The sequence below is a fragment of the Pelodiscus sinensis genome, chromosome 3 (assembly GCF_052426305.1).
Source record: "Pelodiscus sinensis isolate ZL-2025 chromosome 3, ASM5242630v1, whole genome shotgun sequence".
Classification (NCBI taxonomy): Eukaryota; Metazoa; Chordata; order Testudines; family Trionychidae; genus Pelodiscus; species Pelodiscus sinensis.
In genome coordinates, this window is record NC_143054.1 from 181124706 (window position 1) to 181196794 (window position 72089).

A 72089-nucleotide genomic window follows, 5' to 3' on the forward strand; every position below is an offset into this window, starting at 1 on the left:
TAGATGCAGAAAGAGGTGAAGAAGGGGACGCTGGCTTGGGAAGGAGGCTCTAGGCTGGGCAGTGTTGGGGTCAGATGGAGGGTTGGGGTGCTAAGCAAGCTTCATTTTTAAATAAAATACTATGTCAAACACAAAGGCTATGTCTAGACTGCACCCCTTTTGTGGAAAAGGGATGCAGATTAGCCACAGCACAATTTCAAATGAAGCGGGGATTTAAATCTTCCCGCTTCATTTGCATAAACATGGCTGCCGCTTTTTTCCGGCTCAGGGCTTTGCCGGAGAAAAGCAGCAGTCTAGCCGGGATCTTTCGGAAAATAAAGCCTTTTCCGAAAGATCCCTTATTCCTGATTTTAAGAGGAATAAGGGATCTTTCGGAAAAAGCTTTATTTTCCGAAAGATCCCGGCTAGACTGCCGCTTTTCTCCGGCAAAGCCCCAAGCCGGAAAAAATGGGCAGCCATGTTTATGCAAATGATTTAAATCCCCGCTTCATTTGCAATTGCGCTGTGGCTAATCTGCATCCCTTTTCTGCAAAAGGGGTGCAGTCTAGTCACAGCCAAAAAGTTTCTGCACTGTCTTTATTTATGAGAAGGGCAGAGAACCTGTTTTGAGTCAGGGGTCACTGACTCACAGAAAAGTCAGTTGGGGCCACAAAAGTGAGATGCAAAAAAAAAAAAAATCCTCCAACCTTCCCCCGTCCCATGCCTCACTAATGTGGCCCCAACTGTGCTGGTGGGAACAGGAGACATGATACTGGGGAAGGGTGCTAGTGGGTTCTGGGGCAGGAACAGGTTGCCAGTGGAGGCAGGGTTCTGTGGTAGGGGACTGGGTGCCAGTGGAGACAGGGTTCTATTGCTGGGGGCAGGAGAGAGGGAACAGGATGCTGGGAGGGCAGGGGACAGGGTTTTGAGGCAGGAGGCAGAGGACAGGGAGCCAGTGGGGACAGGGTTCTGTGGCAGGGGATAGGGAACAGGGTGCTGGGGGCAAGGGGGAAGAGGACAGGTTTCTTCAGCAGGGGACAGGGGACAGAGTTCTGCAGCAGGGTACAGGGTGCCGGTGGGGGAAAGGGGACAGGGTGCTGTGGGGAGGGAGGCAGAAATCAGGGTTCTGCAGCAGGGGACAGGGTGCCAGTGGGGACAGAGTCCCCTGCACCTCCCTCCTCCCAGGACACTCCCCACCCCCCTGCAGAGGAGGGAAGCCCTGTCGCACGCCTCCTGTGGGGCCGGCGTGCACCTCCCACAGAGCAGGGGAAGCCCCTGTCATGCGCCCCCTCCAGGCCTGACTTCCCCTCCCGCAGAGCAGGGAAGCCTGTGCACACACCCCCTCCAGGGCCAACCCTGCTCCCCACCCTCCTGCGGAGGAAGGATGCCCCGTTGCGCACCTCCTCCAGGGCCGGCGTGAGCCTCCTGCTGATCAGGGAAGCCTGTGCACGCGCCCTCTCCAGGGCCAACTCCCCCCCTCCCGCAGAGAAGGGAAGTCCCAGCATGTGTCTCTGGGGACTCCCCCAGTAAGCTCCCAGCATGCCACAGACCTGGGGCAAGGAGGCAGCCAGCGCATTTCCGGAACCCCCAGCTCAGGACTTCTCTTCACCCAGTGGGAAGCCACCACTACCTCCATTGTCGCTGGAGGTAGACAGTGGGGCTTCTTGGGGGAGGGGGGAAATGGGAGGCCCAGAATGCCTCATGATCAGCTGGCCGAGTACTCGCAAGTGACCACGGGTTTAGCAGATTTTTTGCATTACAGCTCTTAACTACACCTCTATGTTAAATCTACCCATTAATATATTAATGAATTAATCTAAATCAACACAACCATATTATTAGCATGATAGGAAAGCAACTTGATAGGCTACACTCTGGAGTTGGCTTGTGAAATTAGCCTGAAACAATACTGTGACTCTGAGATCCCTTAATGAATGCCCAGACAGGTTGCAAAGGTTTCCACAGGGAAGCCTTAGAAGTTAACTTAATTTACAAGTTTGATTCCTATAACAGAAGCTTCAGGGGGTAGCCGAGACATTGGCTGCATGGCCTGCTACATTCCATATCCTAATGACATAAAAAAACAACAATGGGTACTTAAGAACAATTAGTACCTTCTCTATCAGCTCCATGTAGCATGGACACCCTAACTGACTATTTCTTTCCCTCCTTTTTTCCTTCTTTTTCCTCCTCTCCTCCCTTTCCCCATCCCTTATTTATTTAGAAACCGGACTTTTAATGAAACAAAATCCAGGACTATGTAGCACTTTAAAGACTAACAAGATGGTTTATTAGATGATGAGCTTTCGTGGGCCAGACCCACTTCCTCAAATCAAATAATGGAAGAAAATAGTCACAACCATATATACCAAAGGATACAATTTAAAAAAAATGAACACACATGAAAAGGACAAATCACATTACAGAACAGAAGGGGAATGTGGGGGGGGGGAGGGGAGAGGGCGAAGGAAGGTGAATGCCAGTGAGTTAATGATATTAGAGGTGGGGAAAGGGAGATGTCTGTGAGTTAATAGTATTAGAGGTGATAATTGGGGAAGCTATCTTTGTAATGTGTAAGATAGTTGGAGTCTTTGTTAATTCCTCTGCGGAGAGTGTCGAATTTTAGCATGAATGCCAGTTCAGAGGATTCCCTTTCAAGTGCAGATTTGAATGTCTTCTGAAGTAGGATGCAGGTTAGCAGGTCATTCAGACAGTGTCCTTTCTGGTTGAAATGACAAGCAACTGTTTTTTCTTTGTGATCCTGTCTAATGTCTGTTTTGTGGGCATTGATTCTTTGGCGAAGTGTCTGAGATGTTTGTCCAATGTACATAGCAGACGGACACTTTCGGCACATGATAGCATCGATTATATTTCTGGATGCGCAGGAATATGTGTTCTTGATCTTCTAACTCACTTGGTTAGCCCTCGGCTAGCCTGAGACAGCATCTCCATGCTCTTAAGTTCCCCTTGATGCCCTGCCGGCACTGCTTCCGGCCATCCTTTAGCCCAGTTCAAGGTCCACTTAATGTGGACATGCTAGTTCAAATTAGCAAAACGCTAATTCGAATTAGTTTTTTAGTCTGGATGCGTTAGTTCGAATTAGCTTAGTTCGAATTAACGTTGTAGTGTAGACATACCCTTAGAGTGTGGAGCTGCTGCCTCAGGCTAGCCGAGGGCTGTGCTTAAAGGGACCCCACCCCCACCTCGGACAGACAGTTCTCAGGGGTTCCCCGCTTGCAAAGCAGTCCTGGCTTGGAGTGCCCTGAGTGCCCACACTTGGCACATCACAGCACTCAGCCATCAGCCCAGCTGCACTTGCCGTAGGCTGCCATCCAGGGCGGGGGTCAATCAAGGGGCTTCAGGAGAGCTTCCACCCCAAGAAGCCCGCAGAGCCACCCCAGTCCTCCCCATCGGGGGCTCGTACCCCATTCCTCCCTCACCTCCTTCCACTTACCCCTCCCTAGCTCCCCTTCCTGATGTACAAAATAAAGGACACGTGTGTTCAAAAATAGAAACTCTCTTTATTGAACAAAACTCGGGGAGACAGGGAAAAGGAGGTGGGAGAGGGGAAGAGAGAGGCTGGGAGAGGGGAGGGCAACTACAATATCAGGGGTTTGGAACAGGTCCCATATGAAGAGAGGCTAAAGAGACTGGGACTTTTCAGCTTACAAAAGAGGAGACTGAGGGGGGGATGTGATAGAGGTCTATAAAAGCATGAGTGTTATGGAGAGGGTGCATAAAGAAAAGTTCTTCATTAGTTCCCATAATAGAAGGACTAGAGGACACCAAATGAAATGAATGGGTAGCAGGCTTCAAACTAGCAACAGAAAGTTCTTCTTCACAAAGCAAATAGTCAACCTGTGGAACTCCTAGCTGCAGGAGGCTGTGAAGGCTAGAACTATAACAGAGTTTAAAGAGAAGTTAGATAAAGGCATGGAGGTTGGGTCCATGGAGTGCTATTAGCCAGGGGGTAGAAATGGTGTCCCTGGCCTCTGTTTGTGGAAGGCTGGAGATGGATGGCACGAGACAAATGGCTTGGTCATTGTCTTTGGTCCATCCCCTCCAGGGTCCCTAGTGTTGGCCGCTGTTGACAGACAGGCTACTGGGCTAGATGGACCTTTGGTCTGACCTAGGACGGCCATTGTAAGCTCTGGGCTCAGGGTCGGGGGTCTCAGTGGACCACCTTGATTTTCATGCACACCTGCTCCTGGGTGGCCAGGCTGGCAGCTCTCCTGCCCTAGATGGCCACTTTCCTGTGCCGAGTGCGGAGGTCGTGGATGAGGTCCACGATCTCCGCACTAGACCCCAGGTGGGCGCCCGCCTCTTGCGGACCCGGGCAGGCTCCCGGGAGCCGCCAGCCTGGTCCCGGGAAGAGGCGGAGGGCTGGGTGGCAGTGGGTGGCTGGCTCGAGTCGTACCAGGTGCAGGGTCTGCTGGCTGGGTGCTGGCAGTCTTGCACCTGGAACGGGCACTGTAGCCAGCCTGTGCCCCTTTAAGGGCTCCGGGGCCGGGAGGGGGGCAGACGAGTTTCCCTGGTGTTGGCCAGAGTGGCCACCAGGGAAAGCTGGGGAGGGCTAGCCTCTCACTAATTCGAATTAAGTGGTTACACAGCCCTTAATTCGAACTAGCTAATTCGAACTAGGCATTAGTCCTCGTAAGGTTTACCTAGTTCGAATTAAGCGCTCCGCTAGTTCGAATTAAGTTTGAACTAGCGGAGCGCTAGTGTAGTGCCTATCAAAGTTAATTTGAACTAACGTCTGTTAGTTCGAATTAACTTTGTAGTGTAGGCATACCCTAATCTACTACTACACTATTTGTTGTTTTTTAAGTTTTTCCAAACTATTGAGAGTTCACCATAATGTACTGGATATGGATATGGAGCCAAACTCTAATCTCAGTTATCCCAAAGCAAATTTGGGGAACTGTTTTTAAATCCATGGATGAGTCAGTCATTCCTGGATTTACCCTTGTGTGTAACTGATCTCAGGATCTGACCCATGGTCCCATTTTTTTACCCTACCCAAAACTGCTAAAACATCCTTGCACATATTCAGCATAGTTTATATTGCAAATTTTATAGAACTAAATATAGAATTTGGCCTTTGTTATAACTGGGTGGTACACTACTATCTCTAGAGCTATCTTAACTGTTCTGTTCAGGGTCATCAGTGTAGTTGCATATGCAATATACAGTACATTGTTTCTGCAATGTGTATGCACTTTCCTCCTTTAAAAATGTCAGAAATGGAAATTCCAGATATTTGACACTGCAGTAGCTTGCTGAACGAGGGCTGAATATTAGCTTTTTCTATCATTGTTTCGAGCAACTTTCTGATTTGTAACAATACAATAATTATATGACAAATAATTGAAAAGAAACAAAAAGAATTTGGGGCCTACATAATTTAAACAGGGCCAAATTTAACTGAATATGACCCATTAGGTTGCCTGGTCCCTGACTTATAAGACATACTAAAATTTAAGCCGATAACTCAAATGGTTCCTGAGATATAAACTTGTGAAAAGTCACAATTTTGCATTGTGCTGAAAAGCCACCTTACAATACAGTGACTACTATAGCTCTTTAGTATCCAGCAGAGTTCTCCTGCTGTGCTTTGTCAGTCGGTAGCAACATCCAAGTCTTCTTGTAAAAGTAATTCACACTTTTTTCACAACACTGTTGCTTTAATTACCACTGAACTCTGCTGTTGCTCAGACAGGCCTAGCAGGACCAAGAGAGGGTCAGCACCACAGTCACTGCAAAAGAAGCAAATGGCTTTTTTTTCTTACTTTAATATTAACAAACCATCTTTGATTGAAATGTTCCTAGCTTCTGAGACCTAGTCTTGTCTCTGTGCTCTCTTGGGGTATTCATTATCAAAGAATACCCACAGATGTCAATCAAGAAAAACATCAGAAATAATACCTAAAATCCTAATCAGAAACTTCAAGTAAAGAAAAGACTTACATATCTTTAACATGCAAACAACTGATTGGATTTACTGTACATGCACACTGAATTTCTGATGTAAATGGACAAACTAACCAACATATGTGCATTCTTAGGCTTTAAAAATTATTGTTATGCATTCATATGCAATTCCTTCATTTTTTCCCATGTTTAGTTGATTTGTAACACCTCATTAGAACCAAACACTTCTCCAGTTCAATCAGAAGTCACATTGCAAAGGTAAATTTTAAATTAAAAAAATGTTTCATCTCTGTCCCACAGTATTGCCTGGGAAATAAAAATAATAAAATAAATAAAATGACCTCCTTGAGTTGCATTGCAGCAAGCTTTTGTTGTTTTTGTTATATATTATTATTATTTATTTTATTTTATTTTATTTTATTTTATTTTATTTTATTTTATATCTCAGTACTGCACCTAAGACAGGAGGGAGATCTTTGAAAAGGAAAGCAAAGAAAAAGAAGTTTGTATTTTTAACATGGTTACTGAAAAAGCAGGTAAAGAGGCAAAGGAGAGAAGGGAAATACCTTTGGGTCTTTGTTTATAATAGTGAGACTGTCCAGGGGATAAGCATTCTGGTAACCACATATTGAGTCACTTAAGAGTAAATGTAGAGATGTGTTTTATAGTAAATGTGGTAAAATCTTCCCCTTGCTGAACCCCCCACCTCCAGCTCCCCTTCAACCCCCCTCCCCTTATACACTAGAAGCAGCAACGAATAGGCAGCTGCATGATCAGAACTTGACACATACAGCTGGCACAGGACAGGAAGTCTCACAATGAGCAGGCAGAACATGTGTCAGGCAACATGTTACTGTTCCTCTCAGTAGGAGCAGTGTGCAAGTCTTAACTATTGCTGGCTAGCGCTTCTGGCTGGTGGCTGCATAAGTGCTGACCAGTTGGGATTTGGGGTATGCCCTTGCTGCTAGCCAGGTATATCACCCAGTTTATTCTAAGGAGGTATTCTCACCCAGCACTCTTCTGTATAAGTATGCTGCCTGGTTATTTGTGGGTGGGTGAGTGGGGTGAGGTGGGGTTGGGGGGGGGGGGGGGGAGAATAGAAATCAACAGAGAGCAGGATTTGCTTCCTGTGTATCTGTGTGGTAATGTTCCTTAGACTTAGAGTATATTTTCTGATAGAGATGTAGCCGTGTTAGTCTGGGGTAGCTGAAGCAAAATGCAGGACAATGTAGCACTTTAAAGACTAACACGATGGTTTATTAGATGATGAGCTTTCGTGGGCCAGACCCACTTCCTCAGATCAAATAGTGGAAGAAAGTAGTCACAACCATACATACCAAAGGATACAATTGAAAAAATTTTTTTTGTTCATTTTGTTCATTTGTTCATTTTTTTTAATTGTATCCTTTGGTATATATGGTTGTGACTACTTTCTTCCACTATTTGATCTGAGGAAGTGGGTCTGGCCCACGAAAGCTCATCATCTAATAAACCATCTTGTTAGTCTTTAAAGTGCTACATTGTCCTGCATTTTGCTTCAGTATATTTTCTGATTCCCTGTTGGCTGGGGCAATGTTTTCTAATTATGCTTTGGGCTGACTCCAATGGAAACCATTCCTAAACCACACTAAGTAAGGAAATTGAAATGAGTGCTTGAAATATGGATTTGCAATGGCCTAGATACATATAGCTAGCATACAAATATTTTTTTTCACAGAAGGAGAAAGTTATACACTGGCATTAGTAAAAAAAATCTTGCTTTTTAACATATTGCTGAATGATTCAACAACTACAATTCTCTCTCTTCTAACTCCAACTCTTTATTGCCTTGAGATTGTGTACACTTTTTTGCAGGGGAGCAGCAGATTGTCTGCTCTGCAAAAAGACAGCCTCAGGTGATACCACTTCCTATAACTTCTTTATTTCTTATTAACTATATAAAATTTCTTGGTCTTTTAAGCATATGTGCAGCACTGCAAGAGTAACTGATCATGCTCAACGGTTTTCTCAATGAGTGACATTGCTGCATTAGGGTAGAGAGATTGTTTTTTAAGTTTGAATATAGCTATGTCAGTATTTGTTACATTCTTTTTTCCCATTCTGTAAATTCACAGATAAGGGATGCAGTAAAAGCCAGAGCTGCCACTGCCAGGAATTCAATGAAATTTGTTTGATTTAACTGTTTTTTTCCCAAAAATACTTGACTTGTTTCCAAGCTCTTCTGAGCTTGAAAAAATACCACTGATTGCCCTGTCTTCTTCCCCTCTGCCAGATCTAATGGACTGCTGATAAATATCACCAAAATAGACCCCCAACAATCAGGTTCAAAGCTATGGAAGGACTAGAAGAGAGTGAATCTGAGGCACTCAAGAGCTTCTGCAAGTTATCATACATAGATGATGATTCATCCCCATTGGATAAACCCTGGGATCACAGATCTCATCTGGTGATTCCCACAGAGATGATACACCCAAACACACACACACACACACACACACACACACACACACACACACACACACACACACCATTTACAGCATTTTTTTTAAGAAATAAAAAAAATCTAAGAAATGTAAATGCAATTAAGAAAAAAAATCGAAGTACTGCTAGAACCTACAGAAAAGGAAGAAAAAAAAGGGAGTAATGATTCAGATCACCTGGGTGTTAACTGCACATCTTTAGCGGAGTGGGGAAAGTAATGGTTTAAAGTCACCTTTGCACTCATTTCAAAATAGATTCAAAATTAAAATAGATTCACAAACTGCGTATCTTATTTTGAGTTTAGGGTGCTGTGTAGATGCATCTTAATTGTTTTATCTTTCTAGTTTAGTTTGCAAGCTCCTGTGGAGCTTGTCATTTTACTGTGTATCTGGAAGGTGTCATGACCAGTTTATAATAAAAATATCTAGATGCCACAATTGTTCACCAGCTGTATTCATGCAGGATCAGGGATATAACTCATGACTTAAATGGAGGTGACTAGTTACAGTCTTCAGGAGTTAGGCTGGCTTTCTATGAGCTTTTTCAGTGCCAACAAAATGGAGCTCACACTTTGATACCTTTGAACTTTACTACAGTCTAAATAAATAATTATAACTAATATGTTTCCAAAATGGTTGTATTTCCTCACCTCTTTGAAGGAACCAATCTACATATGTTTGAAATATTACACCAAATCCAAGGCAGAACTAGTATTGGTAACATGTTGGTCTGTGATATCATTTCTCTCTTCTTAGTTAAAGCAATGTTTTATTTCTTGGAATACGTCCACATTGCTCAGCTATATCAAAATAAACTATTCCGGAATAGATATTCCAAAATAGCTTATTTCAAAATAGCACATTGACACTGCAGGGAAGCCTCAAAATTAGTCCAAGACAGGCTTTCCTAATGTAGCCGTACTATCTTGTTTTAGAGCCCTAGGAGGCACTGGGGAGAAATAACTCTGGGTATGTCTACACTACAGTGCTAATTCGAACTAACTTAGTTCGAATTAGTTAATTCGAACTAAGCTAATTCGAACTAATGCATCTAGAACTAAAACCTAGTTCGAATTAGCGTTTTGCTAATTTGAACTAGCGCATCCACATTAAGTGGACCCTGAACCGGGCTTAAGGATGGCCGGAAGCAGTGCCGGCAGGGCATCAGAGGAGGACTTAGAGAGTGGAGATGCTGTCTCAGGCTAGCCGAGGGCTGTGTTTAAAGGGTCCCGACCCCCACCCTGGACAGACAGTTCTCAGGGGTGCCCCGCTTGCAAAGCAGTCCTGGCTTGGAGTGCCCTGAGTGCCCACACTGGGCACATCACAGCACTCGGCCATCAGCCCGGCTGCACTTGCCGCAGGCTGCCATCTGGGGAGAAGGGGCAATTGGGGAGCTGCAGGAGAGCTTCCACCCCCAGAAGCCTGCAGAGCCAGCCCAGTCCTGCCCGTCGGGGGCTTGTGCCCCATTCCTCCCTCACCTCCTTCCACTTACCCTTCCCTAGCCCCTCTTGTTGATGTACAAAATGAAGATAATGTGTCTTCCAAAATGGAATCTGTCTTTATTGAACAAAACTGGGGGAGACTGGGAAAAGGAGGTGGGAGAGGGGAAGAGAGAGGCTGGGAGAGGGGAGGGCAACTAAAATGATCAGGGGTTGGAACAGGTCCCATATGAAGAGAGGCTAAAGAGACTGGGACTTTTCAGCTTAGAAAAGAGGAGATGGAGCGGGGACAGGATAGAGGTCTCTAAAAGCAGGAGTTGGGTGGAGATGGTGCATACAGAAAAGTTCTTCATTAGTTCCCATAAACAAGGACTAGAGGACACCAAAGGAAAGGAATGGGTAGCAGGCTTCAAACTAGTAACAGAAAGTTGTTCTTCACAAAGCAAAGAGTCAACCTGTGGAACTCCTTGCTGCAGGAGGTTGTGAAGGCTAGAACTGGAACAGAGTTTAAAGGGAAGTGAGATCAAGTCATGGAGGTTGGGTCCATGGAGTGGTATTAGCCAGGGGGTAGGAGTGGTGTCCCTGCCCAAGGTTTGTGGAAGGCTGGAGAGGGATGGCACGAGACAAATGGCTTGGTCACTGTCTTCGGTCCATCCCCTCCAGGGTCCCTAGGGTTGGCCGCTGTCGGCAGACAGGCTACTGGGCTAGATGGACCTTTGGTCTGACCCAGGATGGCCATCGTAAGCTCAGGGCTCAGGGTCGGGGGTCTCAGTGGACCCCCTTGATTTTCATGCACACCTGCTCCTGGGTGGCCAGGCTGGCAGCTATCCTGCCCTAGATGGCCACCTTCCTGTGCCTAGTGCGGAGATCGTGGACGAGGTTCACGATGTCCGCACTAGCCCAGGCGGGTGCCCGCCACTTGCGGTCCCGGGCAAGCTCCCGGGAGCTGCCAGCCTGGTCCCGGGAAGAGGGGGAGGGCTGGGGGGCATCGGGTGGGTGGCTCGATCCGTGCCAGGTGCAGGGTCTGCTGGCTGGGTGCTGGCAGGCTTGCTCCTGGCACGGGCACCGTAGCTAGCCTGTGCCCCTTTAAGGGGTCCGGGGCCGGGAGGGGGGCATAGAGTTTCCCTGGTGTTGGCCAGAGTGGCCACCAGGGAAACCTGGGGAGAGCTAGCCTCCCACTAGTTCGAATTAAGAGGCTACACACCCCTTAATTCAAACTAGCTAGTTTGAACTAGACTTAATCCTCGTGGAATGAGGATTACCTAGTTCAAACTAAGCGCTCCGTTAGTTCGAACTAACTTTGTAGTGTAGATAAACCCTTAGAATAGCGCTGGTGAGGAGCTATTTTGAAATAGCTATTTTGGAATAGGCGTTATTCCTCATAGAAAGAGATTTACAGATTTCAGAATAAGCCATTCATTATTTCAAAATTATTTCAAAATAATGGAATGACAGCGTAGACCCTCAAATTGTTATTTTGAAATAGCACTAGTTATCTCGAAATAATGATGCAGTGTAGATGCACGTGTGGAGAAAACTGCTGCCTTAACTGAGAGCAGGCAGGGTTCACAGGAATTACAACCCTACAGCTGAATGCTGGTTTGACTAACAAGAATCTGATGAAAATATGCCAACTCTCTCTCTCTCTTTCTCTTTCTCTCTCGCTCTCTCTTCTGGTCTTATAATTAAACCTGAACCTTCCTGAATTACAGATGCTATTGATATTAGGTTAGAGCTGGTCTCACTAGTGGTTGTTGGTTAGCTTTTAAAGTACAATACATTTATTCTTAAAAAAATAAAAATTCACTTATATACATCCATTGGGCAGCTGTAAAATATATGTGCTTTCACTTTTAAAGAGAAATACATATTGGTAAAGCACATTGTAATGTTCTGTAAGCAAGAAGAAAACATGATAGTTAAAACAAAATAATATAATCCTTCTGACTGTGGTAACAACTTTTAATACTCTATGTTAGAATAAGGAATTCATGCTCAGAGTTAAATCATATATTGTAAAATAGACAATGAAGACAATCACACGCACAAAAGATCTCTGTTGGCTTCACCCTGATCATCTGACTTTACTTTACTGCCACCACTGTACTTGACAGCCATATCAACCCCACAAACATAGAACTATCTTAGCCTTTTTCAGATGTAAGATACTGTAAAAGCTAATGAATCAGATTTTCCATATGTGGACATGACAACTATGAAAAAACTATAATTTAGGACATACAGTATTCTCTTTATCCTTTTATGTGGAATTTCACTTTAATGTGATGCACATGACAGTAAGAAATACATTCATAGAATGTTAAAGCCTTCCTATTAAAAATTCTGTATGCATTTTATATTCTAATTCATGTACAGTCAAAAACCCTGATAAAATCACAGTCCTGATTTGACTGCTGCACTTATCGTATTAATGAGGATACTTTATGCCTTTTGAAAATTGGGATATAGTCCATTATGTGATTGTAAATGATGTGATTGTATCACATCAATTTGTTATTCAATCCCGCCCCTCCCTTCAGTCAACTTTGTATACAAGAAGAGCCATTGGTGAAAGCATGCTAAGGATAGAAAAGCTAAATTTGAAATTAGTCTTTTCTTTTTTTTTTTTTTTGGTCTTATTATTTTCCCTTATTTAAAATAGAATATATTTTTCTGAATCCTGAAATTCCCTCTAACTCCGGAGGGAAATTCAAAAAGAATTCAAAAGCACATAAAGGAGCACCAGACAAAGTTCCTCAAAGGTATGTATTTGGTTTACCACATAGCCACAACAAGCTAGATCATCAGTAATTTTCAGACTGGTCATGTAGTGACTAAACCTAGGAAATCTGTCCAACCCCACAAAATTGTAATATATTAAGGATTGAAAACTACTATTGGTATTGTTTGCAAAAAAAGGATTTTTGATTGTGCTGTATTTAGAACATTTAATATTTTCATTTTTCTTAATTACTAACCATCATTTATTCTGCCCTGTAGGAATACCCAATGGGTATAATGTATTGGAACAGCTGCAGATGTCCTTGAAGTTTTTCTCTAGTATTCCAGTTTATGTTTCAGAGTTATGCCTAACTTGTTGAAGATTAGAAATCTGTTTTCCCTATCAAAGGCTACTATAGGTTGAACTTCTGTAATCCAACACCCTCGGGATCTGACCGGTATCAAACCAGGGAATTTGATGAACCACGAGGACTCAATGCTGTCTAGCAGCATTACCAACACTACCACGGCTTGCAGGACTCTTAGAAGACATTTAGGAGTAAATTATAACTAAATATCAGCACAGAGCTCCAAAAGCCAGGACTGGTGGTGATAAACAAACCTTATGGGACTGCAGGAAACTTGGCCTCCCCCATGATAAATGGACATCTGGCTACCTAAAATCCTTCTGGCCCATGGATATTTCTGAACCAGAGAATGCCAGATTAGAAAGGTTCAACGTGTATTTGACTTGCCACTAGTAAGAGAAACTCCCTGAGTCCCTGGACTGGTGACTATAAACAAACTTTATTGGACTGCAGGAAATTTGGCTACACCCATGATAATGGACACCTGGATAATCATGCTGGACCATGGATGTTGCCAGACCAGAAAGTTCTGGACTACACAAGTTCAACTAGTACCCCTTTTCATACAGAAATTATAGAGATTCTAAATACCAAAATACATGGGCTTGGATAACAGCAGTGCCAATACCTTTCTGGTTATCTACTGCACGTCACCTGCAAAACTGGCATTAAATTATCTTGAGAAATTTGTAAACTCAAGTTGCGATCATGCAATGGGAACTGAACAGCAACCCTCTGCGCTTTCCCAGGGTGCATCTACACAGCAAAGTTACTTTGGAATGACGGCCATTTCTCCAAAAGAACTATGTGAGTGTCTACACAACAATTCAGTTATTTCAAAATAATTTTGAAATAATGGACGGCTTATTTTGACCTCGGTAAACCTCATTCTATGAAGAATAACACCTAGTCTGAAATAGTTATTTCAGAATAGGGGCTGTATACACACTTCATTTCTACTATTTTGAAATACCCCCTCACCAGGGCCATTCCTAATTTATTCCTCTTGGAGCTCTAAATCAAGATAGTCTACATTAGGGAAGCCTTGGATTAATTTTGAGGCTTCCCTGCAGTATAGACGAGCTATTTCGAAATAAGCTTTTTTGGAATAACTATTCCAGAAAAGTTTATTCTGAAATAACTGTGCAGTGTAGATGTAGCCCCAGAGACTCCCAGAAATCAACCGGACTCTGTCTGACATAGGGTCTGACTGGGCCAGTTCCATGGTTGGGTTGGTGTAGCGGGGTTCCCGCTCCACCACCGCGCCCTGCTGTCTGTTTGGGCTTTTATATCTGCCGGCAGGTGGCGCGGTCTTTTCGAGTCACCATGAGTCACCACGAGTCACCGCCTGACACGAGTCACCGCCTGACATGATCAGGTTTTATAAATCTTCTACAGACTAAATTCCAAGGCTGACAAACTCTTGTGGCAATAGAGCCCCAAGACACACTGACGCCCTAACTTGTAAATTAAATCTGCATTTTGGTGTTCTTTTCCCCCGACTTCTAACCATTATTCCTATCATTCTTTCTCTAATGAGTGTATCCTTCATTACCTTGAGAAGCGAGTACCATATTTACTGATAGACTAGTAATAGAAATGTAGCCATGTTAGTCTGGTGTAGCTGAAGCAAAATGCAGGACTATGTAGCACTTTAAAGACTAACAAGATGGTTTATTAGATGATGAGTTTATTTACTGATAGTGTTCTTGGGAACACAGCCACTTCCACTTCTGTTTCCGAATGGCTGCCTGTAGTTCTTTGTTTACTAAATATTAGCTTCAGTTTTACTTCCCAGAGCATTTTTATGTTTAATCTCTTCATAAAAAATTGTGGCAGCTTTCTTAGGGTGTGACTATACAGCAGAGCTTAACTCGAAATAAGCTATGCAAATTGAGCTACGTCAATTGGGTAGCTTATTTCAAAATATCTTTTTTCAAAATTGGGAGCGTCTACACAGCACTTATGTTGAAATAGAGTACTCTTCCTCTGACTTCCCTTACTTCTCATACAATGAGGGTTACAGGAATCGGAGTACGAAATCCTTCAGCTTGACAGTTTTTCGACATTATTTCAAAATAACTTCCCACTCTATAGATGCGGACTAAGTTATTTCAAAATAACACTAATTATTTCAAAATAATGTTGCTGTGTAAATTTAAACTTCAGTTAAACTTCACTGAGGTGGCATTGACAGAATATACTTCAGTGTAGAGTAAATAGTCAATTTTTAGCATAGCACAATTTCATATTTCTAACTTTTGTTCATCTTCACCTAAGAACCTGATGTGAAGGCTTTATCAAGATATACATTTTCCTAAGTTTGGTTGTCATGGATGAAACTGCTGATGTTTTTTATGGTCTGTCAATTTCACAGTGTCATATGAATAAATGTATTAGAACACACACACACACACGCACGGGAAATTAGCACAATATAACATAAACATTTTTTTTACTTTAAAGTGACCTTTTGTGGTAAAGAGAAGGTGTTTCACTAGAATATATTTAAAGGTCATAGGAACCTTTAATAGTGGTAGATAAATTTTCCCCTATTTAAATTCAAGCCCAATAAGAACTTTATACAATCTTTTGGACAAAGCTTGCAATGTTCTAATCTCTGCAAATCCACTCTGTACCGTTCACTGCTCTTCTTATTAATCAGTTCTACAGAGCTGTACTCTTCTCAATACTGTTACACACACTGCATTTTTATTCTTCAGCTTCAGCTTGGCCTTTTCTATATTTTTGCTTCGTCTTACATTCAATTACCCACAGCCTAGTTTGCAGAATAGGATACTATTGGCGGCTGCATTTAAGCAACAGCACATTATGTCATCTTGCTTCATATATTTCACTCTGATCTTTTCTAGGATAAAGCTCATTTGAGAAATCTTTCCTCTGCCTTTGGGGAGAAATTATTTGCCTTCTTTCATTTGGTCTGAAATTTGCCTTCTCAATGCCTTTGTTTAAAAAGAAAACTTATTTACATCTTCTTGGATCCTATTAGCTTGCTAAATTGCCTAATTGTTGCAGTTTTAGAAATACCAAGTCATTTTCTCTCTCAAGTCATTGTGGCTCTATTTTATGGCTTCCATAATAGCATTTAGTGGTCCAAATTCAGAGCCTACTTTCTTTAGAAGGTTTTTGTATTCATTCATGCGTATTCTGTCATATCTGAGAAGACCATATCCCTCCCATATATATGAAATTGGGATAAACACTCTTTGAAAATAGAAGATATTAGTCAGTACAAGATCCGCTCTGAAAATCTCCTGTGTGAGAATGAGTGCCACCTAAAGAAATTCACTGTCAGTCCACAGGGAAGGTATTTGATATTCAATTCAAGACTACTTTAGAATTGCCAGTCTTCTCATGGCAACTTTGTGGATCATTTTAATTAATTTCTCTATCCAAGTTCCGATGGATCCCTCTTTCTCTCTTTTCCTGCATAGCCCTTCATAAACAAGGGCAAGTAATCTTATTATGACAAATAGCAAAAAAGTCTTGCACTCTCCTGAATTTTTCTAACATTTACTATGTCTCAGCAGATAATAAAATATTTTGATTTTTATGTATCAATATCTTTCTGCATCTTTTTTTTGCAACACTGATAAGCCTTGATTGATTGTACCCAATGGCCAAATTTGTTTTAACCTCATTAAGCACAAATCCCATTGAAGACAAAATTTCCTTTTGAGAACTAAGAAAAAATTCTGGTTGTAGCATTGATTTAGCCTTAATTATTTTTTCCTCCTTGAATTACCCAACATTTTTTGGGTACTGGTTACTGTCTTTCAGTAATGTATCTAGAAATTTAACCAGTTTTAAATGACCTCTTCTTTAAGGACTTGAAACAGATCACACATGCCAGGTGTGGAGATGAGGTCTCGTATATTAAACTTCCATTTATATTTTAATATCTAGGACAACAGTTAAATAGAGATTAAAATACAGCAAGTTTAAAAATTTTTAAAAGCAGACAAGGGAATAAAATTTGCAGAATAATAAAAAAACATAGATTTGTAGAAAACTTTATGCTTTGTCAGAAATCTTCACTGATGCTATGTCTATACTGCAAGGCTTTTCCACAAGAGGCAAAGCAAATGGAGCACTCATTTGCATATGTTGTGCTCGCATTTGCACTTCTTCCTCGGATCCCTTTTGCGCAAGAGGTTTTTGCGCAAAAAAGAACTGTGTAAATGGCTCCTTTTTGCGCAAGAACCCCCTTTTGCACAAGAGCTGTTCTTCCTAAAAAAATGAGGAAGAACAGCTCTTGTGCAAAAGGGGGGTTTTGCGCAAAAAGGAGACATCTACACAGCTCTTTTTTGTGCAAAAACCTCTTGCACAAAAGGGATACGAGGAGGAATGCAAATGCGAGTGCAACATATGCAAATGAGAGCTCCATTTGCATTTCTTCTTACGGAAAAGCCTTGTAGTATAGACATAGCCTGACATTGTAGTCCCAAAATGCTTAGCTATTAATAATTTAAAATATAAAATATAGCGGTGTCTGAAACTTCATGCTGTCCCTCCCCAATAATTGTCTTTAATTAATATTATTATTGATCACATAATAGAAGACCTATTCTGAATGATATAAGGATTTGAAGATTTCAAGGCAATACTTTGCAACTTAATTATGTTTCCCTAGGAGACTTAACATAATTCAATTTATTTTTCCCTTGTGTTTCATCAATCATTATATGAATAGAAAAGATGTGTGAGCCTCATTTTTATGTGAATTTCTGTAGATTCAGAAACTTTCAACTATACACAAATCACTGAAAGAAAAAGAGCAAATCTTTTACAAAGACACCAGCCTTCTAAGCCTTGACAGTGATGATGGCAACAAACTGTTCAGCTGTATAGCCCTTGTAAAACCAAGTTCTCCTTGTGTCTAACCGGTAGAAATCAGTCCTACTTATTGTTTTTCCTTCATTCTTTCTGAAAAGGCTTTTATTGTACATGGAAGACACATGCCTCTTTTTGTGTGTGCTTTTTCTCTTGCAAAAATGTTTTTACTGTTGATTTTGGCCTTTTTTGTATGATGTTCTATTACTGCTAGAATCCATATGGTAGTGTGAAACATAGGTGATATCAAATCCTGCAATTTTTTAATAACTAGGAAGCTCTGCACCTCCACTTGGGAAGCCCATCAAGATATTCATCACCTTTTATATGAGGTCTCCAACCCACTCACTGAAATGAGATGGAGTTTAATTTTAGGGTCTGTAAATCTGCAAGGTGTTTTACATCTAGGCGACTGATGTTGTCAGACACATTTTGTGGAACTGCTTTTCTGTGTTAATGAAGCACTTGTGCTTCATCCGATATAGTCTGAATAGTACTGATTCTCATAGCAGAAAAATAAATGCTGTTTGGCTATGAACTAATTGCAAACGGTGATCACAGAATATCAATGTACACTCTTGGCTATTTAAGAGATGTCTCGCTGTGTTGGAGCTGTTTGAAGTGTGGCACTCAGGAGAGCTGTTACTGAACCCAGCAGAGGGTGCTCCAGAGTTTGCGATCACCACGCAGTCTCATGGCAGTATAGAAATTTCATTACCTGCTCTAACAGTCTAACTTTCCTTACCTACTGTGGAATCTGGTTAGCAATGGTGAGAGGAATCAGAGATGTTCTATTGCTAGGGGGTTAGATGAAGGAGCTTTTTAAAAAATATCAAATAATTCCAGATCTGAGTCAGTGACTTTTAAAATGAAAGGTCTACTCTGTTACCGTTAATGGGCAGTCTTTCATAATTCCTTGCTATCACAGTACGAACTTCCCCTTTTCAAAGCCTTTCTGAACCTCTCATTGTCCAGCATTTGTATCCCTCACTTTAATGAGCGCTAAATAAGAATTATATAAGTATTTCAATAATTCTCACTGGACAGTTAATTAAGCAGCACTGAGTCTAAGGAGCAGTCAGCTATTACCTCCTTTTACAGACAAGTGCATCCACAGACACAAAAGGGAAGAGGTCAATTTGAAAAAATATGATGTGTGGATTAGTAATTTTTCTCTGTAATAAATGACCTAGCTAACAAGCTGAAACAGTGAAATAAAATTTCACCTTTTTTTGTCCCCTCATTTTTCCAATCCACTCTCTTGTATTCTCTCAAGCTTCTTTTACACAGGAAATGAATTCCCTTTAACTTTTTAGGGACTGAAAATGTTGAACTAAAACTTTCCAAATTTGCTTCCCTCAGTAAATTGCAAGGGGCATGGCCCTGCCCAATCCTTCAATACACATTTTTTTTAAAACAGCTTCTGTTTTTTCTCATATTTGATAGATCCTACCACAAACTTCAACTAGAGTGAGTGCAGAGGACCATAACACAAGTCTTACACACAGGATATTTTATTAAGTCCAGCAGTTAAAAATGTACAAAGTTCCTAGTAATAATCCATTCATTCTGTTCTCGCCTGATTCTTGGAGTAAGCCTGCACAATTATTCAAATCCCAGCTTTTAGCTACAGCATACACCTCGCCATGGGGCTGTGCCTCTGTAATCTTGCTTTGGTCTTGCATGTCAAATGGAATTAACTCCCATAAGAAATGTATGCGAAGACAACCCAAAGTGTCTAATCCTGCTGCTGTCTTAAATTTCTGAAACTCAGACCTGTCATCTTTTTCTATAGCTTTGTTGAAGTTCTCACTTATGCTTCAGTCCATCCAAAGATGAAGTTTAGGGAAATTTGCATTTTTATATATTTTTCAGTTGTTCACTCCCGTGTCCTTTTCATGTCTTCCCTTTGTAGGAATGTTTCTCCTGCTTCCCTCAACTCCAGTCCTATTTGATACTTGCAGAAATCCTGATAGAGGTGGATTCAGTTGTTTTTGAAGCTGGCAATACACTGATTACGTGCTGATTCAGAGGCCAAACCAAAACAGAAACTAGGACTTGTGTGAGTGAAGAAATAATGATATCATTATTACTATATCTTAACAACTCAAACCAGCTAATCACAAAAACTAATTCTGCCTCGATTAAATCTCATACTGCATCGCCGCCTTCATGAATAAAATGTGCATTGAAATTAGTTTAGGTTAGTCTAACTATTGTTGTGTTTGTGTGCTGTATTAAGAATAGATTAGCTAAAGAAGCAACCTTTCTGATGCTTCTGACTTCTGCTTTTCTGTGGCTGAGGTGGGAGGTGTACATTCAGATATCAGCAATATATGTCAGTATCGTAAATAATGATTTTAAAAGGAGAGTGAAAAGCTGTATCACACAGAACTTAATTTTCTACTTATTCAATTGGGCAGGCAAGATTTGATTAAGGCTGGCCAATTTTATATGTACTAGCCAAAATGCATTTACATAGAGGGGTTCTATTTCAACATAAATGCAGTAAATAGCAATTACAATATTATAGTCAAATAAAAAGCTGTTTCTTCTTGCTATCTTGGGTAAGTGAGGTGGGAAGGGTAAAACTGTAACTTACTGTAGTGGGTATTTAATAAGTGATAAGCCACAGCACTCTCCACTTGAAAGTTAATTAAGGCCATCAAATGACCATATTTGTACAGAAAATATGTTAATGGTTTAACCATGGTAACAGTCACAACAAAGCCCAGCAAAATAATAATGGCTTTATGCATCATTTTCACTAATCATTACAGAAATGCTTAACTTTTAAAAAAGAGAGTATATTTTGTTTGTTTTCACATTTTTAAGAAGTAAGCATATTAGCAGTTAATTCTGAGTTTTTTCATTCCACTGCAAACAGGCTCTGATATTGAAATTTTGAGCTATGGAGGAGGTCAAAGTGTATTCACTTATAATGAAATTATATCAATATGAACTATATTGTTCATGTCGATGTGATGTTCTCTCTCTCTCTTTCTCTCTCTCTTGTTGTCTACATGTGGATTTTGAAAGTAGACTCTTTAACTTGTTGAACTTCATCTAGTCTTTCATATCTTCTTTAATTTGGAAGTGTAATTGTTGTGTGGGTTTTTTTTATGGTTGAAAATCATCCTCAACAGTAAAAAGGATGTAAAACCAATTATACTATCCACTGAACAGAACACTCAGTGGTCAGATCCTACAGTCCTCCCCCTGGAAGACTCCTCATTCAGATCATTGAGACATTTTACTATTTAAGGCTTGAGAGACTGATTCTGTACATTGGTGAGTATCTTCAACTTTCATAGAGACTGAGGGCACTCAGCACCTTGTAGAAGACATGGGTCCTGAATTTAACCCATTCTGAGTAAATAATATGCTATACAATACCTTTCTTTGATTGTTAACCCTCATTAATAACACCTTGCATTTGTGTAGCACTTTTTATTCAATTAATGTGCTTCCTACTGAAACCATCATGAAATATTTCTGGGAGGTAGACTCTACTAGCTTCTGCCTGTGTGAGTGCTGAAAGTATATCAGGTAGTCAATGGACCTATGCTAATTTACGCCTACAGAAGTACTGGCTCCTATTATCTACTACTCTGAAAAATAAAGGATGAAATTATATAGATCCTACTGCTGTGGCAATAAGATTCATTCAGATAAGGCAAGTTAATTAATGACTTTTGCCACTCTCTCTTCCTTACTTTAAACTGTTTGTTCTTTAGTCATATTATAATAACCAACATTTTCAAAATAATCTACCATTTTAAGGCATTTATGCAAATACACATGTATCTATGCAAATAAACTCTGACTTGAAACATATATATATATTCTTCTTGATTTAGTCATATAGCACTCACTATTAATAGCAATGTGTTACTCCAAGGGCATGTCTACACTAGGGCTGTGTCCAGACTCAGGGTTTTTTTCGAAAAAAGTAGCCTTTTTTCGAAAAAACTTCCCCTGCGTCCAGACTCAAGCCGCGTTCTTTCGAAATTAATTCGAAAGAACGCGGCTTTTCTTTCGATGGCGGTAAACCTCATTTCACGAGGAAGAACGCCTTCTTTCGAAAGTTCCTCTTTCGAAAGAAGGCGTTCTTCAATGTAAATAGGGCTTCTTCAAAAGAGAGCATCCAGACTCACTGGATGCTTTCTTTCGAAAAAGCAAGCCGCTTTTTCGAAATTTCTCCGTGCAGTCTAGACGCTCTCTTTCGAAAGAGGCTCTTTCGAAAGATGCTTTCGAAAGAGCCTCTTTCGAAAGAAGCCTGCAGTCTAGACATAGCCTAGGAAATTATATCAAAATAACTTATTTTGAAATAATAACTCCCAAAATAACTATTTTGAAATAGCATGTCCACTATAGGTAAGACTTGAAATTAATCTAAGCAGACTCCCTTAATGTGAACATGCTACCTCGGCTTACAGCCCCAGGAAGCACTGAGGAGTAATTACTTTGAATGACTCTGGGGAGTAGATATTTCAAAATAGCAACAGTGGAGCATTCACACTACCTCTATTTCAAAATAACTATTTCAAAAGAAGCATTATTCCTTGTGGAAAGCAGGAGTTATTATTTGGAAATAACCAGCCCCTTATTTCAAAATCATGGGCTTGGTAATGTGGACGCTCCGCTTATTATTTCGAAATAAGGGGAGTTATATAGAAATAACTCCCTAGTGTAGACCATGGCCAAGGAAACAATAAATGCTGAATGCCAACTATTTCTATTAATTTTCATGATCAGAAATGTCTTTATTATCTCAGGTTTGCTCTTTAATAAAACAAAATACATGTAGTTACTCCTCACAGCAGAGTCCTTTTAGGCAACAGCTAACACAATGAAACACCGACATTTCCATGGGTGAGAATGTCCTATTTCTTGGCTTGCCACATTTGAAGTATCCCACACTAACAATTCTTCAAGACAAATAAAATCAAGAGCAATAAAACAAGGAGGAAAATGTCAACAGAGAATCCTTACTTGAAGCCTAACTTTTGGCATGAGGGGAGATGTCTTCTGTCCTAGTGCCTCAATTCATTCTCAGTATTCATTGACTGTCATCTCCTAGTGGATACCAGTAGTTTTTTTCCCCATCTGTCATAGGTTCTTAGATGGTCCCCATTGATGTAATATCTATGTGTCTCAAAAATCTTTGCTATACTGAACTCCATAACACTCCTGTAAAACAGTGAGCTACAGCTAGGGAGTGAGGCACAGAAAGCGTTTTGCCTTAGGTCAGATAAGGGGCTTTTGGGGTATGTCTACACTGCAACACTATTTCGAAATAACTAGTGCTATTCTGAAATAACTTAGTCCAAATCTACATAGCAGGCAGTTACTTAGAAATAGTGACAAAATACCATCAAGCTAGAGGACTTCTTACTCTGATTCCTGCAACCCTCATTGTACAAGGAATAATGGAAGTCGGAGGAAGAGTGCTCTATTTTGATGTAAGTGCTGTGTATAAGCTCCCTATTTTGAAATAAGCTATTTCAAAATAAGACGTGCAATTGACATAGCTCAATTTGTGTAGCTAATTTTGAGTTAAGCCCTGCAGTGAAGATGCACCCTTGGAGACACAGGGACTTAAACAGTGGTCTTCAAGGGTCTAAGCTAGTACCCTAATGAATGGAGCAGGTTTCTAGACCTCAAGTCCCCTTGTCTGGCCTCAGATTCATCTCCTCATCATTAGCGATGTCAGCTTTTCCCTCTTGGTTCTTGGATCACTGCAGTGCTATTTCTGGACAACTTGCCATATTGCTAATGCATGTGTGCAATCACATTATAAAACTATATTCTCGGGGGTCCTAGGCTATGGTAAAGGAACATAGGGTTATGGTATGCATTGCTCATGTACATCATGAGAAATGAGTCCTTGTGAAGAGTTAATGGAAGATGAAAACTGTGTGGCAAGCTGCAGCACGTAGAAACGTGATCCACTTGGCAAAGGGTAATATGTGTAAATGAATGGCCAAGTTGAGGGAAAGCAGGAAAATGCTGGCTAATGTGAAGTGATCGTATGGGAATAACTAATTGTGAAAGATGAATCAAATGTGAGAAGAGTGTAAGTGAGGGGAGCTTGGAGATGTATTGAGAGTGTGAGAGCAATAGCAGAACAGGAGGGAAAAGCGAAGGAGTGGCTCAGACTATTGAAGAAAAGCCAAGAAAAGAAAAATAATAGGCAGAATTAGGAGAATATCCAGCAGGTCACGTCTGTGCATCAAGTAAAATAGAGGCCTAGCTTCTGTATTCTCATAAATTAATACAGAATCTCTCCAGCTCAGTCAAGGGCAATGAGTGGGATCAGATGGGATCAGAGCTTGGGCTCTGAGCCAGACTTCTTATCAGAAAGCAGTTTGAATGTGACAGGGTTGATCAAGTAAAGGACCAGTGTATAGGATAAATGGCAATAGTGGAGCATGATAATTTATAGAACAAACCCATTACAGAGCAACGGACCTAGAAAACTGACCAGAATCCAAGTAGGAAGTCGTTGGACTTACATTGGCTACAGTCTTTTGGCTGCAGGGCTTCGTTACATTTAAACATAAAACTAATTTTAAGTATGAGAAGAAAATGCCATCTAAAGCTGGAGAATGGGCTCATGGAGTGTACTGGAACTGTGGCAGAAGAAGCTCATACAAATGTGGTGATGGACATTAAGAAATGTTTGTTCTCCTTTTCCATAACCTTTATAAAACTGTGGCCAATCAAATTTTTCCAGATAGTGAACAATTTTTAACACAGGCTGCCTTTGTGTAAGTTCTACTGTGAGGCACTTACATCCTTCTGTTCTATGGCATCTAAGCTAGATAGAGAGAAGGGACTATAGAGAGAGCATAATTTCTTTTGTAATCTTAGGCCATCATCAGAAATGAAGGTTCTGGGGAAAATCAGTTCTGTGATGAGTCGATGGAGCCCTGCCTGTTATGATTGATTAAAACAAATGGGGAGCACTTTGCTTAATTGCTAACAGCAATGTTTAATATCTCTCTGAAGAGTGTAGGCTACAAGTAACCTTAAAACATATTGCTCATGTAGTCCAGCCTTTGCTCTATAAGACATCATTGGATGACAAGAAACTTCGTAATTAATGCCTCATCTCCAACCTCTTTAAGCTGGGAAAGGTGCTAGTAACTCCAGCACTTCCAAATTCAGTATTTCAGATCTCTTCTTCTCAGGCGTCTCTTCTGGCAATGGCATGCAACAGAAATTGTATTTATTTCATTTAATATCCATGCTAATGTTAGAGCAACTGATGTTCTTTGACACCACGTGGACCGTGAGGTTCCACTAGCATGTCTGCAGAACTTTGCTGGGGTAGATAGAATCATGTAAAGGTGCCTGCATGATTTCCTCTCCAAGAGATCCCAAATGGTGATGGGCAGCTGCCTGTGATCTCCAAGGCTCCCAAACTAACAGTCCTGTCACCTCTCTTATTCCACACTTATTGGAAGCAGCTAGAGGAGACCACAAGCTGTTATAGGCTACAGTTCCATCAGAATGCTGATACTATGTAGCTAACTCCAGTGCCTCTGGTGCCCATCTAGACTACCCTGAAGTTTCGAAAGAGGATATGCAAATTCCTCAAAAAATGAGGTTTACACGGCTTTTTAAAAAAGGGGTGGGGGGCTCCTGAAAAAAACACTTCCAGACTACTTTCACTTTTGAAAGCTCCACTTTCAAAAGTGAGATCAGAAAAAGATATTCAGATTCCCATGGAATTTGCTTATCCTCTTTTGAAATTTCAGCATAGTCTAGATGAGCCCCTAGTGTCTGGGTGAAACAGAGACACAGATGAAAAGCAGTTGGTTTAGGATTAATTAGTTATGGCAGAACAACAGTCATGCTGATTCAGAAATATTTGGAAAACTGGCAGGGTCTGCGACCTTAACTTCAGTTAAGGACATTTGTCCACTGGTTATCCCAGAGATGTGCAACTGCACTTGTCTTTGCTCCTGGACAGCAACAATAATAGCAAACTCTCCCCCTGTCACAGCTATGTATAGAAAGATGATGATGCCCTTTCTGGCAGATGAATGCCTCATCTTGCCTTTTTCTCTTCCAGAACAGACTACTCTAGAGCTATACATCTGGAGTAGCCCATGAAGGTCACCCAGAAGCTATGGTCTTGAAGTACTTGCTATTACAGTAGACGCTTGTTAGTTGCAACATATCAGTACCCTATTTCTATGTTGCTGCTAAGCAGCTGTTGCTGTTATAGGGAACGTTGACAAGTCACAGTAGAGAAAGTGTGTTCCCAGGTTAAATTTGCTCACAAGTGGCAATTGCTCTTAACAAATATTTCTGCAAAAGCTAACATAGGAAAAGAAATCACAAAAATATACAATAGTATCCAAAAATACAAGTCCTTAGTTAAACCAGTTAAGGTGGGGAAAATCAGAACTGAGATTCAAATAGCATCTCCTACTTTCCCTTCCCCAGATACTTTTGGGGTGGGATCCAGGAGCTGATTTTATACAGCATTTGTTCTTCACTGGACACAGACATAGTAGGATGAGTTAAACTGGAATCTCAGCTTTTGCTCCCTTTTTGGTGTGTTTTTTATGTTGCAGTTGTCTATTCAGCGATATTTGAACATTCATGTCATTTAGTCTATATATTCTGTATACATTCAGGCAAATAAATCACTTTGTGCTTCCATTCCTCAGAAGGAAAATAATATTTCCTTTCTCTTATCTTTGTCTCTCTTGTCTTGTTTGGCTGCAGACTCTCTCAGGAAGGGATTGTCTCTTATTTCATGCTGATGAAATGTTTGATGCAATGAAACTCCACTTTTAGCTGGGACCTCTGGGTGCTTGTGCAGTACAAAACATAATAATAATACATGCAGCAAGATATAAATACCTCAGAGCACCTCATAAATACCTCAAGTAATCTGTGACAACAGAAACTCCAAATATAATTGAGACCTCAGAAGGAGGAGGAAGGGGTGAAGGCTAGGAGCGAGGACCAACATTTCTCCCAACTCCTCTTGAAGAAAGTCCTTTTCCCTGCTGTTGCTGCTGCCATCTCTGTTGCTGCTGCACCATTGTCCGTGTGAGAGGTCTGCACCTTTAGGACTAAGATAATTTGCTGCAGCCATTACCAGGGATGGGATTAAACCCAAGAGGCCACTGCTGGTGAGTCACGCTGAAGGGGTGAGCCAAAGGGGGCTTCTCTTTGGTGCAGCCCTCGGGGCACGCTGAGGGTATGTGGTGTTCTGTGGTGACGGTTTTGTATGTGTGTGTGGTATAACTTATTATTATTTTATTATTTTGTGCTGGTGAGAGCAGCACATTTATTGTTTGTTATTTGTGTGGTGGCCTATTCAGTGCCTGGTGAGAGCAAGAGGGTGTGGAGGGTTCTTGGTGAGAGAAGGTTTCCCCTGCTTGCCCATATTGAAGGTCAAGGACAGTGTGTGTGTGTGTGTGTGTGTGTGTGGTTATGTGTGGGTGGGGAGATTAAGAGGGAGGGTACGGATGGCATAGTGGGAGTTGTGATGGGGAGGGGACAATATTGCAGTAAGATCAGGATAGGCCAGCTGACAGGAATGAGGTTTAGAAAGGTACAAGCTATTCCTTGTTCCAGTCCCGTTTCCTGTTTCAATGACCCTGGGAATCTTAACAGCTGACCATCAGGCCTGAGGGTGCTATAGTTGAATGCCAGGTTGGTATCTCAGAAGACAGTTTTCATTCAGGATTTAATCCTGGATGAAGGGGATGACCTTGCCTGTATCACCGAGACCTGGCTGCGAGTGGAGGGAGGCATTAACCTCCCCCAGTTGTGCTTGGCTGGGTTCTCGGTTCAGCACCAGCCTTGACTTGATGGTCTGGGGGAGGGGAGGTGATTGTCTGCCAGGAAACCATCTCACTGGCCAGGCCCCAGTCCAACAAAATGCGTGTCTGTACCTGGTGTTAGGTGGCTGGGATAAATTAGTTGTTCCGCTTGAGTACCGCCCACCTTGCTGCTCTGCTCAAGCTGGCTGAGGTAGTCTTGGACGTGGCATTGAGAACCCCGAGGCCTTTGATCTTGCAGGACTTTAATGTTCATGCTGAGGCTGTCCTGTCTGGTCTGGCTCAAGACTTTATAGCTACCACGATGACCTTAGGAGTATCCCAAGAAATAACTGCTCCTACACATGTGACAGGTCATATGCTCGATATAGTCTTTTAGACTAAGGATAAGGGATGTGGTTACACCGCCTCTGTCATGGACCAATCACTACATGGTCAATTTTAGACTATTTGTTGACCTTCCCCTCCACAGTAGCAGGGAACCAATTAAGATGGTCCACTCTCGGAGGCTGATGGATCCAGAGGGTTTCCTGAGATCTCTGAGGGATTGTTCGGCCATTATGGCTAATGGACCTGTTGATGCCCATCGAGGTAGCCTGGGCGGTGGGCATGATTGCTCCTAAGTGTCCTTTTTGGGCTAGTTGAACCAAGTTTGCCCCTTGGTTTCCTGGGGAGTTGCAGGAGGTGAAATGCTCTATGTGATGGCTAGAGTGTTGCTGAAGAACTCGAACTGAGTCAGATCAATTGCAGGTTAGAGCCAAATTTTGAGCCTATTCTGTGGTGGTGCTGACAATGAAAAAGAGTTACTTCTCTGCCATCGTTATGTCTGCACAGTGTCATCCGGTGGAACTGTTTAGAGTGGTGCGGGGCCTGACAGCCTGGCCCTCGTGATGAAATGGAGGGGTCCTCAGCAGTCCACTGTAACTTATTTACAAATCACTTTGAAGATAAGATTACTTGCATCCTGTCTATTTGAATTCTGGCTGTCATGTAAGCGGGGTACAGAATGTGATGAGTGCACCGTCCAGTTGTTTTTCTTTGGATTGGTTTCAGCTTTTGTAGATCAAGGATTTGGACAAGATTCTTAGAGGAGTGCAACTGATCAAGTGTTCACTCTACCGCTTCCCCTCGTGGCTTATTAAATTGAGCTGAGAAGGGATGACTGGTTGGATTGAGGGATTATTAATGCATCTGGGGAGGCTCTGCTCGGTGTTCCTCCACTTATGGTGATAAGGTTGACATCTACGTGGAGCAGGGTCTTCTCAGCCTTTGCCCCTAGGCTATGGAATTCTCTCCCCTAAGACATTCACCTGGTGCCAGCGTTGGCACTGTTCCGACGCCCACCCTTTTTACCTGTGCTTTTATTGGTGTTTAGCTGTGTGTGTGTGTGTGTGTGTGTGTGTGTGTGTGTGTGTGTGTGTGTGTGTGTGTGTCTTCTTGAGGTATTTTAGCAGGTTTTATGTCTCCCCTTTTGGGGTCCTATATTTTACATATATAAATATATATATTGTGTTTTAAATTTTTTTTGTAAGCCATCTCAAATATTTTAAATAGAGAAACAGGGTAAAAATATTGTAAATAAATACATTTAAAAATACATACATACATACATACATAAGAAAAGAACCCATAATAACCTTGCAGTCCAGAAACCTTAGTTTTGATCCTTTAATTGAAGTGGTTTTGGGCATTCTCTGGACTTTCTTGGGAGATAGCCAGAGAACACCTAATAGCCTACCAAGTGTTAATAGTAACTCAATATATGATACTCTTCTCTTTGAGGCAGTATTTCATAGATGCTAGGGAGCATTGTGTTGCCACAGATGCTTTCTTGCAATGAAAACATAAAAATTAAGTATTGATTAGAGTGGGGCAAAAATTTTGAACAACTTTTCCATCCAAAACTCTATAGTTTATAACGATTTGACAATAAATTATTTACTTTAAAATCTATAACAATATCCATTATATACAGCCATGTAAATTTAACAAATATATAGCATAATATTTATTATCTATCAATAAAAATTAAAACATATAACAATAAACATTAAATACTTAGAATCTATACATTTGGTACATGCTGGTCAAACACATATCAAATAGGCAGAGAGAGTTTACTCAAACTGCAGGCTTTATTGACACTTGAAACCGATACATTTCAGGATATTAAAACAGATGATATTACCTTAGATGCTTCTTAGAACAATTCTCTCTGACCTGTCTATGGTCCTGCTGCTCTGTCACATCTTTTGTGAAGGATGTTGCTCAGGCACTGAAGTCTAGCTGCTATTGGCTGAGGTGCCAGATTGCGGTGTGATAGTTGCAGAAGTCAATCTGGCACTTAGGTGGAAGTTACAGAAGCCTGTAAGATACTGCAACTGTGGTACTGTGTGTGTGTATGGAAGGGGGGGGGAAGAGACTCCAGTTGGTAGGGTGCCAGAAGCTGCTTTTTCCAATGCAATTCTGGAGCCTTGAGGTGTGCTGCTGAAGCTGCTGCTGTCATAGTAGCAGATCTTCAGGCAGTTTCTTCCTTGCAGGGTCTTCAAGCAGCTTCTCAGGTTGCTTCTCTTGGTTTATCATCTTCTCCAGCTTCTCTGTAGTTCTATGTTTTTTCCCACCAGAACTTTAGCCTACCAGCTATGGGTTTTATACTCTTCAAGCTTATTACATATTAATTTATTATCGTAATTCCACCAATCAGTTCCAGTAATTCACACATGCTAATTTATTTCCGATTTGACATTCCAGCTCGACTGATCAGCTTCTAGCTTATTAATTTTTCTTACAACCAATCAGCTTGCAGCTTAACTATGACGTTCTCACCTAGTCACATGTACCTATAGACTCAATACATTCCTGTAGAGTTTTCCAGCTGACTTTTGGATGAGCCTTAGTTACTTTCTGTGTGAGCCTTATTCACATGCAATGGACCCTTCTGAGCTTTAGAGAAGGAATCTCCCATTCTGATTGCATCACTCTATAACTGCCACAACTGATTTTTTCTAATTTAAACTATTATCAGTGTTATTTAACTAAGGCCTTACTTTTAAGCATTTTAAGCCACCACCCTTTCTATGTCAAATTACGCATTTTACAATTTTGACACAGTTTAAACCCATTCTGCAGTTTTTCTGCTGATTTCCAATTTCAAACTGGGCAACTGAGGCAAACATCTTTTGTCACAATGGCACTGATCCCCTGGTAGGGTTTGTATTTAGGTTAAGTCTATAAAATTATTTGGGATCCTTTGGGATGTACAACGCAATATAAATGTATCATGCTATTTTTATTATTTCAGGATTGCTTCATTAACCCCTCTGCTTCCAAATCAATCCATTGCTTTAGTGGCTCCATTTCTCCTTTAGGATGAATAAACTACAAAACTAATACAACCAGCTACAAGAACACAGATAAAAAACACTAAGTTTTCCTGCAGCATTATATTAAAATATTAATAAAATAATTAAAACGAGTGTTTTTTTTTTAATTTTTGTGCCCCTTTAGTGAAGAACAGGGATAACTGGAAGACAGAGAGACAATGTGAGTAACTCACCATTAGGACTTCTAAAGCTTTCCCACAGTGCTAATAACTTAGGCTCTTGCAATTTACTCTCCTCTTAAACACTTTCCATTGCACAAATAATTGGAAACACCTCTCTTTCCTTCTTTCTTCTTTTTGTCTCATTTCACCGTTGTTGGCCCTTTCCAGGGGGACCTATAAAGAACAGAGCTAAAGAAAGGGAAGGTGTGACAAAGCTTAGACAACAATGTTGTTTTAAGTTTTACTGCAATAGCTCCCACAAAACAGGCATTCTGCAACTTTAGTGCCTGCTGTCTTGGCCCGTTTCTTCTCTCTTTGATTGGCAGAGTCTTACATAGCTTTTGAGCTGTATTCTTCCACCTTCTGGTAGAGACTTTCTCAAAACAGGAGTGGTAAACAGTGGCACTAATACCGTTATTGCTTGGGAACAAATTCTGATCCTACTGGCCCCCCATAGCAACCCCATTCCAGTCTTCACTCAGCCACTGCTCATCTCCCATAGGGACCCGGGTCTCCCTCTGTTGAAGAGGCTGCCCACTTGTTTACCACACAGTGCATGAGCTGATGCTTCCTGAAACCAAGTTCACAGTGGATCCCCCAATGCTCAGTAATACACGGTCTGGACACAGGAGTAGCCAGGCCAGATTTTAGTGATGTTATGACCTTGTGCTCCATGTCACAACACTGCTCATTGACATTTAGCCAAGTCATACTTCTGTATGGATGAAAGGGTTGCCAGATCCAATTTCAGTAGCATTGCAACCACACAGCTGGAGTAATGCTCTGGAATGCTCAATGGGTATGTCTACACTACCCCGCTAGTTCGAACTAGCGGGGTAATGTAGGCATACTGCAATTGCAAATGAAGCCCGGGATTTGAATTTCCCGGGCTTCATTTGCATAAGCGGGGCGCCACCATTTTTAAATCCCCGCTAGTTCAAACCCCGTGCCACGCGGCTACACGCGGCATGAACTAGGTAGTTCGAACTAGGTTTCCTAGTTTGAACTATCGTTACTCCTCATTCCACGAGGAGTAACGGTAGTTCGAACTAGGAAGCCTAGTTCGAACTACCTAGTTCGTGCCGCGTGTAGCCGCGCGGCACGGGGTTCGAACGAGCAGGGATTTAAAAATGGCGGCGCCCCGCTTATGCAAATGAAGCCCGGGAAATTCAAATCCCGGGCTTCATTTGCAATTGCAATATGCCTACATTACCCTCCTATTTCAAAATAGGAGGGTAGTGTAGACATACCCTAATAGTGTAGTGATTTAGTATGGGGCCATTGCTTAAAAGGCTCAGCAGCCTATGGAACTTTGAGCAAGAGCAAAATGTGTTTTTTGGAGGGGTGGCGGGATAGAAGGGTGCCACAGATGGTTTTAGGGCTTTTGCTACTGGAAAATAGGTTTTATTTTGCCCATAACCCATTTCTATGTCTCTTTGGCATATGTTTCCAGCATAGCTCAGAGAGGCACCCTGGACAAAAAGAGCACTAGGGCTATGTCTAGACTGCAGGCTTCTTTTGAAAGAGGCTCTTTCGAAAGCATCTTTCGAAAGAGCATCTTTCAAAAGATCGTGTCTAGACTGCAGGCAGATCTTTCGAAAGAGAAATCCGCTTTTTCGAAAGAGAGCACCCAGCGAGTCTGGATGCTCTCTTTCGAAGACGGCCTCCTTACATTGAAGAACGCCTTCCTTCGAAAGAGGAACTTTTGAAGGAAGGCGTTCTTCCTCGTGAAACGAGGTTTACCGCCATCGAAAGAAAAGCCGCGTTCTTTCGAAATAATTTCGAAAGAACGCGGCTTGAGTCTGGATGCAGGGGAAGTTTTTTCGGGAAAAGGCTACTTTTCCTGAAAAAACCCCTGAGTCTGGACACGGCCTAGATGGAGAGATAGGAGATGTGGGTTCACTTTCCAACTTTACCACTGCTGTGTGACTGTCTATTTAGACTGGTCCCCAGCTCCTCCCAGGGGGATAAAGATTATGATAATTTATTATGTAATAATGTAATATATAGAATCTAAAAATAGTTTAGACCCTTTCAGGATATGCAAGACAACAGTTCTTCCCCATGCCATTTAAATCCAAAGCTCTGATTGTGCCAGCCAATGCACCCATGTAGATCCACTTGTACCTGTACTGAGTTGCACTAGTTTCAGTGAGGCTCCATGCAGGACCAGGGGTTTGCCAACACACATAGTACAGAAGCTAAATAGACTACATACAGAAGAAGGGATGGGAAAAAGTGGAGGAAAAGCCTAAAAAGATGTTTATATATATATTTCAAAGCCTTTGTCAATATGCAATGTTTGTTCCTTAATTCTAGTTAATGTTTGTTAAGTTTGTTTGGCACTTTTTTTGGAGAGGAGGGATTAAATCATTGCCTTACTGAACCTTAGTTTTTCTCATGTCTCGCTTTTTTGAGTCTTTAATTCACAATGTTTATGGAGGAAGGATCATCTTAAGAGGAGGGGATGCCATTGGTCTAAAGCTATGTCTAGACTGCAGGCTTCGTTTGGAAGAACTTTTTTCATAAGAGATCTTCCAAAATTACTTCTTCTGAAAGAGAGTGTCCACACACAAAAGTGATCTGCTTTTTCAAAAGATAGCGTCCACGCTGAATGGATGCTATCTTGCATTTAAGCTGTGGACGGAGGGATCACCAGGACACCTGTGCTTTTTCTTCTTTCCTCTTCTTTCGAAAGAACTCCATTTTCCCCGTCCACACATGCCTTTTCCTGAAAGAGCTCTTACAAAAGAACACGATTGCAGCTTACCGCCATTTTTCCGACAAAACTCTGTAGTGTAGACATACTCTAAGGCACAGACCTAGCCACGAGAAGGTCTCAGTGCTAGTCCTAGCTCTACTCACACTTTCTGGATGGCACGGGTCATCCTATTTGTTCAACCCACAATTCTACAGTAATTATCATCAGCTCCATATCATGCCATTAGTCAAAAAAGATGACAATTTACAAATCATATGCCAAGAAAACATTATGAGTCATTATGATTCTTGAAGCCAATCCTTTGAAGTCAGTGAATTTATTCCCACATTGTTACTTGTTTGTCATGTGAAAATATAGGTCTAATACCAATGACTTTAAAATACATGTGTAATAAACAGCTTTTGCTGTGGGAAAAACTCTGCATCCATTGAAGTGACTGGCATATTCCCCCACTTGAATATTATCCCATAAATACAAGGGTAGCACTTTTATAATATCACTAGTCGCCTCAGAATAGACAGACACAGCACAGATGACATCATAGACCGTGGTGTTTAATAATATTCAGAAAACATATTGTTTCTATGTGAAGCACAGTAAACAGGTCATCACAGCTCATTTGAAATAAACTGCTTTTGTAAGACAAAGAGAACCTGTCCTTACATTGCATCCCTAGAGCCTATGGTTTAAAACTTATATTTTGGTCTTATAAATGGCATCAATTTATCTGTCTTATCCTTCTATTGAGCGCAGAACACATGCAGCTAGGAAACAAAAAGGACATGCATTTATTTTCAAGCATAGGACTTTCGAACCACTTGGGAAGAATATTCTTGATTGAGAACCAAAACATTCCATGATGCTTAACAAACCTGCAAATTGAAAAATCAACATCTGCCCTGTGTAGCAACAATAGTAGGAGAAGGACCTATAGCCTGAAAAATTCAAAATATTCCTTAAATTATATTTTTGTGCATTTACAAAATTACTACTCTCTGAATCAAAAGTCTCAAGCTGTTTTTATCTGAGAGTATACGTTGTGTCGATAGACAATATCTCAGCCTGAAGTCGTACATGAAAAGCCCTGCTGCATAGCATAATGGACAGTCCTGTGAACAAGAAGCTGCATCTCAGTGAAAGCTCCTGTAATAATATTTTAAAATAAATGATATGCATCATTAAATCACTGAGGATGACTAACTCAATTTTAGAAAAACCACAACTCCTGCAATCACAGTTACAGTTCTTATTTGAATATTTTAGCTTTTACTGGGGCTACCAATATAAGCTAGTGAAGCCACACTGCTTCATGTAGATGAAGGCACTACTCTAAAAAAACCAGGAAGGAATCTGTGGTTACACTAGTGCAGGCTAGATGCCTTGTGTCTACATGGGGAATTTTTTTTCTGATTTTCTTATTTGCATATCACAGACGTTTCTTTATAAAGTTATTTTAAATAATTTATTAGATTGTTCTCTTCAAAATTATACCAAGGCTAGGGAAAAAAGTCTTCAAAGTCTCATGTAAAGGTTTGTGCTCAAGTAGGGCATTTACCTGCCTCACTGCTGATGTTCTAAAAATACCTCCATGTCCATACTATTATCCATTCTTCACGTCCAATTGCTCTGTTATGGTAATAGTCAGAAGCACACCATGTAGTAATTACTTACAGCTGACTTAAGAAAAGAATATTCAACTCCCCCACTGTTCCACTAGAAGGTCTTTATGCACTATTAACTCATTCCTGTTTATTAATACTCTACTGGCAATTCTGGCTGCTGCTTTTTAGGTTTGTAATAGGAGGACTATTAAACAGCAATTATTGACCATATGGGTTGGTGAATATTTGTTGTTGTTGGTTTTTTTTTTATTAATCCTTTTAACTTCTTTTTAAGGAAGCCATATCACAACATAGTACAAATGGCATTACATCTGCCTGGGATTAAGAACCTTGGCAGTACTTCCCATTTAGAAAATGCAAACTGAATATTTCAGAGATATCATAGGAAGCTGCAGAAATAGAGAACAATTAAAAAACATGAACATCCTAAGAGGGAAGTACAGGGAAAACATTTTACAATTGGGGGCATATTTAAAATTTTATTTTTTTTAAGATAAATAGAAATCTGAGGTTTTTTAAACTCATTGAATTGGTTTTAGAATTTACAAATGACTGTTTCCAAATTTTAAACTAATAAAACCCAAGCTAGACAAAGTGCAAATTGCCAGACCTCTGGGTCCTAGGCAACAGCCTTTGTGAATGAGTCTGCCTAGTGAAAGGGTTCAGGAGGGAAAAAAATGATAGTAATTATGTCTCAAATAGCTGAGTTGGAGAAAGTGGGTCTTTTGATTACTGCAGTTCTTGCCTTTGGCCAGTAGCAGTAGTTAACAGTTCTGTAGTTTGCAGTGGTTGCCTCTCCTCTCGGCTTTCCAGAGAAAAAGAGGCAGCCAGTTGCAATTCAGTCAACTCTTTCACAGTGGTGCTTCCTTCTTTCGCTGCCCCGCAGGGTGATGGTGAGAGAAGGAGCTATGGGTATGTCTACACTAGCCCCCTAGTTCGAACTAGGGAGGCTAATGTAGGCATTCGAAGTTGCAAATGAAGCCCAGGATTTAAATAGTCCAGGCTTTATTTGCATCGTCCCGTCTGGTCGCTATTTTGAAATTTCACTAGTCCGGACTAACTGCCCATGGCTATTCCTCCTGCAAGGAGGTTTAACAGGTAGTTCGAATTAGGGGCTTTAATTAGAACTGCCGGGTCCCTGTCACATGTAGCCACGAGCAGTTAACTAGTTTCAAAATAAAAAGTTTCCTATTTAAAAAAAGTCAATTTGACTCTGTTGTTCCACTGCTAATGAAACCCTCAATTGTTTTTCTATAATAAATTTACATTTATCATTAACTTATGAGTTACAAGAAAACATTTTATCTCCAATACATAAATGCAGAATAACTTAGAAAAGCCCGATATATACAATGTCAGAACCAACACTTCTTTTAACCTAAATTGTAGTGTAGTCAAGTAAAATTGTCAACATTTACTTCTAGCCTTGTCATGAAAGAGATGTTTTATCTGGGGGTTTTCAAACTCTGGGTCATGGCTTGTAAGGGCAAGCCACTAGCTGGCCATAAGATGCTTTATTTACCTGTGCCTCCTTTAGTATGGGCAATCAAAGCTCCTGTTGGCCATGGGTCACCATCATGGGAACTGTGGGAAGTAGTGTCCTGGTCCGCACCACTACTCACAACTCTCATTGGCTGAGAACAGTGATCTGTGGCCAACAGGCGCTGTGATTGCCCATAGTTGGGGAGGTACAAAGCATCTTGCAGCCAGCTAGCAGCTTGCCCTTACAAGCTGCAAACCAGAGTTTTGAAAAACCCTGTTTTAGTGTGATTGTATGGATCCTCAAGCAGTTATTCCTCTGAAGTAGTGTATCTGGTCATTACACCAGTGTTTCACAGCATGCACTACCTGCCTGATGGTGTCTTTGTTCACTTTAAGGTGCTGTGTTTTGGTCCATTAAACCCTGAGAGACTGGCCTCTCCCCAGGTGAAATTCTGCCCACACTGAAGTCAATGCAAGATTGCTGTTGACTTCGGTGGAGATGTTTGACCTGGAGCTCCCTTGGTGTAGAAAATAGTCATCTGGCAGAAAGGTGAGGGCTCTTCTCTGTGTCTGGAACAGCTTGGATTTGTTGGGCATAGCAGAGTGCTTTGAAGATCATCTGTTTGGTAGTGCTTTTGGAGAGGCCTGAAGGTAGGAGTGTAGTAGTACATATTTTGCTATTTAGGAACATTTTGAAACATTTGCTAATTAGGTTAAGTGAATGGAGTGTCTGCGTTGGTGATGAGTGTTCTTTCCTGTGCAGGTTGGTGCTTAAAATCATTGTTTGAATAGATAGATGTCATTTCAGTTTCTAAATGAACAAATGGAAGCTTGGAGTGAACTAGCCCATGAGGTACTCTACTGCTTCAGGAAACCCCAGGTCACATGCAAAATTTACATTAAGATTGATGTCAAAGCCTATCAAAGAGACTACCACATCTGCTGGGCTTAACTCTTAACACCACACACTGTAGGTTACTATGGTGGGCGCATTATTCCCGAGCCTCGATCAAGATTTTGGTTCATTTCAGTTAAATGGTTAGTTCCCTCTTTCCTAATTTGAACCTGGGCGAAAACATTAAACAATAGTTGTGAAAAGACTCTAGGAAATTATATTTTTGAAAGATAAAACAAAAGTGGATAAATGACTGTGCCAGTGACACTTTACTTAATCACTTTGGTAGATTAGTTGTGTGTAACATTCTTAGTGAAACTGTTGTGTAGCACCAACCTTTGCACATGTGAAAGGAAAAATGTCGTGCTAACTATTCAGCTGTTCTGATTGTTGCAGTGAAGAGATTAGAGTAGCGCGACTTTGTCAGTTCATCTTCTTAACTAATAATATATTATTTATTACAAGGATTTGGTTTCATAAACCTGTCTTCTTCTTTTCTTTTAAAGATATCACTTACTATTTGATCTGTACTCTTTAAATATGTACTGATGTGTGATGCTGCTGCGCAAGCCACATTTTTAATATCAAAAGTTTTCACCCAGTTTTCTCTAATTCTGCAATTTATGTTCACAAGGCTGGTTCAAGCACTTTGGGGTCCCTGCAGCCCAGCACATCAGGGGCCTTCCTCCTCTGTCATCATTTATTTTTCCCTTCCCCTGTACAACCAGATATAAATTATTGGTGTGAAAAGAAAACTCGGGTCTATATAAAAATACTGCAGACTACCTAGGCTTTCCGTATTGTGCTACCCTCCCCGCCCTCAGCACCTAGTCTCCTTCACTCTCAGTGTACTCACTGTACAATTTACTGTCTGTGTAGGAGCCAAGCCCTTTCATCTTCTTTCCACTGCACTAAGTTTGTGAGAGGAGCAGCCACAGGAGATGTCTTCCCAAGTCTCCTCCTTGTCGCCAAGGGTTTCTTGTCTTCCTGTTGGCCATCTGCAACGAGAGTGCTCTTCTTTTCTGTACCTGTCCCAGGGAGTGAGGCAAAGCTGGGCGTTCAGCCAGCTGTGAGGAATCCAGCATTTAGTGCAAGCCCCAGATGAGTTTTTTTTTTCTTTGGGGGCCCAGTGTAAACTCCTCCCTGCCAGCTGGTGTCATGATGGAAAGGAAGAAGAGAGAATGGGGAATTGAGACCATTCAGCAATGCACCCATACAAGGACTGTGTTTCCTCCTGGCAGATAGTGGTACAGGCCCAATTGAAAGGCAGAGACAGGTGCTGCTCTCATGTTCCTATTGTGCAGTGTTCGATGGAGGAGGGAGAACTGGAGGAAGCCACCACAGTGTGTTCCCATTCTGCAATGTGAAGTCCAGTGGCCTGTCATAAATTAGCCTTATATAATTCGACCAGAAAACAGTTTTAAATGCCAGTTAGAAAATACAAGCAACTTTTTGTGGCATTTTTTACTTCTGTGATCAGAAGTGATGTGTAAGAGGAACCAGACAAAATCAGAACATATTTCTATCAGAATTACAGATCAGAGTGAATCACGGGGGATGGAATAGGTTGGGGGAAGAGGGGAACCATGTATCTTCTACAACTGCTGTGCCTGTATTCTGGGCACTATGTCTGTATAGCTCAAGCTAGATGGTGTGTTCTGTGTAACTGAATATCTGACTATATGTGCATATAAGATTTTGAACTATAAATGTGAAATGCTTTTTCATGCAGTAGCACACTTGCGGAGTGAGAGCAAAATAAGCACTAAATAGCTAAACTGCAAGAGAAATGGAGGTCTTTGGCATATATGGAAAAAATGGTGAAAGGGAAAAGGCACATTTTAAAATTGGTTTTTCCATCCTGTGCTAAACACCCAAATGTTCCATGGAATAACTGTAACTCCTAGTGATGCCCTTTAAATGACAGTCAGCATTGGATCTGTGGGTCTCCTTTAAAGATTTACTTTCTCTAACTCCCTTGATGTTAGACTCTGCCCTTGTCAGTACTATTATGGTTCTGACAATCAACAGGGACAGCAACATAAAACATTAGATCTGCTCATGGGAGAGCAGGCGAGACAGTGTCTTAAAATTGGGGCATCTGGTGGTTCTACTATTAAATATAAGTGGAAAGCACTAGTTAAAATACTGGTTCAGCGCTGTTCAGTATTGTCAGGGAATGACTAAACAGCATTTGGTGGGTAGTAAAATGCAGTTGGAAAGAAGTCAAATTTACTGCAAAACCACCTTCTCCCCCACTCCTCTGTCCCCCAGTAACAAAATTTCAAGCAGCAAGTGAACTCATGAAAACAGCAAAATTAAACTGGATATTAGTTGTTAAGAAATGTCAATGCAAGCTAGGGTAAGTTCAGGGGTAATGGTATTATGTGTGCATTCTTGTATTTAATCATGAATATATAGAGAGAGACTTTCAATAAAAAGTAAGAGTTCTGGTACAAAAAGTGGATTGCAAAACCAAACCAACACCCCCCTCTAGATTGAACAAAAATACTTGTCATGCAGTTTGCAGTCCTGTCAGCAAAATCAGCATGTCATTGTTCTCTTCCCATAAATGTAAATTGAGGACATTCCACAAAAATTAGGTTGTCTCGTCACCTGAACTTGAGATAAAAGTAATAAAATAAGTATATTAAATGAAGATGTAGTATTCAGACCAAAAGTTATGTTGGCACATAAGTGTCAGAACAGACCCATCAATGAAAGCGCCTTTATATGTACCTCATTTGAACTGTAAAGTTCTCCTATTATGCTTTACTTTGACCAAACCATGGTATGAAGCTTGTTATAAGCAAGCACTGCAAGACTTTTATTGCCTTGAAGATAAAAGATTTAAATTCCTTTATAAACTGACATCCAGAGTTACTGACCCACTGAAAGAGCACTATACAGTCACATGTGCAATATAGACAACATATGCAATATTTTTTCAGATTTAGCCACTTTTGTTTGTTAAAGCCAGGACTTGAGACATGTTTTCATAATAATTTGTTTAATACTTGCTTAAGTTACTTTTAATATGATAAAACAGGAGATGGATCTCTTGATGATTACCTGTTTTGTTCATTCCCTCTGGGACACCTGTCATTGGCCACTGTTGGAAGACAGGATACTGGGCTAGGTGGACCTTTGGTCTGAACCATTATGGCCGTTCTTATGTTTTTAATATTGGCCAAAATAATCTGATGATTATCTGATTTTGTATGCATCAGGTGCTTGAGCACCAAGAGTGGAATCCATGTGCACATCACAGCTCTGAGAATTACATTACTACAAAGTATATAACCATTCATAATTGTTATTTCTTTTATTCCTTTTTTTTTTTTTTTTGCATCACAAAAAGTATTTAGGCCAGAATACATATGCAAACAAAAGTGGAAGAAATTTTTTTTAAAGATATGGATATATGACATTTTAAACACATCAGTCTCATTTCCCACTTTTCCTTATAACTTTGTAGACTTTTCTACTTCAATATGCATAGAAATATTTGCTAATTTTAGTAAACAAATATTCTCTTAGGCTACATCTACACAGCGGAGCTATTTTGGGATACCTCAAAATAGCTATTCCATGTCTTACATAATATAATATAATGGGCTCACTATTCCATCATCCCTGTAAACCTCATTGCATGAGGGATAAGGGACATTTCAGAATAGCACTTTATTTTGAAATTTGGCACTGTATAGAGAGAACCTAATTTAGAAACAAGCTATTTTGAAATAACATCAGAATAAGCTACACAGTTTGCTTAGGGCAAATGTGTAGCTTATTTCAAAGTAAGTGTGCTGTGTAGACCCACCTTTCTTGACTATTCCTATAGGTTGCGTCTAGACTGGCAAGTTTTTTCCGCAAAAGCAGCCACTTTTGCGCAAAAACTTGCCAGCTGTCTACACTGGCTGCTTGAATTTCCGCAAAAGCACTGACGATCTACTGTCTGAAATCAGTGCATCTTGCGGAAATGCTTTGATGTTCCTGTTCGGGCAGAAGCCCTTTTCTGGAAATGCTTTTGCGCAAAAGGGCCAGTGTAGACAGGCAGCTAAGACTTTTTGCGCAAAAGCTTGCTAAACGGAAAAAAGCCCTATGGGCGCTCTGAGCAGACGCAGGCTGCTGAGGTCACCGGGCAGGACCCTTATTCGGACCTCAGGGCTGAGGTCTGCCACGTGGCCCCTGCATCCTCAGCAGCCACCCCGCAGCAGGATGGCAGCTCCAGGAGGGCACCAGCACTCCAGGCCTCCAGGGGCCGCAAATGAAGGGCCCCATCCTGGTTCTCAGGGGAGCTGGACAGCCTGCTCAACCTGAGGCAGGAGGAGGAGGCCTTCCACAAGACCCACTCCAGGTGCTGCAACGCTGACATCTTCACCCGCATGGCCCAGGCGCTCGCCCAGTAAGGCCATCCAGCCTCAAACAAGTCCGGGCGAAAGTCAAGGAGCTGCGCCTGGGCTATGTGCGGGCCAGTGAGGGCCAGGAGGCAGGAGCAGACACCTGCCCCCACTACGACCGGCTCCATGCCATCCTGGGCCGGCCAGCCCCGCAAGCACCAGATGTGTCTGTCGACAGCAGCGTGCGCACCCCCATCACCAGGACCACCGAGGCGGGGGAAGGAGACAGCAGTGCATCAGAGGACGAGGCCAGCACTGCCACCCAGCAGGCCCCCTCCAGCAACGCTCCAACATCTCCCGCGCATCCTCGGAGGCTGGGGAAGGATCCACCGGTGAGTGTTGCACTTTACACTCACAAGGGCGGGGGATGGGGCGGAGCCAGGCGCCTGGAGGGGGAAGGGGGAGAGCATGTCACTCAGGCCATGTGAGCTGCACGCTGTGTAGCATTAGGCAGGAAGCAGCACGTGCAACCACGTGCAGCCTGGTGACCGAGCGGCATTTGGCCGCAGCAGACAGCTCCAGGGCACGCCTGGGACCATGCTGCTCACACCCATGCAGCAGGACCAGGGGGAAAGGTGAATGCCGGCTGGAACCAGCCAGGGCCCCAGGGACTCAGCCCAGAGCCCACACCTCTGCAAGGGTGCAGCACGGAGAACGGCAACACTGTCCCATGCCTGGCTGTGAGGCACAGCCAGCTGCTCCTGGGAAAACCACAGCATCACAGCCCTGTGAATGTGGCCCCCACTGAGCCACTCACCTGCTCCCGGTGCCTTGGCTGGCTCCTCGAGGGAAGTCCCCACTGTGGCCACACATGTCCCTGGACTACATGTGTGAGGGATAGTGGGAGGGAGAAGGGAGGAAAGAGCTCGGGCCGGCCCTAAGGCCACCTGAGTTTTGCTGCAAGGATGGGACACCCCCCCCAGTCACTCTCCTGGTTCCATCCAGGAGATATCCCACACGATGGGGATCTGAGAGCCCAGACCACGTCTGCCAGATGTGCTCCCAGGAATTGTTTGGGAATGCATCTCGCTCCCTGTCAAACACCAGTGACTAGCCCAAAGCCTCACAGCCTCCACCGGCAGGGAGTTCCACAGGTTAACGCAACACAAGCGCCCTCCCGCCCTCCACGGGACCAGGACACAGACCGGTGGTTACGATACATGGAGGAGGACCCTACTCCAGGGACGGTCCTCCTTGCAAACATACAACACGGGGGGCAGTGAGGGAACCGAGTGGACCCAAGCCATACTACTGTGGTGTCACCTGGGCTCAGAGGTGGAGGGCATGAGGTGTGGGGACAGTGGCCGGCCTGCCTGACTGACCCATCCTTTCTTCTCTTCCCTGCAGTGGGACCAAGCACAAGCCGGGGACCCTCCAGTCCGGCAGCAGCGGCACCCCCAGCTTCCCAACCACGGAGGCAGAGGCTCCGCCACTGGGACCAGCTCCTTCGGCGCCGTGTGCAGGCCGTCGAGTGCATCAAGGCTGCGATTACGCAACGTGTTGAGGGGGACCTGCAGTGGCGCCAGGAGGCCTGGGCCGCCTTCCAGGCCCAGTGCACGAGGATGGCTGACTCCATCGCCACCCTCACTACCCACATAGCCCATGCCATCCATTATGGCATGGCCTTACCCCATGCCCCCACCATCCCTTCCCTAGCACTGCCTATGACCCTTCTTGCAATGCCTCCTCCTGTCACTCTTGCAATGTCCCCTCCTGCCGCTCCTGCAATAGCACCTCCGTCCCACCTCCTCGTGCAGCCTGCCCCGATGCGGCCTGCCCCCATGTCCAGGTCCGCCTCCGCAGGAGCCACCCCTCCTAGGAGTAGCTCCTCCCCCTCCCAGTTCAAGGTCTCCTCCCCCTCCCAGTTCAAGGTCCCCTCCCCCTCACAGTTGAAGATTCCCTCCCCCTCCCGGTTAAAGGTCTCCTCCCCCTCCCAGTTCAAGGTCTCCTCCCCCTCTTCCCCTTGTAAATAAAAACATACAAGTTTTTCAGTTGAAAACAAAACTGTGTTGGTTATTGTGTTACTCGAAGTAACTGTAACAAATGATTTGAGATGTCAATTAGCCAACTAAATTTAAGAGGATTACAAAATGCGGACACCAAATACCATATCTATCACCGGTTGTTGTTTAATTGGTCATTGGTTTGTGGCACATAAATAAATACTGACACTTTTAAGTAAAATTTAAACCACAACTATATTAACATAGATAACAAACAAGCAAGAAAGGTTAAAAGATGCACACAAAAGAATATATACATAGTATAGACTCAGGGACGATTGTAGTGTTGCTGGCAACCTCAATCCTTTGGTCCTTCCGTGCCTCGGGAGAGGAACAGCCAGGAGATCCCTTGAAGACGACGAATCGGGTACGCTGACTTGAGCCTTCCGCACGAGCCTTGAATCCTTTTCCTGTTCTTTGGGACAGCTCAGACAGGCAATGGTGGCCTAAACCCTAGCCTAAGCTAAAAGAAAAACCCTAGCTACGTCCATCGCACCCGACGAACATGCACAATGACTACCGATATGCTTGGAACCGATGCTGTCTGACGAAGAGTCAGGTTTCTTCTATGCAGTACATTTACAATTGGGGGAAGGTAAGGGGAAGGGAGGGGAAAGGGTAGGGGATGGGAGGGAGTTGTATGGGGAGACCGAGGCGACCGTACTATGGGGCTTGTGAGAACATGCCCGTCAGGGCCTCTTGGATGCGCACCCCATCCTGGTGCACCTGGCGGATGGCAGCTGTGTGGGGCTGTTCAAACGTCTGTGCCTCGGCTGCCATCCATGCAGGGAGGAAGGCCTCCCCACTCTGCTCCACAATGTTGTGGAGCATGCAGCCAGTACCTCCGTTGCATTCCGCTCACCTATCTCGAGACGAGTGAGCAAACAATGGAAGCGGGCTTTTAAGCAGTCAAAGGCGCATTCCACTGGGTTTCAGGCCCGGTTCAGGTGGTCGTTGAACCGGGCCTGGTTCTGGTCCGGCTGCCCTGTGTAGGGCCGCATTAGCCAGGGCAGCAGGGGGTAGGCCACGTCCCCGATGACGCAGATGGGCATAGGCACATCCTCGACAGTCAGCTCCCACTGGGGGAAGTAGTAGTAGAAACCAAAACCAGGAAAAAGCACTAGGTGGCAAAAGGGTGGTGTCCAAAAGGCACAGGGCAACCACCAAAACTGCTAGGGGCTGTCAGTACCTTCAAGAGGTCCTAAACCACGGAGCAGGAGACAAACGGCTGTCCAGCGAGACCCCTTTAAGCACGTGTCTAAAAGGAGCTCCAGCCCCGCCCCCAGAAAGTGCTGGAGCCCTTTTGCCCTCTTCAAAATGATTCCGGGCTTCTGCTTTTGTGCAAAAGTGCGCCGCCAATCTAGACGCGCTTTTGCGCAAAAGCACATCGTTCTAACAATAACTCCGGGACCAATCTAGACACTCTTTTGCGGAAATACTTTTAATGGAAAAACTTTTCTGTTAAAAGTATTTCCGGAAAATCATGCCAGTCTAGACACAGCCAGTTTGTTCAGCAGACCCTGCGGTCGCAATCCATGGTGGCAACAATGCTTTTTTATTGCTTTCCTCCGTTCTCTGACTTCCTTTTGAGAGAGGATGATCTGAAGGAAAAGATATTACCTTTCCCATAGCTAAATTTTCATTGACATTAATAGGAGTCAAGTGGCCAACTCCCTGTACAGAGCTTTGAAAATTTAAGGCTTAGTGGAGGTGTTTTTCTGGGTAGATTCTTATGTTGCCAGAGTTCTGAATCCTCTGAAAAGATATTAAATATGTAACTATACAATGTCAGTAGTGCCTAGAGAGTATATCTTCATAATTATCACCTACCTTCTAAAAAACAATAACCCCAAAGATATTGCTTGGTTAAAAGGTAGCTGATAAAGAATAAGGCAACACCTCAGCAGATTGCCCTAACCAAATGAAAAGCATATTAACAGGGCTAGTTACTGTTCTGATAATGATTGGTTGGAAATGCAGACACCTTGACTAAAGTTGTGTTTCATTCTCTTTGAACATTTCTGCTAGATATTTAAATAAATTACAGCATTAAGACAGAGAGAGAAACTTAGCAGAACATAAAATACTTTGAAGAATTAACTCGGGAGCTTCCATTTGTAGTAAAATTATTGCACACCACATGGTAAACAGTTTGAACTTTTCACAATCTTTATACAATAAGTTCAGTAGTCAACCATTATGGCCCCGATTCAGCAGTGCATGATAGTGTAAACCTAATGTTGAAAATATGAGTAACCCCATGCAAGTCAATGTGACAACTCATATGCTTAAAGTTACATGTGTATTTAAATGTTTTGCTGAATTGGAGTCCAAGATGACTCAAAACCCATCATTTTCATTTGCAGGAGGCTAGTTTTAAATCTTTTTCCCCCCTGTTTTTAGAAAGTCATAGCTCCAGAACATAGGCTTGAAAAGAAACTAGATACTTAAAACAAAATACACATGAAATCAGAATGTTTTGGTTGGTTTGGAGACAAACCCAATATATTTCTTCTCCACTTATATGGCCTTCATCCCCACAGAGTCTGAGCATTTCGCCAACAGTCATGAATTTATTTTCACAGTACCCCTATGAGGTAGGGAAATACTTTTATTCCCATTTTGGAAATTGTAGGGGGAAAGCACAGAAAGATTAAGGGTCAGATTCTAATACCTTTGGCCTGGCTTGGTAGCACCTTACTCCATGAGTATTCCTATTGACTCTGATAGCCACCGACCTTTTATAATATTCTGTGGCGTGAGCTATCGTGAAATAGTACTTGGGAAATGGCAAGTCCTGTGCCCAGGTCTTCAGTGTGTAGCAGATAGTTTCATCCAGCCAAATGTGGTGCCCAGGACTTCAGTGTGTGGTAGATAGTTTCATCAAGCCAAAAGCTGACTTGTAGTTTGTTCTATTTAGAGAAATTTCTGTTGAATGACAGCTATGCCAGGATTGAGCTAACAACTCATGTCCTAGGATATTGAAGTCAGAGAATGAGAGTGAGAGAGAGAGAGAGAGAGAGAGAGAGAGAGAGAGATGGTGTGCATGTGTGTGAGTGAGAGAGAAAGGATAATGTATTCATTTTCATCAGTTATGGAGGATACTATTAAATCACTACCTCTTATTGAAACAATGTGTCTTCCATTAATAATATCACTTCAGCTTCATAACCTTTCCTACTTAGGAAGTCTGAAGTAAATTTTAAAAGGTAGAGAAATGGTTTTGGCATTGAAACTAATTGCCTTATAGTTAGCTTTGTTTTTGTTTTGTTTTTTAATTGCACCTAATTTTAAGGCCTGGCATAAAAATGTGGTTTTAAAAGTTTTTATCGGCTATGTAGACAAATTTGGAATTAAAATCAAGAACAATCTGAAATATTGGGTTGCTCCACTTTTAAAAATAAGTTCCCTTCTCATTTGCAATTAAAATGTTTGAAATTTGCATAAAATGTGTGAAATTAGAGATAATTGAAATACAGTAGCTATAAATGTGTCTGTGGCATTTGAAAAATAAATAAAATGTCCACTAAAAGGGTGCTAAAGCCATACCCTCATCTCTTGTTTCTCACATTTGGCTCTCTGGTGTTTTCACACTTTTATAGCTAATTTTTATTGCAAAACAATATGTTACATTTGTAGCAGTTGTGGGATTGCAGAATAGCCCCTGGCAGCTTTGTAAAAAATGGAATGTTAGGAACACATTTAGAAGAATATAGTTTTCAATTTCATCCACCACACTGGTGTCATGGAATCACATTAAGTGCTATCTGAGAGAGAGAGAAAGAGAGAAAGAGAGAAAGAAAGATGTTATGGAAAATAACTTTAAATAAATGTTCCTTCCTAATGTTGTTCTCTTTCTCATATTTGAATGCCCCCTCAGGGACTGCAGCAAGAGCCAGAACCCAGGTCAGAGCTGTTAAAAGCCGAAAGTGTTGGTTTAAAATGCCACCACTGAAAGTTAATCCTGGAAAACTAGTTTCTTGGATAGTGCTACAGCACTTCTGTTGGGATGGAAGAGAGCAGTCTCTGCTGAAGAACATATACTCTTTTGGGGTTAGCTCACCAATGCCATGTATAGCACTTCCTTCCCAGAGATGTAGCATTAACAACACAGCATACAGCCTGAGTACCACTGCATGAAAGTCACAGCTTGTGTAACTGAAAGCATTACTTCCCACATGTACCTTTTACTGAAAAGTTGTTTTCTTTTTCGTTCTATAGGTCAAGGCTATTGGGATCTTTTACCTTCTGCGAACTGATGGCTCTTTAGCAGCTAATATAAATACATCTGCAGTCAGACAGCAGGGTGTGCTGCACATGTTGCAGTCTTCAGCAAGCAGCAGCATCTTTTTCTTATATTCTAAGCTCTGTTGACCCTGTACATTAGTATTTATCTCTGTTGCCAGATCTCTGTTGAGTTGGCCATGGCGCAAAATGCTCCTGATTTGCAACCAAGTCGGTGCCAGGATGCAAGGGATTGTATCTTTTACAGATAATAGAGCTTGAAAGAAGGACCTCTATCAAATTGCCAAATTGTGCCATATTAGTATGTGCGGTAGTGAATGCCTAACTCTGGGATGTGTACGACTATCTTAGTGTTCAATGACTCATGCAGATATTTCTGTAACTCTGCTCTTGGAACTCCAAAAATGTTATTCATATAATTCCCCGTGTCTCTTTTTTAGTAAAATTATACCCTGATGTCCTGTCATTTTTGATGCTTCACAGAGTTTCTGTTACTGGGGAACACTAATCAACTTCAAAAGAATTGCTTTGGTGTAGAAATGAGCAGTTATTCAAATATATCACATACAAAGAAAAACAAACAAACAAACAAGCAAAAAACCCCGCCACTGCTTTTTGATATAATTCCACCCAATACTGAATTGGAAGACCTGGGTGAAGGTTACTGCACCAATCTGTCAGTATTCCCAATCCTGTAATATCATTTCTGGAAACAGTACTTTCTGGAGGTGTTAGTTGTAGAGGAAACTCATGTCAAAGCAAAAGTGTTCCTATGCAAATAATGTACTATAGGTTAAAGGCAACAGTTATTAACACCTGGGCACTCTTTAGCTATCTATCTATTCTCTGATCCAATCAGTCAAAGAACCTCTCAATTTGGCATCTAAATGATAAAATTAATTCAACTCTTCTATCTTGACCCTGCATATACCAGGTATATAATTTCCTCTCTTCCCTCTCTACAAGGCTTGTTACCCAGTCAAAGAAAGCTAACAGGCTGGTTTTGATAAATCCATGCTCACTATTACTTATCACCTTTTTGTCTTCTAGACTGGGGTGGGCAATAAGTGGCCTGTTGGCCAGATGTGGTTCAACAGAGTTAGCCTCTGGCAAGCCACCAGACATGGGTGATAACGAAAGATTAAAAGAGAAGGATATTGGTGTTTGAGAGGAGTTGTTATAGAAAGATCCTGAGAATAGGTGGATACAGAAGGTCATCAACAAAGAATTACATAGGAAGATACAGCCGAAAGAGAACCTACTGCAGAAGGTTATACAACGGAAGTTACAGCTGTGCAGGCATATTTGCAGAATGAATGATGAGCAAAAAGTTAAGATCCTGGTATTCGGCATAATGGATGGTCCACATAGGAGAGGCAGACCCCACAGAGACTGAAGAGATGTTATAGTAGATTGGTATGGAGCTAGTCTACAGAAACTAAGCCACTCCACACTGGACAGGGAAAGATGGAAGGAAATAGTGAGGGAGACATCAGACACCAACAGGTGTTGAGCCATTGGTTGTTGATGATGATGATGAAGCCATCAGAAGCTTTATTTACCTGCACATCTGCAGGTGTGGCCACTTGCAGCTCCTTTTGGCTGAGGTTCATTGTTTGCAGCTAGCGGGAGCTACCGGGAGTGGTTGCCTAGCCCATCACACTTCCTGCAGCTTCCATTGTCCTTGGTCTTCCTCTCATTTCTTATATATTTGTAGGGTATTTTCTTGTTACTCCTTATGTCTCTAGCTAGTTTGATCTCATTTTGTGTCTTGGCCTTTCTAATTTGTCACTTCATACCTGTGTTATTTGTATTCATCCTTTGTAATTTGACCTAAATTCCACATTTGATAGGGCTCTTTTTTATTTTTAAATCATTGAAAATCTCCTGGATAAGCCTGGGTGGCCTCTTGCCATATTTCCTATCTTTCCTATGCAGTGGTGTAGTTTGTTTTGGTGTACATTTGGTGCACGTCTCTTTGAAAAACTGCTAACTCTTTTGAACTGTTTTTCTCCTGAGACTTGCTTCCTATGGAATCTTACCTACAAACTCCCTGAATTTGCTAAAGTCTGCCTTCCTGCAATCCATTGTCTTTATTTTATTTTATTCATTGCTGTTCTGCCTCCCACCATTCCTTAGGATTATGAATTCTAGAATTTCATGATCACTTTCACCAAAGCTGCCTCCCACTTTCAAATTCTCAACTAGTTTCTCCCTATTTGTCAAAGTCAAATCTAGAAAAGCCTCCACCTTAGTAGCTTTCTCCACCTTCCGAAATAAAAAAAAATTGTCTCCAGTACATTTGAAGAACTTTTTGGATAATCTGTGCCCTGCTCAGTTATTTTCCCAGCAGATTTTGAGATAGATGATGTCTCTGATCCTGCATTTTGGATGATATTGTTAGATGTTTAAAAAAAGTCTCATCCACATCTTCTTCCTGGTTAGGTGGTCTGTAGTAGATCCCTACCATTATATCACCCTTGTTTTTCTCCCTTTTATCATTACCGAGAGATTTTTCAACAAGTCTGTATCCTATTTCCTTCTCAACCTCAATCCAATATAACATATAAGGCAAAACCTCCACTCTTTTCTCCCTAACTATCCTTCTTGAGCATGCTGTACCCTTCTATATCAATATTCCAGTCATGTGTAGTATCCCATCATGTCTCTGTGACGCCAGCTATGTCATAGGTGTGTTTATTTATTAGCATTTCCAGTTCCTTCTGCTTTCAAATATAATAATTGCTTTGGAAGGTGGGACAGAATGAACAAGGGGGAAGAAAGTTGGTGCTTAAATATTTGGTGGTTGATTAGCCATGAAGAAACCGGTGTAAAGAATTAAACAATAGCAATAGCCTCTTTCCTTTCCAACCCTGTTATCTCTGAATTGAAGCACAGGAATGCGAAGGCTGAAACACAGAACCCTGACACAGAGCTCTTCCACTGATTTCCATGATGGTCTACTCTCACTAGTCCCTTTAATTTCTGCTAAATTTAATGCTCCACAGGGACCAGAAGTCTGAGTAATCAAGTATATAAACTGTCTCTTTCACAGAGAAAAGACTGGGACAGTCTAAACTTACTGACTGACACGTGCAAAATTGATCATTTCAAGAGCCTTTTGTATCACACAAATCTCCAAGCAGGGAACCCAAGGCATTTCCTTTCATCATCCTGATTCTCATTTGATCAAAGCACTAAAAAATTCAACTCACCTTATTTTCTGTCCAGTTCTTTTACACTTTGCAGACATCGTTTCTGCCTGAATTTTAGAAAGCGACTAATTATATAATTGGATCAACAGTTGCTAATTAATCCAGCATAGTATTACATTATTACTAAGCCACCTCTAATTTTGCAGCTCTTTTTTATTATGCATGTGACTACAATCAAATGACCCCCTTAGGAAAATAAAGGTTCATATAACACTAACAGGATAGGTAGACCAACAGAACTGAGGATTCACCTTTGTTGTAGCCTTATTTCCTTATGGCGTGCTAGCATAAGAAAGGCACAGAGTACTATCAGTGTGGTCCTTCTATTAATCCTGCCAGCATAATGCTACAATAATGAAGCTGATCATGTTCATGTGCTCATGCACAGTAGACACCAAATTTATTTTTTGGTCCCAAATCCTAATGGCTCAAATGAACATTTTATAATGTATATTAGTCCAAAACAAAACAAAAACTCCACCATAGAACAGCCCATTGTGGATAATGCATGTGCCATACACCATGCTGCTTCATTGTGCAATTGTAATTTACATGGGTAACAACAGCAAGCATGATTTCATTTCAATAAATTATACAATTATATAGTATTATTAAAAATGTAAATAATAATTTCTTCCCCTGTGCTTGAGACATTACAGTGTTCTTTAAAAGACCTTGAATCTTATCTGAGTATTATCTCCATAAATAAAACTGAGTGACAACCTTTTAGAAAATGCCATGTTTTATACCATTAATGCACAGATAAGCATTGTTAGCCAAATAAGCATTTAATTCCGAATAGCCTCAATATTTCAATACCTAGCTGCAAACAAATAAATAGAATATGCACAATGGCAAACAAATTATAGAAAATATTCTATAGAGTTGACATTTGAACTCATCACCTCTTAGGTAAAGGTGAATTACTATTAATGTAATTTCATTATTATGAGGACCATTCTTTTGTTTACAAGCAATTCATTCCCCAATGTATTATCTTGAAAGAATTAAATCAGTAAAATGTAGCATAAACAATAATCATATAAAGAGAAAACAATATGTTTTCTTTTGTTTATTGATCAGGCACATGCATTGGTGGTGTGTGTCTATTTGCTTGACTACGTAATATAAAAAATAAAGCAGTTTTTCCTGGGCATTCCAATTCCTTGGCCTACTGAAAAAGCACAGGACAAAATATAGCACTGAACTATTGACTGTAATTGAAATCTTTTAATTATTTGCAGAATAAGTGAGAAAAATCAGCCAAAGGGACTTCTGAATGCAGATGTATATTTGTTTTTAAGTAATCATGGATAATTCTTAGTAATCATCTTAGTTCTTCCATTCAAATTGTTTTTATTTAAATCACAAATCAGGATAGGTGCCTGGCCCTTCAGACAAGTGCTTGCTACATGCAAGCTGATAAAGTGAAGTAACTGGGTTTATCACTTTTGAAGCCAGTTTTACAGTACTGTGGTTTTTTTCCTTTGGTGGTTCATGCAATTCATGCTGTTTTTATAAAGTAATGCGATAAAACCACTTCATCATCTTCCTGTATAAAATTGATTGTTGCGTGAGACACATGGTCATCTTCATCTGCTGCTGTGTTCCTCTCTATGAAACAAAACAAAACAAAAAATGAACAAAACCTCAAGCAGTATGTGCAGATTGAATTTAAGATACAGTCCACCAGGGAGGAAAAAATGCATATGATCTTTAAAAAAACAAAAGCCCCCCTCTAACCTCTAAAAATGAGAGCAATATTAAAATTCTAATTTTCAAATTTGCTTCAGATTAATGTGGTTCAAGAGAGATACTTAGTTGTCTGTTAGTTTCCCAAGCATCTTCGCAGTAAAGTTGATAGAAATTACTACAGTGGAATGCTTAAAGCAGATGTTATCCCATTAATTAGCTCTGGACCTGAGTAGGCTCAAGACTTTACCATTTTCAGGCCGATAGGAATTGGTCCCAGTGAGCGTGCTCCATATCCGCATTTAGTATCATCTCATAAACAGCAGTGAAAACACAGCAGGCCCTTGATGAAGATACATTAGCTTATTTCTAATTTAAAGTTATGTTGCTTAACCTTAATGTAATTGGTCACTGGTGACCAACTGTTTGTATAGTGAGTTGATGACCAAAGAGATGTAATAAATTATAAAACTCACTGCTTAAATGGAGGGAACGACTGTTCTGTTAAAAGCCTTGTGTGTAATAATGGTAAAATAATTGCACCTCAAAGAGAATGGCTGTGAATCTGTTAATACTAACAAAGTCTTTCTCAGGGAGGTTAATTTCATCCTTTTTTAAGCAAGTATATGAAATGCATCTTTTTTTATTCCTTTCCCAGTGTAATCTCTTACATTGGCTGAAGAGTAAACTTTTAAAACCCAGGCTAACATTGATTAAAAATAAATTGGTAAATCGAGCCAGGCTCTTATTTTGGAGTTGTGTGGATTAAAATAATTAACCAATTTCTGTGGTTAACAAGAAACAAAAGGAATTTGCACAAATAATTATATTCTCTACATCTATTAAAACTCACTGCTAGACATGTTTTAGAGAGTTGATTAGCTGGTAGAATAACCAGGATAATAATCAACTATGGAAGTAAGTAATTGACACAACTTTAATGTTTAATAATGAATAGCATGCCAGGGGCAAAATAAAAGAAAATTTTCTTCTTTCTGAGAACCAATTCAACCTAAAATTTCTTAGGCCAAATATAGCAATTACTTGAGACTCCTGAACTGCTTCTCTAGTATTATAGAAAAACTAACAAGTGTAGTTAAAAGAAAAGAACACTAATATTAATATAGCCACTATATTAAATCTAGAGGTTTCTATATGTTTCAATATAATTTCAACCCTTGTCTCTGCTGAAGTTTTAAGAGTTGATTTTAAAAATGCAGAGATATAATGAACATAAACTCTTCTGTGCCCTTAAAAAAAACAAACTAGATTGTACTACCTACCGGTTCATTAAATCAAGACAAATAAGTTTATGATTTACTTGTCTCAGAAGTGATTCTTTCTCTCTGAATATTTGCATTTAAAATGTGGGTTGCTTCCAAATACCCTAACTTTGCAGTAAAAAAACCAATTTCTTTATTCTTTTTATTCTCACATTTAATTTCTTACCAGGACCTCCCAAAAATTTAAAGTATTTACTCTACTTCAAAGATCATTATTCTAACCCTCTTCCCTGCTCCCTCAGAGAAATGTAGGAGCCCTTCTATTTACTGCTAACATTAGATTTACCTTTGAAGACTGGGTTAAAAATGGAGACATTAGCATGTGAAAGTCATTATTTTTGATACCACTTGGAATGCTAAGTTTTTGTGTTTGGTATATTAGTGTAAACATTGTTATAGATACCATGTTTGTTATGGAAACTTGAAAAGCAGAGACATTAAGGTATTTTGGTTTTTAAACCACATGTTTTGTTACCGGATAAAATGTAAATACAATTTTGAGGATTGTCTTGAATTTATATTTAAAAGCAAAATAACAAAACCATGAATAAAAAATGCCTGTTTGAATTCTGAATTGTCTAACAGAACTGCTCCACCAATGGAGAAGCAAGTGGAGTAATGCATCACAATTCATATAATTGAGGCTGTAAAGAAAAATGAGAGAGATGTGCACTGTTTGTGTCACCGCAGTTGTGATCTGTGAAAATAACTTCTGTGCAGCCTTTCTTAATAGTAAAAATGACTCTATTGCTGTTCCAACTAAAAATCAATACAGCTCACAATTTTAATAAGGAACATGAATCTGGAAATGTGTTTAGTATCAGGTTATATAAACACACCCTAATGAGATACTATAAAATCCATCACATTAAAGGCTGGTTTCCTACAAGGTATATTAGCTTAAAAATATTCAATATATTAGGTCAGTATACAACACTGCCCATAATAAAGCAGGTCTGTCAAGATAAGATGCATGTTTTGCCCCTTAAAACTGTTATGTTTTGCACATTTTATAAGGTTCTTTGAATACATGAATAAGATAAGTTATTCCCATCCCTTTCTTAAGCAATCTCAGAAATGGCTGTGACCTGAAATTGGAAATCTTGTAAACACCCATCCGAAGAAAATGTGTGCAGTTCTGTCTTAAAGAGACGGTACATGTTTAATTATCCTAACTTCTTCTAGGAGAATACTATTAACATGCACATTAGCATCATCTCATTGGTTCCTCCTGCTGCTCCACCTTAGGGGCAGCAATAGGAGCTAATCTTATTGCTCCCATGCGCATAATAATGAAATTTTGTCTTGTCTCGAAGGCCGTGTTCTTTGGTCTAAAGTACAGCAGGAAACATTTCTTTTTTTAGAAAATTCCTGACCAACTCATTTAAAAAGATTTTAAAAATTAACATTCTCCCTATGAGAATACCAGTGATTGCAAAATACATTGCTTTGATTTGTGAATGAAACATGAAGAAACTGTCCCCATAAATTGTTCCATATTCTCATGGAGATTTATAATATAATAAAGATGTGTGTGTATTTAGCTTTTTGTAAAACTGAGAGCAGGAGGGGTTGGTTTATTATAGGGGCTATATAGAGAACTTCAAAGAAATAAAATAAAACAACAAAATACATAATTTTACTATACAAGATCTTTGTTTTTTTGCTTACAGTATTCCACAGACTATAACAGGGGGAGAAGGGAAAAAAAACCCAAGCAAAACATACATGTGAATCCAAGGCTACTGAATTAAGGGAGGTTGTACCAACATTTCCCCCACTGTACATTATTTGTATTCAAGGTTTTTGAAATGACATTGTAATCTGATGATGCACCAGCCTATTATATTGTCTAGCAGGACAAATATCCTTGCGTTTTCTCTGTAGAACTAACACAATTTTTCCATGTCAGAGGTGCATAATATCCTGGCGGTCATAAGGAATGATGCTATTAATCCTCTTGGGCAATCTCCAGGTCTGATTATTAGGGAAATAAATTTGCATGCTGCATATGAGCTAGGTGAATCACCGAGAGCACAAATTATATTTCCTGACAGCAAGTTAGAGAATGGAGCCACATCGCTTTTTTATCTTTTTTTCCCCTCTGAAAGCTATAGAATTTCAATTCATTACATGAGATTGGTTAGAATTCAAGTCTCTTTTTAAGTTGATATTAAGTTGAGTCTGTTATCTCTGTGAAGGCTAGTGGGTTCCCCTGAGTATCCACCTAATCACTACTTAAAAAAATCGAAACGTATAGTTAGTGTCATGATTTAGGTACCAGAGCTACTTTATTTATCAGCACAGAGTGAGATAATTTCAATTTGAGACTCTGTAGCTCTCATGAATTTAACTGTCTTGAAAGATTCCCCCCTCCTTTTGTTTTTTCTACTATATTGTAATAACTGTTACACTGGACACCTCTGTTGCTGTTTTCACAATGCCTCTCACGGAACCTTTTTTTTTTTTTGTATTATAGCAGACCTGATTTTTAACATGTTTAGGTAAAACATCACTAGCCTTTCAGTTAAAAAATTTGGCTGCATTTGCTATGCCAGCAGCACAGCCAGGCACGTCTGCCTTCAATATCAGTGATGAATGTATTTTTATTATTTCCACAGTTTGGCATCTGAGAAACCTTTTTGCTTTATTAAATCAGAACAGGGAGAATGATAGCAAATAAGAGTAAAATAAATGGCTGTATGTCCTTATGTATTAATTAAGCATACCTTTATTATAAGCATGATTTTATAGACATATTGTAAAAATGTGTGATTTCTCAGTGATATACTTACTGAGTTTTGAATATGGTAACTTTTGTGAGCTGATTTAAAGATTTCTATTTTTAGCAGATTTCATTTTGAAATCCTACTCATTGGTGCTATCCTGTACATGCAGACATCAAACATAACCAAGCCTTAGTGTAGTGAGTAACAATATAGCTGTAGCCAGCATGGACACAAGACAGGAATGTCTCATTTAAAGGTAAAGTGTTCTATAAACCTATATAGATTAGATACAGCAGACTTGAACTGACTTTTGAGGGGATTCTGAAATATCTCATGTTACCTCAGTGGCAGTGAGAAAAGGTTGAAGACATAGAAAATGTCTAAACTGGTCAGAATAGCAAGCATGCCTGAAACAAAAAGAGACAGGTAGTATATAGGACAATGCCAAATCTAAAATGTGTTTAATTATTTACTTATTCATGGGCTACAGGCAGCATTAATGAGAGCAAAAGAGATGCATCTTAGACTTGAGGTTTCATGTGTGCTATCAAATATATAGCAAAGGGATGACTTTTAATAACCGTATATAAAATCTGCTGAAGATTTGTCTATTATTTCATCAGCTTAGTTTCTTTGTTTTCTGATTATGTCTGATATTATTTCTTTTTAGTACAGAGGATGAGGACTGTTTTTTGTTTTGTTTTTTGTTATTTTGTTTTCTGTTTTTGTTTTTTACATTTGGATTGTGATCATGCATAGACAGGAAGTATTACCCCCATTTAGAAAAAGGAAGTGGTATTTGGAGGACATTTCAAGAATGTCCACTGGGGAGGGACTTACCTGCTCAGGATGTTATTTCCTATTCCTGAAGAGAAACATCAGATGCATTCTTGCAATCAGGACTGATACAAGTGCTAGTAATTTTAATATTAGTCTTGCATCAGACATTTCTGTTGGTAACAGTAGGTGTTCATAACTGTCCTGAAATATGAAAAGGCTAGAAGATGAGGACATTGCACAAAACTGAGATACTGCCACAGTTGAATTCAGGAGAGGGACACAAGCCGGCCCTATAAATGAGGAGGACCAGCTGGGGCAAGGCATTCGCTCTGAGGAGTTCATGCTTCTGGAACATACTTCCCTGCCTTGGTCCATCAGAGGCCAGATTGGCTAACCTTCCCGTCACGCTGCAAAGCCCATCTTTACTTTCTCTTTTCTCAAGTTACTGAAAAGGGAGCAGGTTGTGAACTATCCATAGGTAGTCCTTAGGGCATAAGGACCCAGAGCATAGGATGAGTATCTCCAGCTATGGTTAATATAAATGTGAATAAATAAAGTAAAACTGGCTGGTATTTTTGCAAAAAAACAAAACAAAACAAAAAAACAAACATAAAATATTTAGTTTTGACTAAAGACTGGCCACTTCTTCACAGGAGTAAAGCGTGAATGATGTATACACACCCATTAGCAACAGAGAACATTGCAACAAGACACATGACTAAAACTGCTGAGGGCGGAAACCAAACAGCAGATAGGAAAGCTTTGCTTCAAAATTTTACACTGTATGCTCTCAGGGTAACTGATCAAAAAATGAAAATTGAGAACCACATTAGAAAGCCAAACTAGAATAAATTGTAAGGAACAGAATTGTCTTCAACTGAAAAGGTTAAAAAATATAAAAGGGTATGGGAAAATATATGACGGGGGTTGTTTTTTGGGTGGTATTGTTTTTCAATTTCCCCTTGTCTGTTAAAGCCTGTGCTCTCTGTGTAGTCTTAAACCTTGTAACTAGTGGGTCTCAGCAAACACACAAGGGAAGCCTGCTTAAATCAATTGTTTCTGTGTGTTCTGTGTTATTACGCAGAATGTTATTACACCACAATGTATGTCAATGTGTCTGGATTTAGTGGCACAGGTTCCAGTGCTGTAATGACTAAAACCCCACAAAAACCAGAGAATTGTGCCAGCCAGAGCTTTCAGCTTCATTATGGAGAATTTTTCCTGAAGGTTCATAAGCTTCATGCAAATTTGTATAATACCAAGCATGTACAGTATTGATCCCAGGAGAGCTATTCCTCACCTCTCACTGACATGACCAACCTTTTTAACTAGAGGAATTCTAACTGGAAATTAGCTGCTTGTGTGAAGGAAAACACCTAAAATATCTTAACTCCACAGTGTTCTGTTAAACTTTGAGTAATTAGTATGCAGTTGTTAATATTGATTTTGGTTTTAGCGGAATAAAGCCTGTGTTGTGAATACTGGAAATATCCATAATTTCTTTCCTGGCTTTATTTCTTTCAGTAGGTCTGAAAGCACAATGGTGCATTAAGTCTAAAATAGCCTGCTCGACTCTGCTGGGACTTGAACCTTGGATGCTGACACACAGGGCTCATCACTAAATCTGCAATGCTTCTTGATGCATCCTCAAGCCCCCTGCATAGCCCCCTCCGACTTGTGCCCAGAGTACAACCCACAGTTATATATGACAGAGGGAAAAGGCTTGCTGCTTCTGTGTCACTACCTGCAGTCATATGTAGCTGAGGGCTCTGGCTTGAATTCGAGGCAACCACAGTGTGCCATCAACTTCTGTGCAGTGACCTGTCATAGAATTTCACATGGCCTGAACAACTGACAGAACAGTTCACCTTTCAGGGAAATGTAATATTTTCTGATAAGAAGCTTATGTTAGTTTTCCTAGCAAATAGCCTGAAAGCATTTCTGACTGTGGCATTTCTAGATGTGATAAGTTGAAGGAAACATTGTTGACCATGACTTAACAAAACACGCCATTTGTTTCATGGTGTAGCTGTTTTGAGAAATGTAAATAAATGGCAACTTAAGGATGATATAAAATAAACGATCACAGAGGCAGCCCAGAGCTGCATTGTCACGGAAAACACAAGGCACTATTTATGGAGCTGTAAACAGAGTCTGTTTATTATTGTAGTTGGAATTAAATCAGAAAGCCAGAAAACTAAAACTTGGGGCAGCATTAGTCTTAATTTCTGGAGCTTTTTAGATAGGTAACAGCATGTACTATATGTTTTGTAATTAAAAATGTTTTTCATTCAATTACATGTAAAGAGCCAGATTCTACTATTTCTTTCACTCATAACCCCTCATAGACATCAGTGAAGTTGCAGGAGAGAAAGTGAAAGGAATAAAATGTGTGATTTTTTGGGGGGGGGAGGCGGAGGATGGCCAAGATTGCATGCAGATGTCAAACATTTTGTAACCCAAATACTCCTTTGTAGAGATGGGCTGGAGTCAAATTCCTACAGCCAAAACGCCTTTTGTGGTTATTTTCAGCTTGCAGCTGAACTCATGGGCTGAACCAGATCCTGAGTTTTAAACTTGCAGCAGGTTCAAAATCTGACTCTGATTCTTAATAGAGTATATTTTTGTTCTTGTGGTTATTCTGGACGTGCTTCTGATACTCATGCTAAGTACTGCCTTATTCCATGGGGGGAATTTATTGAAACCAATGGAATAGCCTGAGGAATGAGGTACCATTCAATGCAAAACTAGACTTTCTTTCTTTCTTTCTTTCTTGCACTGCAGGCCTTACCCATACTGCATATGTTCATCACAGGGAAACATGCATGGCACATCTAGTTTAGCTTTATAAACGACACTCCAGACCCTTTAAACTGAAAATGCTTTACCCCCACTGTTTTACTGGTATTTCTAAACTATTACACTGCATTTAAAAATGAATTGTGTGCAATGACATTAGAGAGAAGGGGTTAGGCTTTTTGAGCTGCCACCGGTGACATATGACTATAGTGACAGACAGTCAGCAGTATTCAAACTGAATTAATCTGAAAAAGCAGCAGACTTCAATGTGAAGTTTAGGAGGAGGCTGAGCAGCTACATATTTACAAAAGGGATGTCACTGAACCGTCTTTCTACCCAAGGGTAGCCTATGGCTACTTAATACTTTAAAATCAGTAGTAGAAGGATTAAATACACATGAAGTCAGGTCTTTGAGGCCATCTCCCTCTTGTGCTTTCTTTTCCTTACTTGTGTTGGACCTCACCAGATTTTTTTGAAAGGCTATGACCAGAGTTGATAGTTTGATACCTTTTATTAGGATTGCACAGAAGTGGAAGTAGTCTCGCAGAGACACAGACTCTTTTCTCTGATGTCTTTGAAAAGTTAACACATCCGAGGCTTCATAAGAAACAGGCATTACAGAGGAAGAAGAGGAGAAGGGTTATGGTAATACAGGTGATAGCGATACCTTAATTTAGTGCTAATTATGTAAACATGTGAGAACTCAAAAATCTTTTTCATCATGTGTGTCACACAGCTGAACTACTTTACAGCCTAATTCAAGATCATACAGTAATAGTGTTATTTTACATTGGCTAGTTGACATAGGCAAGGACTGTCTATCAAACAAAACTTTTGTGCCAGATTGTATCTTGTAATATGTACGAAAGAAGAGCCAGTCAAATTCTGTTTACATATTAACAGTCAAATCAGATTTAGTTCTGTACTACAGACATTTCCTTAACTAGATGGCCATAAAGGGGGAGGAGGGAGATGCTTGTGCTTGGGTGGGCCATATTTTAAACTAAGTGATTTTTACAGAGAATGTCTACCTCTATGAAGCTGCAGATCAGGTTTCTCAAGTACACCCAAGAGATCAGGTTCTCATTCTGAAGGACTTAAGCAACAATTGCTTTTCTCTTCATTACTTAACACAGAAGACAACAAAAGAGAAATGTAGATTTGAAGAATGACAGGATTCTTCTAACCTGTTTCTTGCAAAACTGGAAACCATTTTGAGTACATATCTGTTATAACGAAGTAGTCAGCTTATGAGCTTCATAGGTATAAGACCCATGGAGCAAAGAAAAGCTGGATGTCTGGCACCATGCAGAGACCAAGATAATGCTTTCTTCCTTTAAGACATGATCCAATACCAGCTTTAATTCATTGCAACTTGCGCAGTCCCCTTGTGCATTTTTCTCTTTGCCCTCCCTCTTTCAATACCCAGCATTACTGTTCTGGAACAGAAAGGGTAAAATTCTGTCCCCACTGAAGTGAACATAAGTTTTGCCATTGACCACAATGGGTCAGAATTTCACTTGGAATGTTGCATTTCTATGTCGTGTTGAGACAAGGTAACTTGGAGCATGCAACTGACTTGCTGTATTCCTGTCATTAAGCACTCGTCTACATTGATTTCAAAATAACAGCAGAACATCCATGCTACTAAGCCTGGGTATGTCTACACTGCCACCCTAGTTCAAACTAGGGTGGCTAATGTAGGCATTCGAAGTTGCAAATGAAGCCCGGGATTTAAATATCCCGGGCTTCATTTGCATCTTGCCGGGCACCGCCATTTTTAAATCCCCGTTAGTGCGGACTCCGTGCCCGCGGCTACAAGCGGCACGGAGTAGGTAGTTCGAATTAGGCTCTCTAATTTGAACTACCGTTACTCCTCGTGGAATGAGGTGTACCGGTAGTTCGAATTAGAGAGCCTAATTCGAACTACCTACTCCGTGCCACGTGTAGCCACGGGCACGGAGTCCGCACTAACGGGGATTTAAAAATGGCGGTGCCCGGCAAGATGCAAATGAAGCCCGGGATATTTAAATCCCGGGCTTCATTTGCAACTTCGAATGCCTACATTAGCCACTCTAGTTCGAACTAGGGTGGCAGTGTAGACATACCCAGGGTTATTTTGAAGTAAGGAGTTGGGTTATTTGTAAATAATAACTCCTGCTTTCCATGAGGAATAATGTTTATTTTAAAATAATTATTTCAAAATAGAGGTAATGTGGATGCGTCACTGCAGCTATTTTGAAATAACTACTCTCCAGAGTCATTCAAAGTAATTAGTCCCCAGTGCTTCCTGGAGCTCTAAGTTGCGGTAGTATTTCCACATTAAGACCATGTCTACACAGCAGGGCTAAAGCCGAAATAAGCTACACAGCTTGAGCTATGTCAATTGCGTAGCTTAAGTCAAAATAGCTTATTTTGCTACACAGCAGCAAGTCCGAGAAAGAGCACTCTTCCTCTGACTTCCCTTATTCCTCATAAAATGAGGGTCACAGGTGTTGGGGTAAGAAGTCCACCAGCTCAACATTATTTTGACATTATGTAGTGGAGATGTGGACTATGTCATTTTGGAATAATGTGAGTTATTCCAAAAAAAACACTGGTGTGTAGACCTACCCTAAGGAAGCCTGCCTCAGACTAATTTTGAGGCTTCCCTGTAGTGTGGACATGCTATTTCAAAATAATTGCTTCAGGAGTTATTATTTTGAAATAAGTTATTTAGAAATAATTTTCTAGTGTAGACATGTCCTAACTCTCTCATGTGCCTCCTCTTATATGTTTTCTACAAACTAAGCATTCTCTTTCTACTCATCAGTTTTGTTATGCTCTCTAATGTTGGCTTTATGCTTTTTAAGATGAGTTGAACATAGCTTGATGTACCATTCCAGATTAGAATACACCATCAATTTATTTAATGACATAGTATTTTAATATTAAATTTTATCTCACCCTTTATAGATTTTAAGAATTTTTTTTCTTTGACCACTGCTTCCCAGGGAGCAGCTTTATCAATGAGCTGTCTACCTTGTCGCCTACTTCTTTTTCTTGAGTGGTTAGTTAATTTACAACCCAACAATTCAGATAGCAACCCAATAGTTCAAATAATTCCTTCAAATATGCATTACCTTGCATTTATCAACAGGGGATTTCATTTCCCATCATGCTGCGCATCTGACTAGCCTTCTTAATCTTTTGTCATGATGACCCTCAATATTTTATGTCATCTGTAAATTTTGCCAGATCCTCATTTTTTTGCAAATCACTAATGAGTATGTTAAATAACATTAGTCCTAATAAAGATCTGTGAAGCACTCCACTGTTAGACTTTTGCCATGTTAAACAATCAACCATTTATTCCTGCTCTGTTCTCTGTCAGCTTTATTTAATACGCAAATTTATTTTCAGTGTTGCTATAGTTCTGCTGGGAGCACTCACTCATATTGGCTATAAAGTCAGAGGCTTAAGTCCCACATCAGACTTCAGGCTTATCCCCAGTGTTCACAATATAAAGATTCACCCTTGGAGCTGCTACACTGTTAAGGATACTGTCTTATAAAATCAGTTCTTAAACAAGGTCCCTTGTGTTTATATCTGATGGTTTCCCAGGTGGAAATGAAAGCTCTTGTGGTTATTTTCTAGAATTTAGCATCCTAATCAACTTTCCTTGTATCAATAAAATAGGGTTTGTTGTTGAAATCAGTGGGTGAGCTATTGATGAGTGAATAATGGCTAAGCAGTCACTTCACTGCTGGAAATTAATTCGTTAAGGCTATGATCTTTGAGTTATTTTGAATATGCAAAATTCTACACCATGCATGCCCTGAAAACACCCATCAGTTGTAAGAGAAGATTCTAGAAGGAAGATTCTAGTCGGTCAGGAATTCCCATCATTCTGAGGACTAAATGAGCTGAAACCCTTTTACCAGCTGCATTTTTTGGACTCACATTCGAATTCATACTGCTGAGACTATGTGCAGAGCTACAAGATAGTTTTCCTTCTTGTGCTGATTTATTGCAAGACCAGACGTCTAACTTACTATGCAGGGATCAGTAGTGGTTTACAGCATAGTACAGAATGATATATTAAAGTTAGTATACCATGATCCCATAAAGTAACAGACACAAACAAACAGCAAAGAAAACTATAGCGTGAGCAAGCCAAAGAGGATGGATAGAATGAATGGAAAAGATAGTTTATATTTACAGAGATCCTGATGATTCGTGCATAAATGATGAAGCCTACAAGTCAAATATCTGTCAAAGAAGCTAGTGTAGGTTTCTGGAATATTCAGTTATCAAGTTCAACTTGTGTGTACGCACATTTGTGCTACATCAGTGCGAGTTGTAAGCTAATATTGAGTGACCATGTGAAGCATTTGAAATGGGTTAACTAAGTCAGTTTTAAAAACATTCATCAAATTAGTGCTGTGTGTGTGTACCAAGGAGTGCTTAGGTTTGGAACACTAAAACTAGAGGTTAAGATCTTGGCTGGACTGACTGAGCCATAGCATAAACATTTAGTTCTCTACAATTTACTATCTGCAAGTCTCTTAGGGAATGTCAATATTAGGGAGGTACTTTGAAATAACTCCCCTTATTTTGAAATTACAAGGCAAGCGTCCACACTACCAAGCCTGTTATTTCAAAATAAAGGTCCTGTTATTTTGAAAAAAATATCTCCTGCTTGTGAATAGGAATAGCACTATTTCAAAATTGTTATTTTGGGAGTTATTTCAAAATAACTCCCTAGTGTAAACATGCCCTAAGATATGTGTAAACATGCCTTTATGGACTAAGGTGCTGTCCAGCTAAAGGAGACAGAAGCATATCTGGTGGTCCTTTTTGTGAATGTAAGGATCTGCCATGATGTCCATGGAAAAACATCTGTTCCTTCCTCTATTGCTGAGTATGCTGTGAGATATTTTCTTGCTCTAGGTGGTTGCATATCCAAGGTATTATGTGTAGAGAATTGTAAAGTGTTTGGAAGTAAAATGTTTTGTATACAGTGATCATTATTGATTGTTGTTAAATGGTGCCTCAATACTGTAGTGTGTGAATGCCTCAGTCTTCATTTTATTTATCCTCAAAGCACATGAGGTCGGAAGGTGCAATTATCCCCATTTTATAGATAGGAAACTGAGGCACAAAGAAACTAAATGTCTTGATGCAAAGCCTAGAAGGAGCAGGTACTTGAACTCATAGCTACTAAATCCTAGAATAGGGCCCAAATCACTCCTTTTCCCCATTGATGCATGACCCTGAACATTTTAAAGCCATTTGTATAGTAACCATGATGTGTCATCCAAACACAATAATATGCACTGCACAAAGTCCAATGGGAGGCAGAAGATGAAAATGTGGAAGGTTGTTTTTAAGGCATTTCCCCAGCCATAAACCCTCTTCTCTGCATGGTTCCTGTTCATTCTCCATTTCCTGTCTCTGCTTCATTGTGTCTATTTGAATGGTAGCTCACATAATAAAGCTGTTATTTTCAAGTTTTAATAATATTTTGCAACTCGTTTCCTGTTTCCCAGCCGACAACCTTGCCAAAAGCATTCTTTGGCAGGTACTAATTTGGGTGACGACCACTTGATCTACATTTTTGGTGGGTAATTACTGAGTCAGAAGTGAGTAACTTTTTGATATCCCCTGGCATTCAGAAAGGCGGGTATTTTTACTACCCACTCATTAAAGAGTCACTGGTAGTGTAATGCCATGAATTCTGCACTTTCTCAGACACAAGAAAAATCTGACTTAACTCTGCAAGTTACTACTTTATGCTTATTTTGGTCATATTTACATAGTTAGCAGTATGTTGGCATTTTCAATATTAACCCTAGTAAGGGTTTATTAAATTGAATATTTAAATTTGCATTAGACTAAAACTTGCACAGATAATTGGTATTTGGAAAAACACATACATTTTGCTACATACACACACACACACACAAGTTCACAAGCTGATCAAGAGTTCCTCTGAACCATGTGAGACAGATTCATCACTTCTCTGGCAGCTTTGCATCATTCTAGTGATATAAAGCATCTGTAAACCCGACTGCACTGGCCGGCTAATCTGTATTTATGGCTTCTTTGCATTGCCAGAGTGGCCAGAGCATACCAGTGAATCTTGCCTTCCGAATTGCTTGCGTTCACAAAATTCAACTGGAGATATCATGAGAAAAAGCATCCTTCTGAGACTTTTTGGCACTGCTTGCTGTCATGAGCTATTTCGGCACTAGTCTATAGTTCCGGGCAGAACCTGTCCAGAAGTGAGCAAAAAATGAAAAATAATGTGTGAAGAAATGATCAGATTTCTTTTCAAATATCAGAAAAGTTCAGGTTTTTGCGTTTTAGAAGAAATGTATGTGTAGGAGATATTTGCCAAATTCTCAGCCTTCCAGTCTGGCTGCTTTCCTTTTCCTCCTTAATGGCACATTGATCCCCACTAGGTTCCTACAAACACTGGGGCTACGTCTACACTGGCATGATTTTCTGGAAATGCTTTTAACGGAAAAGTTTTCTGTTAAAAGCATTTTCGGAAAAGAGCGTCTAGATTGGCAGGATGCTTTTCCGCAAAAGCACTTTTTGCAGAAAAGCGTCCGTGGCCAATCTAGATGCGCTTTTCCGCAAAAAAGCCCCGATCGCCATTTTTGCAATCGGGGCTTTTTTGCGGAAAACAAATCTGAGCTGTCTACACTGGCCCTTTTGCGCAAAAGATTTTCGGAAAAAGACTTTTGCCCAAAAGGGAGCAGCATAGTATTTCCGCAAAAGCACTGACAATCTTACATGAGATCGTCAGTGCTTTTGCGGAAATTCAAGTGGCCAGTGTAGACAGCTGGCAAGTTTTTCCTCAAAAGCTGATGATTTTGTGGAAAAACTTGCCAGTCTAGACACAGCCTGGAAGTAAACACATTCCCACAGGAAATGCCCTTAGGAACTAGCCATTCTCCTACAAGGTGACAGATTTGAGATCTTTGATCTCTAGTTTTGAGTAAAGAGTAAATTGGCATTCTGCCTGGTTCCTCCTGTTTGGATACAAACTCTATAAAAGTTAGTTTGAATGACCTCTTTAGTGTCTCTTGCACAGCACCTCTATCTTGGTAGCATGGGGAATTAAGCCCACTCTTTGGCTGTGTTGCTTACAGCATGGTCCTAGAATAATTTGATTTACCCCATGCTTTCAGACTACCATTCAGCATCACTGAAAAATTTCTTAAGGCCACCTAGCTTTTGTCTCAAGTGGCCTTTTTTCATGGTTTCTCACCACAAATGGTCAGTGCCTCTCAATTGTAATTTTAATATCTGTAACTTTGATACTAGAGCTGACTCCGATCAATTTAGTGTCCAGTATGTGGCATTGTCAGTTTATCATGGGTATGATAAGTAGGTAGCATTGATGAAAGTCATTCAGTTGTCTTAATGCAACTTAAATATGTAGTCTATGGTTCACAGCCTCAAAACAGAGAGGACAAAATCTGTAGCACAGTAAACTGATACCCAGGAATTCCATCAAAATTCATTGGGACACTAATGGATTGCAACTCTTAAAAAAATTAAGTCCTAACATACTGGAATTTCCTCACTGTCAAATGGTAAAATTGCCTAGGAGGATAATCTGATAGGGTATGTCTATACTGCCACCATAGTTCGAACTAGGGTGGCTAATGTAGTAATTCGAACTTGCAAATGAAGCCCGGGATTAAAATATCCCGGGCTTTATTTTCATGTTCCCGGGCGCTGCCATTTTTAAATGCCCGGTAGTTCGAACTCCCTGCCCACGGCTACGCACGGCACGGGCTAGGAAATTCGAATTAAAGCTCCTAATTCGAACTACCGTTACTCTTCCTGCAGTGAGGAGAAATGGTAGTTCGAATTAGGAGCTTTAATTTGAACTGCCTAGCCCGTGCTGCGTGTAGCCGCGGGCAGGGAGTTCGAACTACCGGGCATTTAAAAATGGCGGTGCCCAGAAACATGCAAATAAAGCCTGGGATATTTTAATCCCGGGCTTCATTTGCAAGTTCGAATGACTACATTAGCCGTAGTTCGAACTAGGGTGGCTAGTATTGTAGTGTTGTAGAAATCTAAAGAAACACCTTTTTTAAAAAAAACAAAACAAAAACAACCCACATGTTTTAAAGTATGGACATTCCATTGCTGACACTCATGCTATGTCTACACAACGGAGTTTTTTCTGAGGTATCAAAGGTGTCCCGGAAAAACTCTGCTGCGACCAGAGAACGCGTCTACTCTTCCAAATATTTTTTTGTAAGAGCAGACACGCCCTTTCAGAAGCCCTGTATTCCTCATTTTACGAGGAATAAGGGCTCTTCTGAAAGAGGAGGTTTTTCCAACATTTGCCCCATGTAGATAGGCCAAATGTTGGAAAAGCCTCTTCCGAAAAAGGAATTGGAAAAAGGTACCTTTTTCTTAAAAAAAAAAAAAAAAAAAAAAAAAAAAAAAAAAAAAAAGTAACAGTGTAGACAGCCATCCTCACTTTCTTATTGTAGTAGCAAAATGCTTTCCACGCATATGAAATCAATGGGGAAATATTGATTTCTGGCTATGAATTTGCTTTCAAGGTGGAGGCTGACTGTCTTGATACAGTAAGTCTGAAAAATATCTTTTCAACTATTTATACCTGTATAACTGGCATTTAAAACCATATTACCCTGTATTTATCTAGTGAATAGTGTTATAAGTGTCAGAGTTAATGTTTATTACACTTATTAAATGGATTCTGATATCTCATATACAATAAATGACAGAGTTAGCAAATTAATACTTTAATTCTTCACATTTGTGCAAGTAATTTTAACTGCTCTATCTAAGGACAAATACACACAGATCTATAATGTTGGCAATGTGATTATCTCTTTAATTATGTATAGATTCTTTGTTTTCTGATCAAAACAAAATAGGATAATGGGTGAAAAAAAGGGTGATCCCTGTAACACTGAGTAAAACATCCTGCCTAGATCCTACAGCTTGATGGAAATGTGCAAGAAGAATTACCCTCTCAGACAAGCCAATCCTGAATCAAGGGCTTTTACGTTATTTGTACATTGGAAACTAATAAGCTCGTTAATGGCTTGTTGAAGAAATTAGAATAGTGCCCCGCAGGATCACCATTGTCCATGCTGAAAATGATCTTTGGTGATAGCTCTGAAATTATGAATGCTATGCACATTAAAGAAATGAAATATTGTCCAGTTACTTTGGGAAGTATACAAAAAGTGCCTTAAATGTAATTAAATTACTTGTAGACAAAAATACAATAAAAGGTAAATATTACATTCCACATCCCTCCCTCCCCCCGCAGAAGAAGATCAATGTCCAGATTTCTAACATCCCACAATTTAACAGTGTTAAGAACTTCATTTGTGATTCAGCATATATTTAGGTTAGGTTTAGATTCTTAATGTGAGGGGATGATGGGTTGGTCTTGCTCTTTATAGAGACAGGAGCTACCACATGTGATTGATCCAGATGTGGATTATGAATCTAAAATTCCAGATTAGAGTAAAAAAATTGTTTTGCCAGTCATAAAAATAAGTTCCAGTTGCAAAATACTGATCCAACCTTAACTTTGGATTTGGAATGCTATCAATGATTACCAGGGTTACCATCAGGAATTTTAGTCTAGCACCGTCTCCAGTTCTAACTGATACAGTGAAGCTAAGAATAAACTGATGCTAAGGGCTTCATTAGTATGAACAGTTGTTCCTAGCAATATTGCATGTCTGACCTATATGAGATTGATCAAACATGATAAATTGGTTTGAGGGAGAGAATTTGAAATGTTTAGAAGGAAAAATGATGTGAAAACAAAAAGAATATAACACAAGACCAATGTTTTTAGTGTATTTTGTGTACTCTGAAATCTGTTCTTCCCTGATGCATGCTAGAGGCAAACCAAATTGGGAGGTACCAAAGATTCTACTTGTGAATGTTTATCTGAAATGAACAAAACCTCCAAACTTTTTGAGCTTTACTTATTGGTATTAATGAGAGATGTGAATATGTAAAATAATAGCTATAATAAATATTTTTGATTGACAAACCACAATTGTACTTTTACTAGTGTAATAAAGCTGTTATATGAATACTAATTACAAAGTATAGTTTTACATGCTTTTTCTACAAAACTGCTACTACTACGTGCCATATTTTTGTTCTTGCCACACATTCTAGATTGTGTGTTAGTATCTGTACATTTGTCTTGTCATTACTGGATTGGCTGTACTAGAAAAACTGTGAAACTACTTCCATGGTTCTGTGCAATAAATTATCATTTCATGTTGATATGTTGTCTTTCTCTTACGTCATGCAGATATACAGTATTTTCACCTCTCCAGGAAAGCACTTAAGCATTACTTAAACACATACATATGTCCCACTGATTTCAATGGAATTAAGTGCTTTCCTAATCAGGGTCATACTGCTCCCTATTTCAAAACTCCTCATTGGTAGGTTTTACAATAGTAGCATTTATAAACTTTGTTATTGTTGTCCTCTGCAGCTGCCCCAGAGTTATCTGCACTCAGAGCAATTAAACAGCAGAACATGTTTTTGTGTCCCTTTTGGATAAAATCCATTGCTGGCTTACTTTATGTAACTGTAGCACTCCTGTTGGTTCTCTTCTTTCGTTTGTTTTTGTTTTGTTTTATGTCTTTTTGTTAAAGAAGTTGTTTCATACCCTGTGTTTGCACAGAAGGACAATAAAAAGACATGACACTACAGGAGATATTTCATGTTTAAACAAGTTACAAGAAGATTATTTGAAGGGTAACAGCCAGGTTATGTAACCCATAAAAGTATGAATGATTTACAAATATTTAACAAGGAAAAAACTAATTATGCCGCTCCTGTCACAGTGAGGGCAGGCTTAGAAATGGTATAATCAATATGAGAATGTTAGCTGTAATGCAGGCTGTCAGCTTTTTAACCAACCAAAAAACTTCAACAAGTCTATAAACAGAATTGACCCTTTGTTTGCTAGATTCTGTTCATCCAGCAATATTTTCTCATTTTATGGTCCATCTTAGCATTTGTCTGTCATGCAGTCTTTTAAAGAACCAGATTGAAGCAGCATTT

The 72089-nt window shown here is 40.5% G+C and overlaps 1 long non-coding RNA gene across 1 annotated transcript; it reads left to right on the top strand.

The window, feature by feature from the left end:
- Nucleotides 1–11518: 11518 nt before the first annotated feature.
- On the top strand, nucleotides 11519–27163 carry LOC149525195 (uncharacterized). Its single transcript, XR_016349276.1, has 3 exons — nucleotides 11519–13725; nucleotides 19688–19834; nucleotides 26518–27163. It is a non-coding gene; the product is annotated as an uncharacterized LOC149525195 (long non-coding RNA).
- Nucleotides 27164–72089: the final 44926 nt, after the last annotated feature.